This window comes from Caretta caretta, chromosome 24, assembly GCF_965140235.1.
Source record: "Caretta caretta isolate rCarCar2 chromosome 24, rCarCar1.hap1, whole genome shotgun sequence".
Taxonomy (NCBI): Eukaryota; Metazoa; Chordata; order Testudines; family Cheloniidae; genus Caretta; species Caretta caretta.
The window spans coordinates 6,410,269-6,463,595 of NC_134229.1; the positions used below are offsets into that span (position 1 = coordinate 6,410,269).

Consider the following 53,327-nt stretch of genomic DNA (forward strand, 5'->3'; position numbering starts at 1 on the left):
CGGTTTCTCCGCTTGCTTGCTGTGAGCTATCTACAACCTCCTCATCATCATCTTCTTCGTCCCCAAAACCTACTTCTGTATTGCCTCCATCTCCATTGAAGGAGTCAAACAACACGGCTGGGGTAGTGGTGGCTGAACCCCCTAAAATGGCATGCAGCTCATCATAGAAGCGGCATGTTTGGGGCTCTGACCCAGAGCGGCCGTTCGCCTCTCTGGTTTTCTGGTAGGCTTGCCTCAGCTCCTTCAGTTTCACGCGGCACTGCTTCGGGTCCCTGTTATGGCCTCTGTCCTTCATGCCCTGGGAGATTTTCAGAAAGGTTTTGGCATTTCGAAAACTGGAACGGAGTTCTGATAGCACGGATTCCTCTCCCCAAACAGCGATCAGATCCCGTACCTCCCGTTCAGTCCATGCTGGAGCTCTTTTGCGATTCTGGGACTCCATCATGGTCACCTCTGCTGATGAGCTCTGCATGGTCACCTGCAGCTTGCCACGCTGGCCAAACAGGAAATGAGATTCAAAAGTTCGCGGTTCTTTTCCTGTCTACCTGGCCAGTGCATCTGAGTTGCGAGCGCTGTCCAGAGCGGTCAGAATGGAGCACTCTGGGATAGCTCCCGGAGGCCAATACCATCGAATTGTGTCCACAGTACCCCAAATTCGAGCCGGCAACGTCGATTTAAGCGCTAATCCACTTGTCAGGGGTGGAGTAAGGAAATCGATTTTAAGAGCCCTTTAAGTCGAAATAAAGGGCTTCATTGTGTGGACGGGTGCAGGTTTAAATCGATTTAACGCTGCTAAATTCGATCTAAAGTCCTAGTGTAGACCAGGGCTAATACAGAACAGACTAGCTTACCGTAAACTCTGTAGTAGTGCAGCTCTGTGGTGGCCCATTTTCTCTTTTCAAGCCGGGCAATGCTCAGAAAAATGCCTTTGACTCCATGCTCAGCAGCTCTGATCCCTTTTCTAATGGCAGCTGTCCCAAGCCCATTAGCCTTGCAGGGCCAGTGCAACTGTTAGCGGAACGAGCTTAAGTCTATTCTCCGTTGCTCACCAACACACCCATCTGCTAAGATCCAGTGGCAGACCCTTTATTGCTGGAGATGGCTCTAGGAAGCTAAGGACACAGCTTGGGGTGCCGAATCCCAGTGGAGTTTGCATTCTCAGCTGTTAGAAAATGAAGGGAAAAGCCTTTTGATTCCTAGGCGGTCCTGGACCTGACTCCTGGCTTTTTCCCGAGCTCTAGCGAGGGTGGCATCCGCAAAGCGTGGCTGTGTCATAAGCTTTCTGAATACCCAGACATTTTACAGCAGTCCCCGTGCTTAGCATCGGTATTTGCATTGCGGTAGCATGTAGAGGCCCCAGCGGGGATCAGGGCCCCATTGTGCTAGGCGCTGTGCAGACACAGCCCCTCCATCTGAAATGCTTACACTCTAACTCAACACGACAGCTGAAGGATCGTTATTTGCATTCTGCAGATGGGGAAACTGAGGCACGGGGGTGGGGGAGAGTGATTTGTCAAATATGACAGAGGGAGGTGGGACAGAACCAAGAACTGAGCCCCACTGTGGCACCAACTCACAGAACTCTGTCCCCATTGCCCCGTCCCTTCAAACAACCTGACTAGCACTGCAAGACCCTTATCTGCACTTCCTGTTACCTGGAGTATCCTCCCCTCTACCTGCCCCCTCATTGGCTCTTCAGCTACAAACATCTCTCAGCTTCCTTGTTTGTGAGCCTTTTAGTTTCTTCTTTCCCCCTAAGCTATTTCTTATGTGACTGTTTTAGTTCACCCCCAGCAACATAGAGGGCAGGGTACAGCTTGCATTGCATCTCTGGGTTGCAGTTCTTTCCCCTCCTAACCCCGCCTAGCTGTGACTTGGGCTGCCCGGTATTTGCTCCATCTGTTGATTTCAGCTTCCCTGCCATGAGCTCCAAGCCATGCCAATGTCCAGATGTCCTGGGTGGGAATCGGTTACACAGAGGGTGGGAGGGGTGCAGGCGGAAATTCTCCTGGGAACAGCCCATGGTACTATATGGGCTGCTCAGAGTCGGAGCCTCAAGCAGAGTCTTTCGCAGGCCTTGATCAGTGGAAGGTGTTCGGTGCAGGAAGGAACCCGTAGGCCATCTCTTTAACCCTTTAACTGCTGCTCAAGGTACTAAATATGCTCGGGCAATAAATACATCTGCTGTGCTGCCCGATGCACCAGGCGCAGACAGGTCAGCCTACACTGGCTCCCCTACCCAACCTCCCAGAAACCCTATTGATTTCAATGTCAGAATGGCAGCAAAGCAGGTGGCCCTTCCAGGAGAAGAGCGGGGACCAGCAGGGAAAAGGTGAAACAAGAGAAGGGTGTTTTTAAAAAGTCTGCCCCAGAGCCTAGGTTCGAAAAGGTCCACGGCATTGCAACCTAGCTTGGGCAAGTAGAGGGAGGACAGAGATCATCAGGTAGCTAACATCCACACAAAGGTCCAGTTCTCTACAGCCATGTATACCTTTACACCAGCCCCAGGGTATATATAACTCACTGGTGAGTGTGTTGCAGGTCCTCCTCGGTGCCTGATGCACAGAGGAGGCGAGTCTGTGACAGCCCCATTTACAGAACCTTGACTCCAGTCGAGCAGATGCTTAAAGCTCCGGCCGTCCCTGCTGCCTTCTGATGCGACAGTGTTCCACCCCGACTTTGCAAGGGTGGGAATGGGAGGAGGAGGCTGCCTTCACTTTCTCATGCAACCCTGCCCCTCCCAGCATGGACGCAAAGCAAGCTCCCCGGCCAGGAGAAAGTAGGGCAGCACGGCTAGTTTTTCTACAGTGCTAGGTGTGGCTTGGGGTGCTGCTCTTCCACGAGCAGCTGTGCCCAGGCACAGAATATGCCCCGTCCCATGCAACAGGACTTGGCATGATGCTGGAACCAACGGGCAGCTCACGGCTTCCTTCCCGAGTCAGCCGGGGTGAGTTCCTGTGGCTAGTCGGTGTAGGTACAGTATCAAAGAGGTACCACCCCCTCTAGCGTGGATGTAGTTATATCATACAAAGGTGCTTATAGCTAGTCCCATATGGGAAGGGGAATAAGGTATTCCGGTAAAAGGCACCTTTACCCCCAGATAACTGCCTCCACCCTAGGGTTGGCAGGCGTGCTGGAACATGTTTATAGTGAGGGTGCTGAGAGCCAGTGAACCGAACTGTAAACTCTGTATAGGGTGGAAACCACTTCAAGCCAGGGGATGCGGCAGCCCCCTCAGTCCCAGTGCCCACGACTGGGAAATAATCACACGCCCAACTGACATATATTTCATAGAGTTGAGGCCAGAAGGGACCTTTGGATCATCTGGCCTGACCTCCTGTGTATCACCAGCTACTCAGTTTCATCCAGGTACCCCTACATCGAACAGATGACTTTTGTCAGAGAAAAGCATCTCAGTGCCTGTGACTCTAGATTGTTGTATGCCACTGGCAGACAACGCCCCAGGGCCCTGCAAGTGGCAAGGAATTGGCTAGGTGAGAGAATCCCTGCAGGTGAATCATGCCCCATGTTGCAAAGGAAAGTGGAACCTGCTCCTCCCACCCCGCCGCCTGGCCTCCTGGCCAATTTGCTGGGGAGGAAAATGCCTTCATGACTCCAAATCTGGCAACCAGGATCGCCTGAACAAGTGGAGTTGCAGCAGATTTGCCCAGCTGCAAGATGGATACGCGTGTTCAGCCTGGAAGGCCGGGAATTGCTCCTGGGCCAGCAGTAAGCACTTGGAAGAAGACAGTCATGTGTGCTCCTTCAGCGAACCTCCCCCCACACCCACCCCCAGCCAGGGCTTATTTTGTAATGAAAGAGGTGCCGGGGCTCAAGCCATTTTTTTATATTCATAACGGATGCAGCCAGAGACGGGATGAAAGTCTCCTGGGGCCCCAGTGCTGGAACCGTGGGCTCACCCTACTCTCTCTGTCTGTGGCCCCACTCCATTCCACCCTTTCCCCCACAGCCTGCCCCCGTTCTGCCCACAGCCCCGCTTCTTCCCCCTACGCCCTCGCCCCCACTCTCTCCTTTCCGCACCCCGGCTGTGGCCCCGAGACCGGAGAAGCTCCGTTTCCCTGCCACAGGGGGGGGAGATTTTCCAGGCCCCCCAGACTGGCTGGGGCCCCTGAACACGGGCCCCCTTGGCCCATGCGGTAAGGCACTGGATGCAGCAAGCCCAGAGGTGGGGGCTATGAACTGCCAAGCCTAGAGGTGCCGGGTCTCAGCCCTGGCAAGCCCCAGCACAAATCAGCACTGCCCTCAGCCACACAGGCACTCAAATTATTTGGAGGTTCAGACGCGTTCAGAGACTGATCTGAAGGATGCGGAGCTCACGCAGCTGGGCTGCAGGTCACAGTGAGAACCCAGGGTGAGTTCTGCTTCCATTCACTGGCTTGCAAGTATTAGGAGGAAGGTTGCTGCCTCGCATCTGGTGCTGGACAGGGGAAGGGCCGCAGCAGCCAGGAAAACGATGGGGGGGAGGGGAAGGGAAGGGAGAAATGGAGGAAAAGGGGATCCAGAGACCCCCCTGCAAGGTTCATTTTGGGTTCCAAGCAAAGATCAGGGCTACAGTGAAAGCGGGTACCATGGACTGAGGTGCATCAGCCAAGTTGGAGGAGGAAGCCAGGTGGTGAGTTGCAATGAAAGATCTTTGCAGGAGACCATGAGTATAACAGCAGGGCTGTGTCTGGGGGAGGACCCCCCAGAACTGGAACAGTAGCAAACCAGGGCCAGGATGCATTGACAGAGCTGCGGAGGCCACAGGAAAGTTTGCCTGGAGCTTGTTTGAGCTGTAGGCGTTAGCCCCTGATATTTACAAGCACCGAATTCACCCACAAAACGGAAAGATCCAATCTTACAAGGAATCACCGCTCTGACTTACCTTAGCAAACTTCACACCCACTAGCTACAGGGTCCTTCGGCCAATCCTCCGGCACGCTTCTTGTACCAACTTCCCGAATATTCCTGAGATTTCATCTGCCAGCCAGAAACGGGCGGCGGGGGGGAAGGAATCAAGCGTGTTAACACCCAGGACTGGATACGGTGGGAGAAGAAAACAGCTGAACTCTCCCACAACCAAATCCCGCCCTGAAAGCCAGGGGAGAAGGTTCTAAGCTGACACTTTAAAAATAGCCACTCGTATTTTTGATCCTGAAAGCAGGATTCTGACGGGAGGAGGAGGGCAGAGCGGGGAATCCACCAGCAGAGGATTTTCTAATTGGACTCACTTCCTTATCAGAGTCTATAGCCAAAGCAATCTCTGGTGATATCCAAGAGATCCAATCCGGACCAATACTCATAAGAGACGCTGCAAACTCCTGACCGTGTTGGAATCCCCCTCACTCAGTTCTCAGTGTGACATGCTCTGGGGCTGAGTTTATGCTGCTCTGAAGAATGGTTTTTAAATAGCTCCCTGCCCTCCCTCAGCTTTGGAACATCATCCAGGTCTGGAGCCGCTTGCTGATCCCAGGTTGCTGCGAAGAATTCAGGCAGAATCCCCTTGTAAATAGCTCCAGTTACTTGTTTCCGCACAGGAATGGGAAGAATCAAGATGCATTTCAAAAGGAGAGGTCTCAATCTGCTGTCTCTCTCCCTGCTTTACCCAAGGGTTGGCCTGAAACAAATCAATGAAGCTGAAGCCCACCCTCAGCTCATCTGCCAGGCTGAAACCTCAGGTCCTGGTGCTTCCCACAGGACACAACCTTTCCTACCCCTTATATGAGCTCAGATCCTTTTTTTCCCATGCTTCTCCAAAGCCTTAGGAAAGCTGGAGTCACTCCCATCCCATGTCTGGGGAGAGGAGTTCTTGAGAACATCCAAAGGACAAAGCTCTCTCTCCCTCTTTTTCCTTAGGTCGCTCCAGGCACGGGGAGAGGCTGAATAGAAAGGAGAAAGGTCCGGGGGCGTATGGATGGGAGGCCCAAACTCCCCCTGTACTTTTCCTGTGAGCCTCTCCAGAATGTGGGCAGCAGATCTGAGAAGAACTGGAGTCCTCTTCATTGCATCGCTGGGGAAAGCAAAGCAGGAAGCCCCAGTCAGATGTTAATTCATCTGTCCCGCTCCCCTCCCCACCTCTTAGCAGAGGGTGGGTGCAGATTTTCACAGAAAGGCTTCAGGCCACCGCACAGATAAATCAACAGACAGAAGCACCTGCTCCTAGACTAGCAACTGCGTATGGGAAGCGCTCAGCCCAGCCCTGGGCTGCACCATGTGTTTAAAACGTGAACTGGGGCTGGAGAGGGGGGAACCAGAGAAGGGAGGGTGCAGGGAAATGGAGGCGGGGGGGAAGGTTGTCTAAAAAAAGATAGAAACAGATGTAGCTGGAACCAAGCTGCCTCTGATCTGCCCCGTCTCCTGGGGAGCTGACAGTCGGTGATGCTCAGTGGGTGGAAAGCAGGGTAATGCCACGGAAACCAGCGGGGCTCTGTGGATACACCGGTTGAGGATCTGGCCCTCAGCTCTGCGGGGCTCTTCTCTGCCTGAGCTTGGAATGCTTTGCTGCTATCGCTCTTCTTCTCCATGAGCTCTCGAAATCAGACCTCCCCTCGTCTTCTCTTCCCCCTGAGCATCGGTCCTGGTAGCTCCAGAGCCCGAGACCCGGGGGCTAGATCATGAGGTGCAGAATTCTCGTTTGCTACCACAAGGGCATCGGGCCTGAACTCCCGGGGCCTGGGGCGCTGCAGCCGTCCATGGTGCACAGCCATGTGAAACGAGGGTCAAATGGCTGCTGCATCACTTGGGGCATGTTTTACACTCGCTTTGCACCCATGCGACTGGCTACATGGCAAGAGAGAATCGGGCCCCCGATCTGGAGTCTGAAACCCCATGTCCACTGCCTCATATCCTACACCTGTCTTTGCAGGGAGGCGTGGCCTAGAGGGCTGAACTCAGGGCTGGGACTCAGGAGACCTGGGTTCTGGCCTGTCTTTGCTGGATGACCTGGGGTGAAGCTCTGTGCCTCAGTTTCCCCATGTGCCAAATGGGGATAGCGATGCTGCCCTCCTTTGTAAAGTGCTTGGCAAACTACTGAAGAGAAGAGTTGGGTATTACTAGCTGTGTGGTCAAGCGGGTAGGCCATTGGGTCAGCACTCAGGAGATCTTGGGTCTATTCCTGGCTCTGATATGCCATATCACTTTTCTGTTCTCCTTTCTCCAGGTTATTCATATGGTAAGCCTCTTAGCATGCATACATGCAGCTCGGCACAGCAGGGCTTGGCCTGTAATAAGAAGTAATAACCTGATTGTCTAGCGGTGAAGGTTCAGAACAATGCCGCGATCGCCGAGGTAGGACAGTTTTCTAAACCTCTCCTGACCATCACCCCTCCCCAGGCACAGGAGACAAGAATGCGGAGATGGAAAAGACCTAGTGGGGTCTTGGTGTCCCCCCGGGTGGGGTCCGTCCCCCAGGGCTCTCCCTCAGTGGCACCTGGGACTTTTTATTCTACTTCAAGTGGAAAGGGAGGGGAGAAGAAAGCTTTATTCGAGGAGCAAACCGTAGGGCTGCTGTGCTTGTGGTATCTGGGCTTGATTTGCCCTTTGGTCTCCCCGCTGCCCTGCTCCCCAGTCTCACTCTCACATCCCCCCTCCCTTTTCATAATCAGCCAGGCAGATGGCAGTGAGATGCCATGCGCAGTCCTGGCGCTGGGTCCAGCTGCCATCCCTCAGCATGCCAGTGCTGACTGGTCAGAAAGCCCGACCCATGGGCCCTTGCGGGGGGACACTTTGGGGTTCGTTACCCTCGTTACCGTGCTGGGGCCTGAGTTCGAAAGATGGAACCAACTCCCCGAAGGGGCTGTTCGCCAGGGCCCTGGCCCTCGGGCTTCAAATAAGGAAGCCAAGTGAGCACACTGGATGCTTTTTTAAACCCTTCGGCTACTAATCCGCCCCTCCACATGCTGCTCTGCCATTGTCAATAGGCTGTAGGGAGGGTCCTGGGACATCCAGCAGCTACGCAGGTGCCTTCTACCTGGACGTGCCTGGGCCATTGATCAGCACAGGAAGTGGCAGAGAAGTGCATTGCACTCTCCCCTCCCAGGAATCAGAGCAGAGGATTCTGGGATGTCGATGAGACTAACCGCACTCTTTTGCTCTTTTCTTGTGCCTTTCATCAAAGGATCTCAGCCCCGTGTCACCTCCCCTGGCCACTGAATTGTCTCTTCCAGCCACCCAAAGAGCTACCATGGCTCTCCTGGATCTCAAGTATGTCTAACAGGGACTAGATAATAGTGCTGTGATTTAGCTGGTGCTCAGGAACTGATGAGACGCTGATCATTATTGTTAATGTATTAGAGGGTGCTTGGAGCTACTCGTGCTCAGAGAAAGAAACGGCCCCTTCTCCAAAAGGCTCACAAGCGAAATCTGTTCACAAGCGAACAGTCTGAGGTGCAACTAGACACAGAGCTGAACTAGAAACCTCAACCCTGATCCAAAGTCTGTGGCCCATCCTCATGGAAATTCAGACACGTGATGGGATACGCAGGCAGGGGGTCCAGCCGAACTTGAGTGGAGGGTCCTGTTCACAACCCAGCAGAGTCCGGTGTGATGACAGCGCTGCCCATCTTGCTGACCCTATCAACTCCTTGTGCTCCCCTGTCTGTCTGTCTCCACCTGTTGCCTCTCAAGTTCTGTTTGGATTGTTGGCTTTCTGGGGCAGGGTCAGGCTATATTTGTCCAGCACCTAGCACGATCCCTGCTCCGTGCCTGGGGCTCATAGACCTGACTGCATACGATTGATAACTCATTTTGACAAGAAAGCGGCTTCTTTACGGAGCTGGGATGTTGAACATGCAGCTTTGCATGATGGGGAAAAAAAACCTTGAATTCTTCTTTCCACAAATATTTGAATAGTGATTTTCTTCTGATTTCTTTTTTCTTTTCTACATGTTTGAACTGCGGGGAATAAGAACACATGTCTTTTCCTTTCTGTCTCACTCTCTGGGGCCAGATTTCGGAGAGAACTCAAGGCTCAATTTCCAAATGCCCAGTGCCCACAACTGGCACTAGATTTTCTATCTAATGGTAACAATTTGGTCCCCCTTACCACAGCATCTGAGCATGGCGTGCACACACGGTAATTATCTTCACAGTCTGCCAGTAAGGCAAGGCCATGCTGTCAGCCCCATTTTACAGATGGGAAACTGAGGCACAGAGAGACTAAATGACTTGCCCAAGGTCACACAGGGAGTCTGACAGAGCAGGGAATTGAACACAGGTTTCTGAAGGTGTAGGCTAGCCCCCTAACCACTAGCCCATAACTGCCACTCTCTTGCCAACTAGCTCAGCTCCCTTTAGGCACTTCACTAAGAGCCATCTTTTTCAAGCGCACTCAGCACCTCCCTGTGGGACAATGCTGAGCAGATTTTGCAAAGTTCTTTGCATCTCTGAAATGCTGACCCCATCTCAGTGTGAACTCCAGCCGGGCCACTTTGAGGAGCTGCCTTTTCCTGCTGCCTTCCGCATGGCTTTGCCCCCCTCTCCCCTGAATTCTGTGCAGAGCTTCTGAGTCAGATGAAGCCCAGCCCTCCATGCGATTTCCCCCCGAAAGCAGAAATAATCCCCCAGGCTCAGACCAAAGTTGATCTCCTGCCTTGCTTGAAATTCGGCTCAGGATGTTCCTGAAATCAATCCCAGGCCTGTTCGTAACTCTGCCGCCTTTAGCTGGGGGGGCTGTGTACCTGGCACAGCGGTTGGGTTTGCAAGGAAAAGTACGATCCGGGGAAAGCGGCGCTCCTGGTGAGGATGTGCAGCGCCGACAGAAGGGGGATAGCATGGACACGAAAACATAATATAGCTTGACTTAATTTTGTACTCTGTAGACATGCCTTGATTCTTGGGACCAAGAAGTAGGGTGAGCAAGCCAAGAGGCCTGTGCAGTGTGTGCAGAACTCCACTGGGGGGCAGCAACGTCTAAAAAGTGGGGCGGGTTGCTCCGTTTGGCTTCTAAAGACTTTGGAAAAACCCTAGTTTCACCATTTGTCCCCACATGCCAGAAACAGTCCTGGGGGATCTTTCCATGGGCTGCTGCACCTTAACTGCCTGGGGTGCCATTCTGCGAGGACTATTTCTTCCCTGATCACTCAACAGAGCTGTGCCTATAAGCTGGGGAGATGGAGGGTGCTGGGGAAGTGGGACAGGCCAGCCCCTTACTGCGGAGGCCTGGCCGTTCTGGGAGAAGGTGTGCCAGTCTCTACCTAACCACACTCACCGGCTTGGTGGAAAGAAGCCGGCCCCGATCTTCCAAGGTACTTAGGTGCTTTACTCCAAAGGGAGTTAGATGCCTAAAATACTATCCAGGATCTGGACCCAGGACTTCATGCGCACAAGACTTTGTCCCCGATTTTTCTGGAGCAGCTGGGTTTTGAAACTCTGGCTATTCTGTTTCTGTGTCTAAAAGCCAAACCCCTCTGAAAATTCAGCCCAGGGATCTGAGGTTTTCCATACAGGTGTTATATAATCAGAGGTGGGAGCGCACACCTGCTCTAGCTACTCTCCTTCAGTCTCTCCATGCATAGCAGTGGACGCTGCACTGATGCATCTGTGCCTTAATTTCCCTTCCCTGTTGTGTGTATTTAGCTTGCAAGCTCTTCGGGTCAGGCACTCTCTCTCGCTATGTGTGTATGCAGTGCCCAGCGCGATGGTGCCCTGAGCTTAGGCCTACTGGGTGTTACCATTTTAATAATAATAGTCAAACTAGCCAAGGATTTCACAATCTAAACCCATCTGTATGTCCCTGGCTAGCCCCATACTCAAAGTTTGCTGGAACCACCTGGTCCTCTGCAGACACTCCCCTTCCCAGCATCCGCTCTTCTATAAGGGAGGGGAAGCATCTAAGAGGTTTCTCCTCCTGATTGATTGGCAGGTCTCATTCCCAGACCTTTTTGCACAGAACCCTCGTTACAGATCAAACCCGCCTCATTTGGCCTCTGGGCCACGCAGTGAATTAAGACAAAGCCACCAGGCTGCAATTAGAGATAAGGAACTGTTGATAATTATCCAGAGAGAAGAGGAGAAGGATTCAAACTTGGGCACGGAATGGGAGAGAGTAGGCGGGAGTGGACAGTTTGCCCGAGACATGGAAATTTGCATGAAAATGCACCGAGCTGAATGAGGTTCCATTAATATCAGAATCTCAATGACTCGAATGTCATCTCCCATTATCAGAGGGGGTTTTATTTGAATTCTCTCTTTAATTTTTTTAATTTCAGTTTGATTGATTTTCTCTCGCATTCAGGCCGATCGGCGCATACACAGACTGACAGTGCCGATGTGGCCTCTCTTATAACCCCGTGCGGGGAGAGGAAGGAGGATGTGATTGAATAAGAACGAAACTCCCGGGACTGATTCTCTGCTATCCTGCCCCCTTCGCACTATTGTTCGCACTAGTGCAAAGTGGCATGCATTGGGCTAATGGTGGTGTTTCACAATCACTCTGCACTGGTGTGAGCAACGGCACTAGGGGCAGAGTGACAGAAAATGGACCCCAATGTGCATTTTGCTCATGATAGTTATTTTGGCTGATCTAGGAGATAGAGCATTAGACTGGGACTCAGGAGACATGGGTGCTAATCCTGGATGTACTTCTGGCTTGCTGGGTATCCTTGGGCAAGTTATTTCCTCTCTCGCTCTGTGCCTCGGTTTCCCCATCAGTAACATGGGGATAATGAAGCTGAACTCCTTTGTCACGAGTTTTAAATTCTACTGATCAAAAGTGCTATGTAAGAGCTAGGGACTGTCGTTAAGTAAGATCAGCAGTGTTGGAAACTCTCTCAATTTTTACCATGAGCCTTCTCATTGTTGTTTGTTTTTTCTTAAAGCCCCGGTGGCTCAGATCAAAAGACTGCATGAAAACCTCAACTTATTTTTTTTTTAAAGTTTGTAACCTTGAGGACTGCCAAGAAAAGCTTGAAAATGTGACCTGAGTGTGACCCCAAAGGCTCAGAAATTAGAAGGCAAATAAAAATAACCAAATATTATTTATTTAAAAAAAGACCTCGGGATTTTTAAGTCAGTCTCGTGATTTCTGGATGCTTGGGGTTGGTTATGCTGGACCAGAACTAGGCCCACGATGCATTGCTCCCCTGCAGAATACCTCACTGTCATTGTAACAGTCCTCTCTGCTCACAGGACCACATTAAAATGCACCTAAATGCTTCATCGACAGGCACGTGAGAAATCAGATCCAAAGAAAAGAGTCTCAAGACCCTTTTAAACCTTCTCACCAAGAGAGGGTGAGGCTCATGTTGTGGGCAGTTATGTTTCTTCTACTACATTGTCCTAAATAAACTGGAATCAACACAGACCAGCCCCTAAAATTAGGGGTTACCTGGAAATTCACAGTCCCACCTGTCCCGAAACAGAGGCCTTGTTTGGTGCTGGTTCAGAAGCCTTGGAGGAGGCAAGCAGGAGTTCTTCATCTAGCAGCTTATCCTTGGATCAGAATCCAAGCCCATGCAGGGTTCTCTCTCTCTCTCTTTCTATCCCCATTGAGAAAGACTAAAGAGGGATGGAAAATTCAGGTTTCTGGAGAATCTTGGTTGCTCCCGCTTTGACGAGAAAGAAAGATTTGAAACCAATAAATAAATGAAAGGTCCCCACCCAGCATGATCAGACATTAAGTCACCCACCCAACATCATCAGACAAACTTGCCAGATTTCCTGGGGCCAGATTTTCCAGGGTTCAACTCCCATTTGAGCACCTAAATAAGATCCAGATTCTCAAATCCGGCTCTTCAGATGTTTAAGTAGGAGCTCAACTACTTTTAGCACCTGTCCCCCTTGCCAGTTTTCTGAACCCCAGGCAGCAACCCAAGCCTGGACAGCTACACGGTTATTTTTAGCCCCATGAGTGAGCCCTGCAAGCCTTAGTCGGTTGACCTGGGCTCTGAGACTTGCTGCTGTTGGTCTTTTTTTGCTGTGTAGATGTAGCGATACTCCACTGATGGGGGCTCGAGAAAACCCATGCACAGCCCGACCTTTATATTTTACAAATAAAATGAAGGGACCTAATATATTAGTTCCGATTCAGATCTCTGTTTGCACCAGTGTAAGGCCAGAGCCAATCCACTGGAGATTAATTGAGCTGCTGCCGAGTTACACAGGCAGACGTAATAGCAAACAGAATCCGGCCCATTGTGTAGAGCTTTTATTGGGAAGCCGTTTGTAGGAAAGTTGCTGTACGCAAAAATAAGAGCCCTGGTTAGGGTGACCAGACAGCAAGTGTTAAAAAATCAGGACGGGGGTCGGGGGCAATAGGTGCCTATATAAGAAAAAGTCCCCAAAATCGGGACTGTCCCTATAAAATCGGGACATCTGGTCACCCTAGCACTGGTTATCAAAGTGGACCCGGCGCCTTGCAAACCTGAAATCAGCACTCTCTGTGGCATACGCAAGGAGTTTTGAAAGAAATCTTCGACTGCTTTCAGCAAAATGATCCATTTTCGCACAGGGAAGTCCAGGGTTGGGGGGAGAATGGCGATTTTTTCCCTACAGGCATTGAGCTGCCTCTGCGATCTGCCAAAGGGTGTGTGGGTGGGGGAGGATTCCTCCAAACCCTTGAGCTCTCCTGGGGTCCCGTTAGCTCTTGTAGGGGGGGAAACTTCCCCTTGTTCAAAATGTTAACAGAACAGGAGGTGGGGAAGTGAACCCCAACCCTTGAGTCTAGTGGCTTCGCCCCAGGCAAGGTTGACTGCAGAAATGCTTGGGCTATTTAAAAAAAATTCATGGGAGGGAGGGGAGATACCACACACAGACACACACAGAGACACACATACACCCCCCCCACACACACAGATACACACACACACCCTTCCACCCCCCCCCACAGACACCACACCCCACAGACACACCCTCACACCCACACCCCCGCCACACAGACACCCCCCCCACACACAGACACACACACCCCACACTCCTCCCCCCACACAGACACACCCACACACAGACACACTCACGCCCAGACACACCCCACACACCCCCCACACAGACACACATACACACACAGACACAAACACACACCCCACACACATACACACACACACCCCCCACACACAGACACAGACACACACACACACACACGACTAGGGAACGCTGTACACCCTGAGAAATTCTGAAATCAGCCTCTGTACATTTGTTTGAATTGTGGTTAAGTGACACTGGAATCTTCCATGTTTTCCTGGCCGAGTTGACAGAGATGGGCGAATATTTGGCCTTGGAGCTTACAGGAAATTAGTGTTCTCAGTGTCACCTGGTTAACAAAACAATGTGAGACTTTGGGAAACAGATTCCTGTTACATTTTTGAGAGAGAGAGAGAGTGCGTGTGTGTGTACAGATCTAAAAATGTAGGCCACAATCTTGCAAATCCACAAGCTGGTGGTTAAGTCCCATTAATTTTAGTGCGGTTACCCACATGTTGAAAGCTAAGCAGGTGCATAAGCATTTGCAGGATGAGGGCCACAGAGAGACATATCGGTCTGTAATATTCTTTACTGCATGCTTTTAAAATGGTAATGCCATCCACCAGATCATTTTGGGAGGTGGAGGTTTGATCCAAGCAGCTGTGAGAATGAACAATCTTTTTGAGTTCGCCGTAGGCAATAAGCTGTATTAAAGTATTGCACTAACAGAAGCAGAAATTTGACAAGCTAAGGGAGAAGCTGGAGCACTGTACAGGATTTGAGAATAAAGATCTGTCCTGTGAATCCATTTCACTGTAACTGGAATTGCAACGTGTACTAAAATCACCAAAGACATTTCAATCCTCTTCCCTCCCGGTGGCATTTCACTGGCTCTGAGTTCACAGGGAGCAGATAGGAGTAAATATGAATCAGGTCTATGCCACCAGGAATGCAGCAAAGGAGTGAATTCAATCAGATTAGAGGGTTGTTAGTTTTTTTTTTTTTCCACAATGCCATTCAAGGCCTGGAAAGGCAGTCCCTGTCCCCTTGAACCAGTCCATCTCTGAAGCACTGCTATGCAAATTGGTCATTCCTTTTGCAAGCTACATTAAGACTTCGGTAAGCAGCAACTGCAGGGGTAAGACACTTGCTTTGGGGTTGTCGGGCTATTTTAAGAGAGAGAAAAAATTGCTTAGTTTCTTTCTTTGACTACACAAGAATCAGGACAGAGCAGAATGATCTTGATTTTATCTTCTTGGGGTTTTTGTTTAATCAAAAAAGGGTTTGCGGGGAAAGTGTTTCTTTTCTGCCTCTGAATATTTCCAACTCGAATTTAGTCAATGTCTAGCTAATATTTAACTTGGGGCTACAAATGCATTTGTTCCAAACCCACATTGCATAGTGTTTAGAGCTATAGGGAAACCAAAGCTTTGTACACCCTCAAGACTCTGCTACTGTAGTTCCCAAATGAAGCTGGCTTCTGGGGATATGGATATGGCATACAGATGTATAACACTGTTTCTTATACTTTCCAAAATAAATCAAACGACAGCATCCTGAGAGATAGGGAGCAGCGATGCCGGCTAGCTAAGCAGCAAATTGAATTCACACACACTGAATTATAAATATGGCGGGGTGGGGAACGGTGCAAATTACATGATCGGCTTTTGAAAGACACATTTATCAGTTAACAAATCACTCTCTCACAATAGACCTCTTGCAACAATGGGAAGAGTCTGTATCATTCCTGTATTACCATGGTTTCTTTTTGTTGCTGCCACTTTCTGGCTGCCTAGCAAACTTTTTAATTGGTGTACTTGGAAGAAATTCTCATCTGCTGTTTTCTGGCTTGTTTTTGTTTCAGTAAAAGCATATGCGACAAACAGATTTTAAAAAAAAGCAGGCAATATTCTTTTTTGCACACAAAAAAACCTCATTCTTCAGTTCTCATGCTATCAGTTGCTTCTTTGGTCCAACCATGTGTTAGGACTGCAAAGAGTTAATATGCAAATGATCAGATAGATACACGTCCATCAAATATACATCCCTTCGTGGTGATGGATTTTTTTAAATTTAATGGGCCTGTCAATCACATCACGTTCCTGGGACCTTTAGGCTGCAAACTCTTGCAGAACTCTTTCTTTGTATGCCAAATTCTGTCTCTCAGGTTTTGCTGGAGTCTTTAAAGCCAGCTCTGAACATAAGAGCTATCCATAGGCAGGTTAAAAAGAAATATACTCCGCAAATGAAATTTACAAGCAAAGAGTATCATGTCTGGGGACAAATCAGGCTCACTGTTTGTTTTCATGTGTTTATAATTTCATTTTTATGGATACATTTGTGAAACTCTTGTACCCAGAGGAGAAAATTTTATTTTAGATGGGTCTAATCTGGAACTCTGGAGGGGGCTTCTCTTTGTTGACATCCCCTGTTTTAAACATGATGGCAAATAAGAAAAACAAACTAAAAAGAGCGAGTGAGAGAGAACACCCAACTGTGAGTGGGATGAAATCTGACCCAAGGATTCTAAAAAGCAGAAGGGCACCGATATAAATGGGAGATGTTCGGCTAAGAGGGAAATTTTGTAGGCCCTTTCATGAAAAAGATGTACATGTCAATAAGCAACAGGCAACACTGTGAAGGAAAGGATGCTGGAATGCTGCTTAGCATATTCCAGGAGGCCATGGATTTCGCCGCTTTTTAAAAGACTGGTGGCAGGGAGAGAGGTGGAAATACCACCTATCTTGAGTTAAACAAACACGGATGTCACTATTACAGCATCATGAAAAGGGACCTTGAAGTGACCTGTGCAAAGGTTTATTTGAGTGCAGTACGGCACTTTATGCCCTTGCAGTGAAAGTGCAATCAGGCAGTGTAAGCCCATGCAATGGGATATTTAAGTGCAATAGTATGAAGGATATAGGACATGTACAATGGATATGAAGTTTGCAAAATCCAGCATGCCCTTTCACCTGGGGAATGATTGTTTTTAATGGGTGAGTAAACAAGACATGTCCCGATGGTAAAAGGGCCGGTGAGCAGCTCTGCGCCTGGAATGATCATTTTTCATGGCAGTGTTGCAAAGCTGCTCTGTTCATTCAGTGCATGATATGCCCCGGTCCTGCAAAAGCTTATCCGTGTGATTAATTTTACACATAGGAGTGTTCTGTTGACTAAAACAGGGCCACTCCCATGTGTCGGTCTTTCAGGATCGTGGCCTCACATATATGGTGATGGCACTGCAGAAAACCCACAGACATCACCATGTGCGTGTGATGATCCTGAAAACACTAACATCCAGCTAAGGATCCACGCTGAGCTGTACTCATGTGAGAAAGCTACTCCCCGTTTGTAGTGTTGAGCCCTAAACTTATCTTTACACCTTCATTCGCTGGGATACTCTGGGATTTTCATTTTTTCCTGCACTGTTCAATTGTACACCTTACCCCGTCGCTGTTTTCAAGGGTCTGCTTTAGACACAATTGCATTTTGGTTTTCCAAAAGAAGCGTATTTTTCAGGCTAGAAGAGACAACGCAGCGCATCTGTATCACAGGGCAGATGCATTACAAAGTGATCAAACAGAGCTACAACATCCTAGGATGGAAATGTCCTACTTCCTTCAGAAACACTTACATAAAAATGTGAATATTTCCTTTTACAGTAATGTATCTTTAATGCAACTAAATATACTTGGGAAATATCACTCATGCAACTGATCCCAAAATTGCATCAAATGTACTTCTTTTGTTACAATTTTCTTCCAGAATGGAATGTCAGCTTTCTGTAATATGCGGCATACCCTAATCACTCTTTTGTACAGAACTCTGCAAAGGTACTTAGCATGAAAGATGCTAAGCAAAATAAATGATATTGAACCATGTAGCATCTTTATCAGGGGTGAATGCTTTTCTTTTCAGCTGCTAAAAGGCTTTAATATACAAAAGCTGCTCAAAGAAAAGTGATCTCTTAAAATAAGCAAAAACAAATAAGGTGGGTTAATTTCGGATTCTTTTTTTTTTTTCTGGGAGAGATTCTAATGCAATCAGTTTGTCAAGATGATGCTTGATAATGTAATTCTGCATATATTGTCCTGTGACTGAGGGAAACAAATCCCATTAGAAAAATGGAATGGATACAAAACAATTTAAGGCAGAATGGAAAATATTGCCCACGGTGTAGTAATAAAAAACAACACCTTTGTTTGCAAAGGGATGAACTGATTCTTGCTTAAAACTAGAGTGGGTCAGATCTAAATGTCCTTGATGCTTGAAAAGTTTGAATGTGAGACAGAACTTTGCAGCGGGGGCTCCTGGCTACTTAAAATAATTGTGAAATCCATTCAAAACGGAAATAATGGTTTGATTCCTGAATTCCCATGGTAAGAGGGTAGGGGCCTGTTAATTCTCCAAAGTGTCTTTCTAGTCCCCCAAGAATTTGTTAGAAAATGAATCATTTTGTTTCTCAAATCCATATATACTCTGGCTCCTTGCACCCTTTGATGAGGTGTGCCTTTAGCTATCATTTAATGGTTTTTAACTTATTCTCCTTACTGTATGCACCGGTACTGGACATGTACATCTCAGTGGTACCTGACTGCGCCTCATTTCAGTCCTAAAAGTATTTAGACTCCATGCCCGTTAATTACCTCCTCACTTTTATCACTGAAATCACCAGCCATGAAACTGAGGTAACAGAATCAAACCCCACACCTAACCCTCTTTGACACAAAACCTTTGGGCACAGAAAATTGTCCTGGTTACAGAGATGTGGTGCTGTGAGAAACGGACTCGAAAGGTGTTTTCTGCAAGGGTCACCTTTAGACGCTTTCGGATGTCTCCGATAACTTTACTGCTGGTGTTGCCCGGCAGCAACTGCCAGCTAGCGAGTGCAATTTGTAAGGCATGGTCATTTAATCTAGTGACTGAAGGCAAAATTGGTGCATTTTTAAGGGTAGCCGCTAGATAGTAAATGTGATCCCTTTAACATGTCAGTCTCTTGATCAAATATGAACCCATCTACTTCCCTTCAATCTGCTTTTTGGCCATTTAGGGCCTGATTCACTTTGAACCCCCTTTACAGCACTCGGGCAGCATAACAGGGACTTAAACGAAACCTGTTTCAAGGCCCTTTTGCACTGCCCCAGCACTCAAAGGAGCATCAGCAGAACTAAGAATCTGGCCCTGCGTTTGTGTTTTCTCTGGGCTGGTTAAACCCGGTTCATTTAAAGGTGCCTGATCACCAATTCCAGATCACATTGCCCGGCCTCCTGTGTGGTCATTTACGCCAGGTGTAAGCCGATTTGATAGCGTTTTACACTGCCTCTGCTTTGCACTGGCGTAAATGACTGCACACAAAGTATGGGGCAAATGGAGAACAAGACCCATAAAGTACAATTTAAATACAAATCCTTCAGCTTTGTTAAAAGACATGCTAAATACCCCAGGCGCATAAGGGCTTTCCATGGTGTGGAGAATAGAGCTGATTTATTATGTAGGGAATTATCCGGCCTCAATTGCTTTATTTTTTAAATCCTACTTAATAGTTATTTATGTGCAAGTGTCTTTTATGCGCTTTTCCAAGCGAGCTGCATGTACATCCAGCGCTGAAGAACTTGGTACTTTTGCCTTCGATAAATAGCTGAAGTTGCTACAACATGGGCAGAAAATACTTTGACAATTGCAAAGAGAGAGAGAGAGTTTTGGGGCTATCCAAGGTAATTGCAAATAAAGGGTGACCGCTGTATAAAAATACCCACTCTGCAGGAAAAATGCAAGCTGTAAAATGTGCTGTGGCAATTGTGATCACTGCACGAAATATATACTAGAGGGAAAATACAGCATTTAAAACCTTCTGTAACAATTAAACATGGTTCTTTGTGCTGTGTTTTAAAATCCACTTCTCAGTGTTCAGCCTTTGTTCCTTTTTAAAAAATAAATGCAGCAAACAGAGTATGTTTTAAAAAAATCAGTATGTCCATTTTTTATGATTGTTTTATTTTGGTTTGTTTCGTAACATTGTAGAAAAGATCCTTAGGATAAAAAGATTTCTCCTCTCTGGCATGAGAGGTGTGAAATGGCATGCAGATGAGAATCATTTAGCATTGTGCAAAGCATTTTAAAATACAAATTAATGTAGTCAAGACGGACGCAATATTGCTGGTTGATGTTTCCTTTCTAAATTGCTTACTCGTTTCTTCTTTTTCCTGCTCAGTGCTTGCTGGGTCTGAAGAGCGTGAAGAACTATACAGGCTAAAAAGGAGAAAGGTTAACAATTCAGCAAGGTAGTTTTTAACATAATTTTTTACAAACACATAATTTTGGTAAGGTTAGAGAGACTGCGGCATGCAAAGTCCCTATGATATCAAAGGGAGAAAACGGTTTTTAGGGGGGTGAAGGGAACATTAAGATTTGTATTCAGGATTAAATTAAGTTGTTTTAGTATGCAAATAAAATTGCTCATCGGGAAACCTAAGTTCCTGACGACACAAACTATCCTGGTCAAAGAGAATTCTCCTTGTTTTGTTTATTCTGTACCTGTGCAGCTGAATTCCCCAAAGACACGGTTAACTTGAAATCTCATCAATTTCCAAAAATGAGTTAAAAGCACTGTCATGTCCCGCACCTGCCCCCGAAGCCCTGTGTCAAAGTCTGAGGTTTTATGATCACATTTTCCTATTTTTAATTTTTTTCCTCTCTCCCACATTGCTGTGTAAAAAAACAACAACAACAACAAAAAAACGCAACCCAACTTCCTAACTGAGGATTCAGGGGAAAAGACAAAACGGACAGAGTGCTACCAAATGCACAAATTAAGCAAACAAAGAAAAATAACATTTGTTCTCCAATACCTTTTATCTTAAGGGTTACTTTAACAACATCAAGTTAATAATATTCAGACAGAAGTGTAGTTTTTTAAGTTGATTGTGTCCCTTAGTCATAATTCCCTCTTCTACTAAAAAGCAGCTTTTCATCTTAGGAATGCAAAGTCCTTTATAAACACTGATCAAATCTTTCTAACCCACCTTAGTGAAGCGGGGATTATTTATTGTCCTTATTGTACAGAGGTATGTAGTAGCCAGCCTGCAAGCCGGTCTCTGTGCTCAGATCCTCTGGTGACTTTTATTTAATGTTATATTTTTACAAATAATATGAATAAAAAACGGATTTAGCACTCTGATTTATAGCAAGGTGTAAGGATTTGCTGAATCAGTTTAAATTAGAACCAGAGAAGGAGGTTTCGTAATGGTATTTAGTTTAATGTTAGCTCAAGGCTGAAGGAATTCTAATTCTAAACAACAATTGTTTAAACATTTCCCACAGGACATTGTATCTAGATATAGATCTGGGATACAGAGATACAGAGAGATATAGATATATAAAATCCAGATGAGTATATCTACAATGGAGAGACAAACTTGCATAAGCAATTGAAACATCAAGTTTTGCGCCTGTGCATCCAGACCTAAGACTTAGACAGTTATACCAGCGAATAAATAAGGGGGATTAAGAGAATTTCCTTCTCTGTGTTGTTTAAAAAAACCCCTTTGCTGACTTCAAATCTTCCTGATTGTTGTTAGTGGTGCCTATATAATGAGGATTAACTGATCATACTCTGTAAAATCTCACTTTCTATAGAGTCCACCTTGCTTAGGCAGGTGTTTCATCTACTTGATGTATAGAGGTTGTATTAAATAACTTACTCTAAAGGGAAATTAAATCTATCTGGCTAGGTATTTCTAGTGCACCATTGCTGTGGTACCTAGGCAACCAATAATTAAATTATACATCTAATCTATCTATTTAATATGTAGATAGATGCATAGGTATACACACACTTGAGACTGTTCTTATCTATCTATCTATCTATCTATCTACAAAGATGCTAAGCAAAATAGTTTGCTTAGGATTCCTGCATCCCATGCCTCACTCTTTAGCAGGAATATCTGATGGTCAGCAGTCATTTTAAGACAGCAAAGTGTGAGAACATGGCAAATGGTGTTTCACTGATTATCTTGTCTAATTTTGTTTCTTTACTATTTTGTAAGGTCCTTTTCAAATATCCGTTTCTAGCACACACTCTGATACAACAGTTGGTAAAAAAACCCACCAATCCTTCTTGAGTTTAAGCCTGGCATTTAACCAGTTTGTGCCTATTTTCCAGAAGTTATTATTCATATTTATACCACGCACAAAAAGTTTACTAGGGGCTTGATCTAACTTCTGATGAAGTCAATGAAAAGACTGCCATTTGATTTAAATAGGCACTGGATTGGACCTACATAACATGTGAAGCTATTGCCATCTTCCCTGCTCAGATCATTTATAATTTAGTTAACTTGTTAAAAATAAATAAAATATACTAGGTAATTTTGCAGTGGTGGTAGAGCCAGTTTGATGTTTGTGGTTGGGGAGAATTTTGTAGAAAAATTAATCTTTTGCCCCAGTTGTCAACGATTGGATTTTTTAAAATGACCTGATTTTGCAGTTTGCTAAAACTAAAAATGGAATTGTTTGTTTGCAACATGAGCTGCAAACACTATTTAAAAATGGGTGTGCAGATGCCGAATGTTTTGCTCAATTAAATGTTGCAAATTGTGAATAACATCACATTTGAGTTGTCAAAAAATAGACATGAGGAAGAACTAGGTGTTGCCATATAAAAAGTTACAGCAACCATTTATTTGTAACATGTGTATCGTCCTTGTAACTAGTGCTTAATTTTTGCTGGGGCTTGCCAGAGCTGGGCCCTGGGGGCTCCTCTAGGCTGGGCAGTTCAGAGCCCCGGCACCTCTGGGTTGCCGCGCCAGTTATGAAAGTAGAAAAATGGCTTGTGCCCCGGCACCTCTTTGACTACAGATTAAGCAGTGATTGTAACCAATGCTGCCCTACCTGTCCTGTGTTTTCTCTCCTTGTGTGCTGTATATTAAAACCTCTCTTTTACCATGCACATATGAAAATAATTTACATCATCAACAGCTCTGTTGATCTTAAAAAACAAAATAGCCACTAAAGGCTGCATGTTGTGTTTTATGAACTGCAAGTGCAAAAACTTGCATTTTAGTATCTAAATTATTGATGCAATAATAAAGTAATTGCTAAGCGTGTCGGCTTTTTGCGTACTTCAGTGGAAGCTGCCACTGAATTTGGGTCTGTGTTCTAACATGGCCATCACGTCGGCTCCTGTTCCTAAATACGCTCCTTTCAATATTGTCCAAACCCAGAAGTCAACAATGCAGATTCTCCTTCACTGACTTAAAAAAAGAAAATTAATAGAGGAGAATCCTGCTCTTTCAACGCATTAGCCTGGGCAATCGTGTTTCTCAAAAGGCGCAGTTTGGTTAGGTAACAACGCTTGATCAAGCTTCCAAAAGTGCCATTTTACATGACAACCCATCATTTCAAAAGCACAGAATTGGTGTGCGATCCCGTGAGTATGTCAAAGTGAAAACTTTCACAGTGTCTTCCTAAGAAGTGTGGGCTCGTAGGTGGATTATCACAGGTGGGATTTCTTTCAGTTTTAGAACTACTCCTGAGAAACAAATTAATTGCTAGACCATCAAAACCAAACACATAATAATTGAAATCTACAGGCAGCTGTCTCTTCTTTGGATTCTTTTCCTCGACAATTTAAAAAAAAAACAACAGCCCCAATATGACAGCTTTAAAAAAACCCCACCGAGATCACCTGGAAATCTTTGCAAAACGTTCGACACAGAAATAAACCTCCTCTCTCCTCTCCCTGTCTATTCTCTGCTCTTCCCCCCCCCCCCAATAACTGGGGGCATTTGCATGACAGCAAATCTTTTGTTTCTTAAAGAGTCGCATTTGCTACCGATGCCTCTTTCCCTCCTGATGTCAGAAATCTCCGGTGGTGACATCTTGTGCTCATCTCCACAGCGAGTAGTTAGGCTCTGATTAAAAAAGGAAAAGCAAAAAGCAAGGAATAAAAAGCAAGGATGAGCTCTGCTTAGGGAATAGATAATAAAGATCCTGTCTTCTTGCAAACATGCCTATCCGATATACCCTCCACGATGGAAGCAGTCTGTTTTTCAATAGGATGGGCTTTACGTAAATGTCAGATTAAACTTCCTGACCTTTGCCCTGCCTTCCCAGCAGCGCTTCCGTCTGAGGATCTCAAAGCCCTTTGCAAATATTAATGAAGTTTTGCAATGCAAGAATGATTATTCTCTCCTTTGACAGGCAGGGAAACTGAGGCACAGAGCAGCGCCATGATTTCCCAGGGCTTACACGTAAAGAGCTGGGAACAGGATCCTGACTGGAATAGACGTCCTGGCTCTCATTCCTCCTGCGCTGCAGTTGCTCGGACGGGGCGCAACCACCCTGCACTGTGATCAGCCCCCTTTGGGTTCATCTGGCCGGTGTGATGGACTTGGAATGGGGAATAATCTGAGTATTTCCCCTTGCTCCATGGACCTGGCCTAGGGCCAGCTTCTAGAAGGAGCTAAGCACCTTCAGCTGTCCATGTGGATCAGTGAAGGCATGAAGAGCCCACCTGTGTGTCTTCCCAGTGCCCAGCTGGGCACCAAGATTGGGGACATAAGGGGCGAAGAGGGTGCAGGGACAGGGGTGGGGAAACAGCTGGTGCCACTTCACTGTGTTGTTATTAGTGCCTGGGTTTGTTTTGTGGTTACACGAGCTTTTCCATGGGGGCCTTATGCATAAATACTGCTAATAACCTCTGGCTCGCCTGTAGTGCTTTTCATCAGGAGACACCAACGCTTTTTGAAAAGGCAGGTCAGTATCACTAGCCTTAATTTACAGATGGGGAAACTGAGGCACGAGCGGGGGGTGGGGGGGCATGACCAGCAGGCCAGTGGCAGAGTCGGGAATGGAACCCAGGTCTGGCCCTCTATTCACTACGCCATGCTGCCTCAGGAAGTCATCGCAGGGGGGTGGATGGACGGTGAAATCTCAGCCGCTGGTGGCTTTTCCAGCCTTTCGATGGCAAAGAGCTTGGTTCTCCTGGTGTTTCTGGCCTATTCATGGCTCTCCTGCCAAAAGGGAACCAACTTTGAAATCACCCAGGGCCTGATTTCTCCCTGATTTACCCTAAGGCCCCTTTACGCCACTCTGCCAATGCATCGTCCATTTCACAGCACCCGAGACACTGAGAAAGGCCCTGAGCCTGGATTGAATCCTGAACCCCAGAGCCAGAATCCATCACCCTGATCTCATTTGCCAGCAGCTAACTCCTCTGGGAGCTCGTCTGCACCTCAAACACTCCAGGGGCACAGCTGCCCCACGGAAGTGCTTCTGTGTAGATACCACCTCAGCCGCCGGCGTAGATAAGCCACCTCCCTGGAGAATTCGTCCATCTACCTAGCACTGTCTAAGCCAGGGGTTAGGTCGGTATAGAGCCGTGGATTTTTCATGCCCCTGAGAGACCTAGCTGTGCCGAGCACCAGGCCTGGGAGGAGAGGAAGAGCTGGCTTGAAATTCCCTAAAAGCGTCAGAGCTACACAGCATCCTAGTAAGTCACTTTTCTCCCCCCACTCCTGAGTGCTGAGACCAGAAATGAACTGGGGACGTCAGTTGCAGTTAAAGCCCCTCCCCGGTCAAGGGGAGGAAGAAAAAAAGAAGCCCCCCCACGCACCAGGCTTTTCTGCTGCGCCATGTGAACGAACTAACTTTGTTTTCCACCAGGCCTTTCCCTTAATACCCTCGCCCCTCCCCCGCGCTTTTGCTGGCGTTTGAGAGTAAGTGAGGCGTGAGAGAGCTTTTGGAATAATGAGGTGTAATTAGCCCTGGCAGCTTTTATCTTCCAAACTCTCCCCCCCACCCTCTCTTCAATTAGATTGAAATAAAAAAAAAAAGGCGAGAAAGAACCGGCAGAAAGTTTGCATGCCGCCCGCATGGCCCTTGGTGCATTCCTGGTGGGGAAGCCAGAGCCGTCCTCCGAGGCCTGAAACCTGGCACTAACGTAGTAGCACTTTGCATCAGTAGCTCTCCACGCTCAGAGCAGGGGCGGATCAGCAACTAAGTCTTCAGGGACCGGGCTTCTATTCCCAGGGACCATAGGCAAGTCACTGCCCGGCTCTGTGCCTCAGTTTCCCTCCCCTTCCTGAGAGCTCAGGGATTGTCTCTTGCTCTGAGTCCATTCAGCAGCTGGCACGATGGGTCCCCAGTCTGGGCCTCCGCAGCCAGGCCTCCCAATTGACGGACGAGTGCTGCCGGACCACAAGCAATGACTGCGGCCTGTTGCACAAAGCAGAACCAGCTCGTACCTTGTGCTCTCCCCATCCACTTGTGGTAGCCATCTGTTGTCTCTTCCCGCAGCTGCGGATGGTAAACTCAAACTCGGGAGTGTCTTTGCCCTCTGTCTGTACAGCGCCTGGCACAATGGGGCCCTGAGCCTCGCTGGGGCCGATAGGTGCTACAGTCATTCAGATAGTGATACTAACAGAGCTTTGAGTTCTCTGGAAGAGCTTGGAGTTCTGCAGATGAGAGATGCTGCGGAGGTGGGAAGCTTTATTCATTATTATTATTTTATTAATAATCTGAATGGAAAGGCTGGCGGATTCAGGAGAGAGTTCACAGGTACAATATGGACGGGAAGCGGTGAAGAGGCAGCTCGTGCCTGTCAATCCGCAGGGCCACTTCCAAGGTAGGAAAAGGGGCACAGGAAACGCGGTTAACCCGACCCTCCACCTGCGTCCCTCCATGGACTCCAGTGGATGATCGTCAGCTGACGAACTGGCCGATCATCTTCAGGAGAGCCGTGCTGATTTACACCACCTGCGGATCTGGCCCTACGTTATCCAAACACATGGCTGGATGGCCAGGAGCCTGGGCATGAGTCTTGGCCAGCTGGCTGACAAGGAGGAGGGTAGAAAACACCCTCTGGTCCCAGAAATATTTTTTTCGGCCCCTCTGCCTGAAGTTGCCACCTCCCCAAAATCTCTTGAGGTCTTGAGGGAGCGTTGCCACCAGGGCAGCGGGTGGCTTCTCTCACTGGCCTAGTTCTCGAGGGAAGAATTTCAAGCCAAAGGACCGCCTAGCCCTGGGGAGGGCAGGTAAAATAAGTGCTCCCTGCCCTCCCCAGACTTGATCCCCGCTCTCCGCCTTCTGGCCTGCCAAGTGAAATAAAATAAGTTGTTGTAAGCACATGCGTGGCTGTCCTGACCCCTTTCTATTCCCGACTGCCCTCTGATCTTTCTTACCCGTGACCCTGCTCTTCAGCCTGACAGCCTGATGGATGGTCAGGGCCCGGTGATTTATGATGGCCTTTAATATTTGGAAAAACAGACAAGACCAACGGCGGGGGAGAAAGGAGGCTGCCGAGGGGACAGGGCTGGGTGGATTTTCAAGGGAAGGGAGGGTGGGGGATTTGTCAACCTTTTAGGCTGGTGGGGGGAGGGGAATAAAGTGCTCCGTCTGTCCTGAGTGATTTATGTGCAATTGCTGCGATTAAATTGGCCTTAGCTAATGATAACTAACTAGTCAGGGGCTGACCTTTCTGTGACAATGGAAAGGGGCCAGGAGGCCGGCTATGTCTGTGTGTGTCTCCCTCCCTCCCTCTAAACTGGGGGAATTTATTTAGCTAAGACACTGCTCATTCCCCCCCCGCCCGCCCCCCGGTTTGAAATTTCCATCGTCTTGGGGGAAGAAACGGTCCAGCTGCTTCCTGGGATTAGGCTCAACCTGGAGGCCGGTTTTCCATGGAGCAGGAGTCGGCAGCGGCTCGTTTGGGATTGCTGAGGCCGAACACGCTTTCCATGTCCACAGAGGCTTGCTGAAATCGCGAGGCGGGAGGGTCTTGCTGAAAAATAAAGGCTCATTTATTCCAGTGGGTGCTTTGAAAGCTGGATCTGAAGGGCTGGCCTACGCCGCTTCCCGCAGCCCCCATTGGCCTGGAGCGGCGAACCGCGGCCAGTGGGAGCCGCGATCGGCCGAACCTGCGGACGCGGCAGGTAAACAAACCAGCCCGGCCCACCAGGGGCTTTCCCTGAACAAGCGGTGGACCGGCTTTGAGAACCACTGCTTTACACTACTTGCTATGAGAAGGGTTAGCTCAGTGGTTAGGGTACTTGCCTAAGACTTCAGAGGCCTAGGTTCAATTTCCTGCTTTGGCACAGCCTCGACTTGAGTGAGTTGCTCTGTGCCTTAGTTTCCCCATCTCTGTAACGGGCATAATTGCCCTGTGGGAGTTGTGAGGATAGACACGTTGCAGATTGTGAGGTACCAGCTGTCACAGTGGTGGGGGCCAGATAAGTACCAGCAGTTGAAAAATCTGCTTCGGGGAGGGATTTAGGTTTTGACTTTTTAGAGTTTATTCATTTGATTTTTTGTTTGTTTGCATTTGGGATGATTTGTTTCAAGATCATTGTTATGTTTATTGGGAGGAGGTTGGATAGAAGGGGATGTCAGAGTATTGTGAGCGTCGTTCTTACAATGGAACAGCCTTTTCAAAGAGGATTCCCAAAGTTTGGATTTTGTTCAAAAGAAATTTTATGAGGACTACACAAGAGGCAAGGCAAACAGTGAATCAGGTGCAGGAAATGTACCCTGGCGTAGCTACATTAGGGGCTGGAATTCCAGTCTAGACCAGACTGTCTGTTACATCATGGTCCTTCTGATGCTGCGTTTGTCCCTTCCTCGGACACATGTCCATGCATTCCCTGATGCAATGAGATTTCCATAATCTTTCCTCCAGATCGTTCACAATGATGGCATTTCAAATGTGGTAATTAGTGGAGCTGGTCAGAAAATGTTTATCAAAAGAGGTTTCCCCTGGGAAAAGCTGTCTCTTAGTCAAACCAACCTTTTCGCAAAATTGCGTCAGTTTCGAGGAAATATCGTTTTGAAAAGAGTTGGGGGAAAAGCTCAAAAATGTCAAAATGGGATCTGTTGTTTCAAAATCGGCTTGCTTTTGTATAAAAAAATGTGTTTTTGAAAAGATTAAAATTGAGATGAAATGTTTCCAGTTTATCAAACCGAAAGGTTTTGATGGACCCAAATTTTTTTGCAAAAAAAATTCAAAATTTTAGTTTTTCGTCCCAATTCGGGATAAAAACAAATTAAAAATTGACATTTTTGTGGGGACAGAAAATCTGGTTTCCAACCAGCTCTAGTAATTAGAAAGAAAGAAAGAAATCAACCTGAACTCCCTGCCTTGCGTGCTACCTAAGAATTGAGCAGTGGAAGGGGATGGAGTGGAGGGAAAGGTGCAGAAAGACCACAAAGTGGTCAGAGTACAGAGTCAACAGGAACCTGGTGTCGGTGAGAAATCCCATGTCAGGATTTCTTTTGCCTTCCGTTTGGTCATTTGCGAAAGTAAATCGCTTGAGCAAAGTCTAAGGGAATGTGTGCACAACGGGCCTATGGCAGTGCAGTGACATGCAGTGCCAGATTGTCGATGCTTTCTCTGTCAGCATCGACGTAGCTAATCCACATCTCTGAGAGGCAGGAGTTCGAATCCTTCCATCCCCCTAGCCGCGTCTACCAGGGGCATTAGGTCGGCTGAACTGAGCTGCTCAGGGCACACTTTTCACAGCCCAGAATGACTTACCTGGATCAGCCTAAGATTTAGATCTAGACCAGGCCTAATTCTGTTTGCAAAGAGGCGACTCGCTTAGCCCCAGTGAAACCTTCAAAGCCGGGAGGATGGTTTGTTCCTGAATCTCTCAGCCTCTCCTTTGCTGCATTGAGAATATCAGCTACTGTCCTTTTTTCCCTAGGCAAGCTGTGGCGTGAAGCGAGCGCCGTTACAGCAGCAGGAATGGATACTTTCCCAGAGAAGACACTGGGCGCCTGAAGAAAGATGGCCTTGTTGTAAAGATACGGCACTGGGATTCCAGAGTTGCGGGCTCAGTTCCCTGCTCTGCTACTGCCACCGGTATGACCTTGGGCAAGTCCCTTAGGTTGTGGACGTGTCCCTTATTATGTGTCCATGCTCTGTGGTCCCGATCCTGGTTATAGAAGGAGGATTAATTGCAGAGTATGCAGCTTATTCTGATGGAGACCTCCCCGCCTCCCGGGTTTTATTCTAAGAACAGATAGGGAGGGGAGTTCTGATCTGCTAAGAACCACCCCGATCTTTCACCCAGAATTTACAGCAATCCCTGAAATAGCCTTGAAATGAGAAAAACACCTTTAGGGACCTCAGAGACTTTGGGTGAAAACTTGGCTCCGCTGAAGTAAATGGGAACTTTGCCAGTGACTTCAGCAAAGCCTGGACTTCACCCTTTTGTCTTCTTACTTGGCAGGTCACTGCCGTGCTTATCCATCGCTTTGGGAATTAGGGCACCGGACTGGGACTCCTGGGTTCTGTTCAGGGCTTTAACAACTCGTTGTGCGGCTGTGGGTGAATCACTCTGCCACCCCGTGCCTCAGTTTCCCCACTTATAGATTAGAGTTGACTCCTATCCATTAGCGTTGCTAAAGCCTGGAGGACGACTTGGATGCTGTTGCAGAAGCATCCCTGCTGGGAGTAACCACTAGCACTGACCATTTGGATTCTAACTGGGCACAAGAACCTGCTCCAGTTTCTCTAATCATTATTTTGCATTTCTTGGGCTTTCCCTGGGATGATTCCAAAAGCTGAGACATACAACCCCCTGGGAGATAGGGAAGGGTTAGCCCCCTCTTACGGAGAGGGACAATGGAAGTGCAGAGAGGGGAAGGGACTCACCCAAAGTCCCACAGCAATTTCATGGCAGAGTCAGGAACAGCATCCAGCAGTCCTGGCCTAGAACCCACTGCTCTAGCCATCAGCACAGACTCCCTGCTGCAGCCAGAGGTCGAACCCAGGAGTCCTGAGCCCCAGTCTGTTCTTCCAACCACTAAGAACACCCGCTTGCCTCGACTCAGAACTCCTGATGCCCTTGTTCTAACCACTAGCCCTCACTCCCTTACCAGAGCTGGAAAAAGAACCCAGGAATCCTGACTTCCACGTCTCCTGCTCTGCTCACCAGGCTGCAAGCCCCTTCTTCTTGAACTGCATTTGCAATCCAGCTTTTGATTACCTCCCTCCTTATTCCTTGCGTTATGGCAAAAGGTGCCAATGGCCTTGCACAATATCAGTCCCTGATGGACAAGCAACCTGGGTGAAACTCTCTGTAGATAGAGTTGACGGTGCCATTCAGTGACTGTCCCCAGAGAGGCTTGTATGGGTTAAAGCACTCTCCGTTGAATGAGATATACATTTGATTCCCTGCTCTACACCTGACTCTCTGTGTGGCCTTGGGCCTGTGGCCCGAGTCGCTGGATGTGACCCCTCCCTGTACATGCTTTAAATAAACTACCGGCACTAAGCAAACACCTGTCTCCGTGTTGCTGATTTCGGCTCTAAACAGGAGCTGGACCTGCCAGGCTGTGGATTCTGCGGTTGCTCAGCAATGGGGCAATACTCATTTAGGCTGCACTGATGGGGTGTGATTGCAGCACATGTGGACGTACCCGACCTAGCTTTGATCTTGCTAGCTCGGGCACTGGAGCGGTGAAGCCACAACGGCAGGGGCTGCAGCACGGGCTCGTTGCTCCGGCAGAAACCCATCCAGGACCCTGGGTACTGTGGTGTACTGCAAATTACAAGCTCTCCCTTTACGTTTGTAAGGGGCTTCCTGGTCCTGCTCACAGGCAGGGGGGCTCTGTAGGGAAGCAAGTGACCTGGGTCTAGCTGCAGTCAGTCTGCAGCCTGCAGTCAAGTGGGGTGAATTGTGCCTCTGTGTGTTTAAGCAGCAGCCTCCTTGGTCTCGCTCCGCTATGGGGATTTTGTGTGTGTTAAAGTTCTGGATTCTAGGAATTAAAGCAGTATTACGTTGCAGCCTTCCAGAGCTTTGCATTGGCTTCTGTGGGGCCAGGATTTCCATAAAAAGTATATTATGTGTGTATCTAACTTCTCGGTGTATGCCATGAACAGAATAGGTATGAAATTTCCACTCAAAACTTCCCCCCAGCTCTACCAGAGACCCAACAAGTGGGAGGAATGTGCCGAGGGGGCTCGCTAGCTAAGTTAGCATCTCTCTGCCCCTGACATCTTGACGCGAGCATAATAGCCAGGCTGAAGGGCTGATTTCATGGAGATTAACCTCTCGCGTTGCGCTCGGGCTGCCTTGGTGCCTGGCCGTGGTTCATGAGTGTATGAAAGGCGGATTACAGATATATTAGCCTATCTGTCTTTTTATTCATGGGGGTTTATCATACGGAGGAGAGTGTTTGATGGGAGCCAAAACAGAGGAAGAGGAGGGTCTTTCCAAGCCCATCTGACTCCAAACATAAGAGGAGACGCAGGGTTATTGTTTTTTTTTTTTAAAGGAGATGAATTTTGCCGTTGATGGGCAATGCGTGCCGAGACCGCCCCGAGGCATGGAATCCTGCGTCTAGCCGCAGAGCGGATACAGCGGGGCTAGCTTCCTCCACATCCACACTGCCCTACAAATGGGTCCCAACTTGGGCCCGGAATCAGTGGTGCAAATCGGGTGACCAAATGTCCCGATTTCATAGGGGCAGTCCTGATATTTGGGGCTTTGTCTAATATAGGTGCCTATGACCTCCCACCCCCGTCCCGATTTTTCACACTTGCTGTCTGGTCACCCTAGGTGCAATTCTGCACTTACTCAGAGTTGCATAGGCCGGAGAGCCAGGGGGCCACGGCCCAACCGCTTGTAAACAGCGGCCTTGGACTAAACCAGTGAATGTCGCTCCAGCTGCCAATTGCGATGCCACTGAAGTTCAGCCTGTCCACCCCCCTGTCCAGGCGGAGGGGCCACTGGGCCCCATGGTGTTGCGAGCTGGTGCACGGGGAAGTCTGTTCCGGTACGGCAGAGCGTAGGGAAGTCTGCTGAGAACTCAACTCCCGGCAGCACCGTCTGTCTCTGTGAGGGTAAGAGAGGGGAGACTCCCCGACTGAGGGAGACCTGGCGTCTCTGGAAGGCGAGGGTAAATGGGAGCGGAATAGGGTCCCAGCTGGTGGGGGAGGGGAGGGACTTGAATTTGCCCCTTTCTCCCCTCTATCCCCCCAAGAAATATATGAACTGATTCCACTGCCTGGAATGATCCCCCCTCTAGGGGTAAGAAGGGAGTTTAGTTCCCATCTGACGTGGGAATCCTTTAGGGTGCCGTTCTGCACCCCTTGCTAGTAGTAGTGAGGGCAGGCCTTCAGCGAGCCAGAGAGACATCCCTTTCCGAGCACAGCAAGGAGAGAGCTGCAAAGGGGGCCTGGCCAAAGCCACTCCTCCACTGGGATTTTAGCCGAGCGTGAAGCCGCACCAGTGCCCTAGTATAGACACAACTGACTTGCCCTGGGTTGCGAATCCTGCTGCACTGGGGCCAATCACGTCTGCGCTAATGCAGCAGTGCTGGGGGCTAAGATCCCATGGTCCGCAGGGCTTGGGAGAAAGGTGCGGCCCCCGGTCCACTCATTCCAACCACCCCTTTAAAAACGACCCGGAAAAAAATGACCATCTCTCTCCTAACACACCTACACACACACACACACACGAGCTTGCCTGGTGCTTTAGACATGTCCAGCGTTAGCAAAACCCAGGGGCCACAGCTGGTAAGTTGCAAGTGGAACCGGGTCCCTTTGCTGAGGCGGGCATCGCGAGATGGGACAGGGAAGGCCTAGATTTTCAGCCCCGCTCGGCTGGGGAGGTGTTTCCGCAGAGCTGGTGACTTTCTCCCGAAAGCCTGGCTGGAGCTTCCCAGAGGGGGGCGGGGGTGTTGAGTGGGGTGGTGCGGGCAGGCGTGGGGACGCCCCAGCTCCCTGCGCCGCTTGTCACGAATTGAGCCTTGAAAAGGTTAAAGCGGGGCCCGAGCGAGAGAGAACGTGCGAGCGAAAACGCTGAACAGGGCCGTTTTAATTACATTCCATTAAACCTCCCTTTCGGGGCTGCGTTTCTCGACCATGGGCTGCACATTCTCATGGTAATTATGGGACATCTGTATAGAGGCTCCTTTCTCATCAAAGATGGCTCTCATCAAAGACGCTCCTGGGAAACCCTTCACCTTTGACCCCCGGGGTCACCGCCGAAACAGTGGCTCTATAGTTCGTGCTACTGTAAAGCTGTAGTATCCTTTTTCCTTCTCCAACCTGACCCGGTCTTGGGACTTTAATGCAATCCATGTTTAGGCGGGGGGGGAAGCTTGTCGTTCGTGTCAGCTTGGGGAGGGCAGGGGGGGGGGTGGAGGACGGTGCAGAGAAAAGGGGGCCTTTCTTTTCCTCCCCAGCATCAACAGTTTCCTTTTAATGCCCCCCCGCCCAGTCCTCCTTCGTGCTCGCCCCCCCACTCGAAGCGTGGGTATGGGCGAGTTAATATGTCTCTTAACTCGCCAGCGACCCAGCGCAGGTTGACAGGGAAGGCAGATCAAAGCGCAAAGACAAGTGGTTTTAATTAGATTGACTGGAGCGGTGGGTTTCCTCATTCACGCTGGGGAAGGGGAGGGCGCGTGAATCCCCCCTCTCACCGCCCCCCTCTTTGCAGCGTTGAAATCAGCTCCATCCAGGGAACTCACGTCCACCCCATGACCCCCTCAGTGTTCTCAGAACGACCCTTCATGGGATGAATCCGCAACGGGGGGGATCTGGGATCAGTAACGCCTCTGATGGGGAACACCTGGGGCATGAGTGGTGCTCTAAATATCATGAGTCAGCCGCCCCTCCCCCACTCCCAAAAAATCACATAAAAATCTGGGTTGTTTCCGATTTCAGAGCTTCTAGGGGGCCACTTTCCCCAGCTTTTCTCTGCAGCCACAGGGGCGAGAAATAGCTCTTTTTGGGAGAAGGGGGGGTTAACCCAAAGCCAAGATTTTCCCATAATCACAAGACTCCAGGAGCTGGGGATTCAAACATCAAATATTGAGAGTCTTGCAATAACATCGTGAGAGTTGGTAGCACTGAGGAAGGCCTTGGGGGGAAGGTTCCTCACCTGCCACTCTCAGAGGTAGCGAACTATCCATCCTGTCTTTTCTCTATCTGCCCTTCCCTTTGATCTCTGTCCATCTATCCTCTCTTACCAATCTGTCTCTCTTGCATCTCTACAGTGTCCATTCCCTAGAATCTATGTGCTCGTACCCAACTGGGATTGGTCCAAAGAGCCAGCCAAAGTACGCACTAACTATGCCCAATTTGCTCCAACCGCTTCCAGCATGTCAGTAGCTATGAATGGCTCTCCCTGCGGCCCAGAGAAGGAGTGTCACCTAGTGGATAAAGCACTGACCTGGCATTTAGGAGACCTGGGTTCTTGGCCTGGCTCTGCTGCTGGAGGACTGTGAGCATGTCATGGCTCTCTTGTGCGCCTCAGTTTCCCCATATATAAAATGAGGATAATGGTACTGCTTTCCTTTGTAAAGCACGTTGAAAGCTAGGGCTGGAAAGCATTCTGTGAGAGCTGGTTGGGTTCACATCCTGACTGTCAGGTGCTTGTCTATAATAATATAAATAATGAGGCTTGGAAGGATCAGCTTTTTATCGGTAGACGTTGATTTCACTGCACACACACAAACCAACAACAAAAATATTTCCTTCAATAATAATCGAAATATACAGATAGATAAAGTAAGAAAACCTCTGCTTGAGAATTTATTAGCGTCAAAATCCAGTGATTCAGACTTTTGAATTAGGCTGGTTACAAATGGCCTCACGAATGAATAGTAAAAACAGGTACAATCTGTTGATTTCAGGATATTTACTTTGTATATTTTGACATGCGACATTGATCGTTTGTGTTAACGGGGTATAAAGCTTTTAACTTTTTTATTCTCAGTGTCTACTGTCATTAAATAATTGTCTGACACCCCCTCCCCCCCCGCTCCCGTAATTTTCCACAACTGTGAACATTTAAATGGGTAAAAATGGGAAAAATATGCTCCCAACCCGAATTTCACACAATGGTGAGGTTTAAATGGCTGCAAATCAAAAAAACAGAGATCAGAAAGAAACCAATATCAGCTGCTGAAATTATAAAAATATCAAAATTGAATTTTGCCATGCCTATATATGACCCAAGGTCCCCTCTTTCTGTTCATGTCTCCCTCAATGACCCAATGCACCTCCTCTCACATTCACTCCCATGCCACCTCCGGCCCCCTGGCACAATCACGCCTTAGTGGGATGGTGGGAATACTCCATTTCCAGAGCTGCGAATAACACCCAAAGGGTTGCAAGCCATAATGGAGAGGGGGATGCAGCAGCAGACTGGTGGCTCAACCTTATTGTGACACGTATCGAGGTAAGGGCAGTCAGGTCCCTAGAGGAGCTGAGGTGGGGAAGCTCCTGCCACCCAGCTGGGGGCTGAGTAGATATGAATAGGTTGTCCAGGAGAACAAGGCCCATGGAAGTCAATTTACCAACCAACTGAGGTGGGGGCAAGGGCAGGAAACAACCCATGGGAGCAGTTCTGCGTCTCTAGAAAGCCCCAGGAGCAGATCTCTTTTTGCACTGCAGCCTCACCCCTGACCATGCATAGGGCCAAGGGACCGGCCGTGGGGATAGACCTAGGCACGACCTACTCCTGCGTGGGGGTGCACCAGCACGGCAAGGTGGAGATCATCGCCAACGACCAAGGCAACCGGACCACGCCCAGCTACGTGGCTTTCACTGACACGGAGTGCCTGGTGGGGGACCCCGCCAAGAGCCAGGCGGCCTTCAACCCCCAGAACACCGTCTTTGATGCCAAGCGGCTGATTGGCCGGATGGTTGAGGACCACATGGTTCAGCTGGACATGGCGCACTGGCCCTTTCAGGTGGTGAGCGATACCGGGAAGCTCAAGGTGCAGGTGTCCTTCAAGGGGAAGGAGAAGGCCTTCTACCCTGAGGAGATCTCTGCCATAGTGCTCGCCAAGATGAAGCAGACGGCTGAGGCCTACCTAGGCTGCCCCATCACCCAGGCTGTCATCACAGTGCCAGCCTATTTCAACGACTCCCAGCGCCGAGCCACCATAGATGCTGGGACGATCGCTGGCCTCCACGTCCTGAAGATCCTCAACGAGCCCACGGCAGCGGCCATTGCCTACGGCCTGGAGGCCAGCCGCGACGGGGAAGGGAAGCGCAACATCCTCATCTTTGACCTGGGCGGTGGCACCTTTGACGTGTCCATCCTCAGGGTGGACGATGGCATCTTCGAGGTGAAGGCCACGGCGGGGGACACCCACCTGGGGGGGGAGGATTTCGACAACCGGCTGGTGGATCACTTGGTGCGGGAGTTCAGGAGGAAACACAAGGAGGACCTCAGCCAGGACAAGAAAGCCATGCAGAGGCTAAGGGCGGCTTGCGAGAAGGCCAAGCGGACGCTCTCCTCTGGCACTGCTGCTGCCATCTCCATCGACTCCCTGTACAAGGGGGTGGATTTCCACACCATCATTACCCGGGCCCGCTTGGAGGACCTGTGCTCCGACCTCTTCCAGGCCACCTTAAAGCCCTTAGGGAAGGCACTGCGGGACGCCAACATGAACAAGGATCAGATCCATGACATCGTGCTAGTGGGAGGCTCAACCCGCATCCCCAAGGTCCAGACACTGCTGCAGGAGTTCTTCAGTGGGCGGGAACTGAGCAAGAACATCAACCCAGATGAGGCCGTGGCCTATGGGGCAGCAGTGCAGGCGGCCATCTTGACAGGCAACAGGTCCCAGCGGCTGCAGAACGTGCTCCTCCTGGATGTGACCCCGCTGTCCCTGGGGATTGACACGGTAGGAGGGGTGATGGCCACCGTGGTCAAACGCAATTCTCCGGTCCCGACCCAGGAAAGCATGGAATTCACCACGGCGGAAGATGACCAAGAGACGGTTGTGTTTGAGGTCTACGAAGGGGAGAGACCCATGAGCAGAAACAACCACCTGCTGGGTACCTTCATCCTAAGTGGCCTTCCCCCAGCGCGGCGCGGAGAGCCCGTCATCCAGGTCAGCTTCTCCATCGACGCCAACAACATCCTGACCGTGTCGGCGAGGGACACGGATACCGGCAACACCAGCCAGCTCACCATCACCGACACCAGGGGCCGGCTAGACAGAGAGGAGGTGGAGCGGATGGTGCGGGAGGCCGAGGAGCACAGGGCACAAGACGAGGCGCAGCAGGAGAAGATCGCAGCCATGAACTCCTTGGAGTCGTGCACGCTCCACCTGAAGAGGGCTGCGGAGGGAGGCCAGGCCCTTGATGGTCGGGCCAAGAAGAGGGTGTTGGAGCTGTGTGAGGCGGCCACCTCCTGGCTGGAGGGCAACCAGCTGGCGGAGAAGGAGGCATACGAGGAGCGGCGGAGAGAGCTGGAGGAGGCATGGGACTCGGTCTTCTCCGACCTCAGCCAGGCTCGGGGGCTGGAAGGGGAGGCCAGAGACGAAGAAGATGGGGAGGAGGCTGCTGTTGCCCAGCACGGCGAGGAAGCGGGTTGAATATGGACGGCCCTGCACTGTCCCTAAAGGACACATTAAAAAAAACCAAGGGACCCGAATCGTTTTGCCTCCTTCGTGTGTCTATTTAGCAAAGCAAGAGATGGCTGCACAGAGCTTTCGGCCCCCAGGACGCCCCCCCTCCGCCCTGTGCCTAAATCAATGACTGGCACCCCGAATCATTTCGCCTTCCCCCTGTACAACCGATAGGTCAGTATCATCACCCCCATTTTACAGATAGGGAAAACTGACGCACAGGGAGATGTGACTTGCCCAAGGCCACCCAGCAGTGAGTGGCTGAGATAGGAATAGAACCAAGGCATCCTGACTTCCAGTCCCCTGCTCTAACCACTAAACACCACTCCCTCAAAGAGCTAGGAAGTTCGGACTCCCAGTCCCTAAACCATCAGACCATTTACCCCCTCCTCCCCTTTTGATCCAGCTTCTTTGACACAGACTCTCTACGGCAATGTGTACCATGCAGCACTTCTGGCTGTTAACAGGCCTGGCAGGTGTCAGAGCTGAGAAAAGGAGACAGGAAATCAAACCTCCCGCTGCAAGGCCTGGGCTGTTTGCCTGAGGTGGGGCTGTCAGTTGGGAAGGAAAGTCTCCTGGCTGGGATGTGGGTGGTCAGGCCTAGTGGTTAGAGCAGGATTCAGCGGTCAGGAACAACGTCCGGGTTCATAGCCGGAGTCAGGACTCAAGTGTCATAGCCAGGGTTAGAGCTGGAACCAGGTTCCAAGTAGGGCTGGAGCAAGGCTGGGAACAAGGCTGGGAACGAGGCAGGCACAGGAGTGATCATAAGCGTTGAGCAGCCAGTGACCTGATAACAACAACCCTATTGGGTCCCTTCAACCAGTCAGGAGGGTTGGCCACTCAGGAGGTTTTGCTGTAGCCCACCTGGGCTCATTCGTCTGCCTGAAGACTGAACTAGCTAGTCTCAGGTTCAGCTGCAGGCCCTTGTCCCTAAAGGGCTACTTCTAGGGTCCTCTCTCCGGACTGCTCAGCCCACACCCGTGATCCTCTGTTCCCAAAGAGCCACTCCCAGCTCCATTTATCGCTAAGTTGGGCTGAGGATTGTGTGTCTCTTCGAATAAGCAAAAGCCACTTAATCCCTTTCCCCAGGAGGGTCACCACCTGCTAAGAGGGTGGGGGTGGGGTGGAGAGGGGTTTGCAGGATGATGACTGATAACAGAGATGTGTTTTATCCAGGAAAAAAATCTGACCAAAATGGACATTTCTGCACCCAAATCCTCGGAAAAGAAGTTTGGATGAAATTTTCATCCTGCTCTTTCCTTTTCTTTCAGTCTGATGATTGTTTAATATCTGTGTCATGATAGCCCCTCCATGCCCCTGTCCCAGGACCATGAGCCCGTTGGGCCAGGAGCTGTATAAACACGGAAGAAAGCGCTGATCCCTGCCCCTGAGGAGCAAACAATCAAAGGCTGGGTCTACACTCCCGCCTCTCCGGGCCCAGTTCTGCCGGGCAGGCCTGCGATCCTTGACTTACTTTGTTATGCCAGCAGAAGCTGCTGGTGTAGACGCAGTTAGACCAGCAATGTCGCACTTCGGCCAGCATGGCTGAGTTCCTTCGGGTGTGGTGGATCAAACTCTGCCTTGCCGGGGATGGGCGGCATCCGCACATGGAGCGCGTTGCTGGTCTCACGTGCCGGTCAAGCACTCTTAGGGCAGATGCAGCCTGAGGTGAAGAGGACGGGGAATGGGTGACGGGGGATGGATCACTTGATGATCGCCTCTTCTGTTCATTCCCTCTGGGACACCTGGCACTGGCCGCTGTCAGAAGACAGGACACTGGTCTAGATGGACCTTTGGTCTGACCCAGTAGGGCCGTTCTTATGTTCTTATGACAGGTGGTAGGTGGAGACAGACAGCTGGGGCTGTGCCAGGAAATGAGGAGAAACATAAATGGCCTGGAGATTTTTCTAGGAGTGAGATGTTCCTTCTCTCTGTCCCCAGCTCTGTCCACTCTATCCCCACCACCTGGCTGCACCCCCGCTTCCCAGGGCCTCCTGGGGGGGGGCAAGTGGGGCAATTTGCCCGAGGCCCTGGGCCCCGCAGGGGCTTCCACGAGAGTTTTCGGCGGCACTTCGGAGGGGGGGGTCCTTCTGCTCCTTATCTTCAGCAAAGTACACCAAAGACCCGGAGCGGAAGGAGCCCCGCTGCCGAAGACCCCAGGCGCCCTGAATCGTCTGGGCAGCCCTGCCCCCTTCCCCCATACCCACAGCCGTTCAGAGTGACCCTGCTTTCTCTCTGCTTCTTTAGCCCAGAGATCAGGGGAACCCCCCGCTACATTGGGGCCCTTTTGCACACGACACACTCCCCGGCCCTCCGCTCCCTTTTCTTGCTGCTGTCAGCTGCCGCCCGCAGCGAGATAAAGCCCCCACAATAGGGACCTGCACTCAGTAGACGCCTGCTCCCGTGGGGACAAAAGAGGAGACAGCTGCCTTTCAGCAGGTATTGAGTGTTGGGGGGGGTGTCGGAGAGCAGCCTAGCAGGGATGTCAGGGAGTGCTGGGCAGGGCGAAGTGGTGAATCCCAAGGTCACCCCAGGGTCGCCCGGTCGTCCAGAAGGGTCGATGTACGGACCGCCTGGGCTCGTGCGTCTTGTTTGCTTTTGCTGAGATCTCTGGGACACGAAGGGGTGCGATGCTCCCAGTGCTGGGCGCCACAGGGCCATATTACAAACAACGAACCGGTCTCCCAGCCCTATCCCTGCACTCTCAGGCCTGTGGGCCATTTCTGAGGGAGCCCAGTCACGTTAAAACATGGGCAACCCTATGCTGCCCCTGTCAAAATCCCCCAGGGTGGGGTCTGAGGTTCTCCTCTCCTAAGCCGTCACGCAGTGCCATTTAAATGGCTGCCGTGTTCCACCCCAGGGGTGGCTGCCTTTCCACAGGGAGTTGTGATCCTTCCCCTTCTCCGGGCGAAATTCACTCTTGTGCACAAAGGCTGAGGCCCCTTCGGCCCGTTGGGGGGCGTTTCGCTCAAGCTGCTCATGGAAAAGAGGGAGGCAGCATCGGGCCCCTCCTCTCTGCCAAGGCAGCCGCCACTTTCCGCTAAGTGGCCAACGATTATTCATCCCATCCCTCCCCGCATGGCCGTAACCTTTAATCACAATGAAGTCATTTGATTTCCATGCACTGTAATCCTGCGCCGATCGGACGGGAATTAATGGCCACTTACGGGAATGGAAGGGGTTTGGAAGTTAGCGTTGCAGGGTTCTCTCCCCCCACCCCCCAGAAGATGGATGGCATTTGGATGGCTCATCAGGAGACAGCTGGACCCGTCATGGGGCTAAAAACTCCTCTGCTGGCTTCATATTCCTTCTGTCACCTTGAGGTTCCTGAGGCAGCGGCCTGGCTGATTTCAAAGCACTTTGTCTTGTATATAGACTTGGCAGAATTAGATTTTTATTTAATCCTTCCAACAGATAACACTGATGTTTATTTTAGGCCTTTTTCTCGATTTTGATCCATTTGCGTGGTCACAGTGGCATGGCATTTTTAAGCATCCCCCCAACTTTTTATCGATTACATTTTCACAGCTGCAGGAAATTCTGGGCTGTAATTATTTAACAACAGCCTCTCATACGTTTTCAAGCAGCCGTTTTCTTACTTTGCTGATCTGTAAATTTCTGGGCAATAGTTTTTCCTTGGGCGTGTGGGGTGTTTGCGGTGAAATTGACATTCACAGACATCTATCGATACATATCGAATCCTTCCAAGCCTTGGGAAGCAGCTCGGCCTGGCCTTTCAATTTATCCCTGAGGAAACTGAGGCTGCAAGCTCCTGAGGGGGCAGACCCCTTTGTTTTCTTCTATCTTTGTACAGCACCCCGGCCCCTTGAGGTCCTGGTCAGTCCATGCATGGGACTCCTAGATACTATACAATAAGTTATGAAGCGACTTGCCCTAGGGCACACAGGGAGCCAGCGGCAGAGCCAGGAATAGCCCCCAAGAAGTTTCAGTGTCTTCAGGCCCCCTAAGTTTCAGTGTCTTAAAATAGCCCCTAATGTTCAGTCCCAGGTTGAGGGCCCCCACCCCATAGTAACTGAGCACTGCCCACAGTCGCCTCACAGCACCCCTGCGAGGCAGGGCAGGGCTGGGCTGGTATCTGTTTAATGGGGCAGGAACACGGAACGGCTATGGGACCCACCCAACGAGTGTCTGGAAGAGCATAGAAGTGAATCCAGGTCTCCTGAGTCCCAACCATCGGGAGTGGCGCCCACGGGTGCTGGAGGCACCCACGGTAAATAACTCCACAGCCCCCTGAGAATCCGCCTCCTCCCTCCGCTCCTGGACTGGTGTTGAAGCTGACGGTTTCAGCAGAGCCTTTGATGCTCAGCACCGTGGTGCACCTGCTGGGTGACCCCAGGCTCTGGACAAGGGTGTTGAACTGGCAGGAGAAGAGGGGATTTAATCGGGGGGAATGTAAAGAAAAGGGACAGGGCTTTCCTGTCCCGCGGGGCCTTTGACAGAGGCCAGCCCCTCGGAGCGGGAAGGGAAGGCCTGGAGCACTGAAGCATGCTGTTGACTCAACAGGGAATTAAGCTTATTATGAATCCAAAAGGGAATCGGAGCTGCTGGATGGGAGGGGGCATCAGGGAACCGGGATTTTCCTTTTCTAACTCCGTAGTTCTTTCCCATCGGCTCCATTCGTTTGGCTTTCACTGAACACATTCGTATTTGCCTTCAGATCGTGAGGCTGGAAATAAAGGCCCCTGAAATCCCAGAGGGGTAGAAACCTCTAGGGGTGGGCTGGGGAGACATCCCAACCTCTCCGCACTGTCAGGCACAGGCTGGCGTAAATTGGCTGGATTCCCCAGCTTTACATTTGTATCCTCCATAGCAGTGCGGTTGGAACAAATGTTGCCATCAGAGAATTTCCCAGAAAAGGGAAACTCCGGTTCCCACCCAGCTCTGCTCTGGAGTCAGTGAAGGGCATTAGAAGCTCCAAAAACAATGAGGAGTCCTTGTGGCACCTTAGAGACTAACAAATTTATTTGGGCGTAAGCTTTCATGGGCTAAAATCCACTTCATCAGATGCATGGAGTGAAAAATACACTAAGCAGTATATATATTACAGCACATGAAAAGATGGGAGTTACCTTACTAAGTGGGGGGTCAGTGCTAACAAGGCCAATTCAATTAAGGTGGAAGTGGCCTATTCTCAACAGTTGACAAGAAGGGGTGAATATCAACAGAGGGAAAATTACTTTTGTAGTGCTAACGAGCCCAATGCAATCAAGGTGGATGTCACCCATTTCCAACAGTTGACAAGAAGGTGTGAATAAGAGCAGAGGGAAAATTACTTTTGTAGTGACCCAGCCACTCCCAGTCTTTATTCAGGCCTAATTTGATGGTGTCCAGTTTGCAAATTAATTCCAGGTCTGCAGTTTCTCATTGAAGTCTATTTTTGAAGTTTTTGTTGTTGCAGAATTGCCACTTTTAAGTCTGTTATTGAGTGTCCAAGGAGATTGAAGCATGTTACGCTTCCCTTTCAGTCCTTCCTTGCCTGTCTTATGCTTCCTCCCTCCTCTGATTTACCTTCCCCTTCCTCTCTCTGATTCTCTTCCACTTTATTTCCCCCATCACTATCTATCTATCCTTGCTTTCTCTCTCCCACCCTCTCTCTCTCTCTCTCGTCCTTTTCTGTATTCATCCGAAGTTCAGCCTTATTGTAGTTTATGTGGTAAAATGCTGGTGTGTGATTGTTCCCTTTGTACCTCAATCTCCCTCACTGAAGAATCCCGGAGTCTAATTCTCCCCTCTCCAACAGCTTGGCATTGAACTCTTATTATTCTCCCTGTCAATTAGATTTTACCAAGTCTTCATATTTTCAGGAGGCGTTCTCGCTACTTGAATGGAAATACCTACTATACAATTATGCCAGACAGAATAGCATTTTAAAGAACTCCGCCAATGGCACAGCCGATCACAAAAAAAAAATTTTTTTTTGCTGCTAATTTGTAGTCTTCGCGTTAGCTCTTCAAGTGTTTTTTTATGCTGGCGATAATTTATAGCTGCAAGACAACAGCTAGTCATATGTGAATAAATAATGCCAAGTTTCTGCTCCACGGATAATGAACAAGCTCACCTTTGCTGGGGAGTTCAGGAAAGAAGATCTTCCTATGTTCTATTTCCCCCTCCCCCGCCAATTCTGGCCTCCAGCCATTCTACGCACTAAGGTCCCTTCTGAAGTTTCTTCCAAGGACCCAAGTTGCAGAATCAGGAAATAGACTGATGCCCAGCCAGGGTTTGATTATCGCAGACAGCATGGCCTGGTAGGTAGCCTATGCTGCAGAGAGTCAGGAGACCTGCGTTCCCTTCCCAGCCCCATATGACAAAGCAGGAATTTGCTGTGTTATTTGTACGAAACCGACGCGTGCCTCGGTTTCCCACTGCATTGTAAAAAAAACCCACAACCACAGCCAGTTTAAGTCTCCTGCCAAAGCAGCCCAGGGGCCATGCGGCATGGGAGGGCCTGGGTGGAATGAACAGGGGCATTAAACAAGTGGCTGAAACCAACCCCGAATCAACAGAGCATCCAGCAAGGCAGAGAGACACCCAACGACTGAAGCATCCACACCTGACAGTAGAAAACCCCAGGAAGACAGACGAGGAAGGGAGGGAGAGAGCCAGAGCGGGGGTCCCTCACAGCTTGGTTGGCTCATCACGGCACTGGCTTGGCCAGGGTGGATGGTGGTTTAACTTCTGCCTCTGGGTGCTAAGCTAAGAATGGTCAGACTGGAAACTAACAAACCGCTCCCTGGTTTTGCAAAGGCTCCCTGTGTCACGGTAAATATCGCTGAGCGCCTGGGGCCCAGGGCGGGAGGCAGGGTGATCTTGAGGCCCAGCTCTTGGCCTGGGTTGCCGGAGATGAGGGTTTGATTCCCGGCTTTGCGCCAGACTCTGTATATGACCATTCCCACTGGGGGAGTGGCTGGATGGATGTGCAAGCTAGCAGCTCAGATGCACCTAAACAAGCCCGGCCGTGTACTGTGTCACGTAGACCCAGACGTTTATGTAGCCACAGTCACACACAAATGCACGGCTCTGTCTTCAGAGCCGGGTGAGCTAATGGGAAGAGCACTGGACTTAAAGCTGACGAGAGCTGGGTTCTACTCTCCACTCTGCTGCTGGGTGGCTGTGAGCAACTCACTGTGCCTCGCTGCCTCAGTTTCCCCAAGTGTAAAATGGGGCCAAGGCGCCTGACCTCCTTTGTAAAGTGCGATGAGATCTGCTGATGAAAAGAGCTAGTGATTGGCCTCGTAACACACCCGTGTAGTCATACGCAAATGCAAGCACACATGTGAAGACACAAGAGTGCGCACACAATCACAGTGAAGCCGTCGCACATGCTAATACACAGCTGTGCACCTCAGGACAGCCCGGCTCTGACGAAGAAGCCCAGGGGTTCTGGATGTCCTGCATACAGGGTTTAACCAGGCTCGCTCAGTCAGTGATGGCTGCCATCAGTCAATCTGTGGGGGAAGAAGCAGGAGTGTCTCCTCTTGGTCTCTCTCTCGGATCCAGCACAAAGTGAAGGTCAAGGCGAGGTCATTGATCCATCGATCACCAGGACTGGCTGCCAGGGACTCTTAAGGGAACATGACAGCCCAGAGCTGGCCGTTAACACCTTTCCTGCCGAGGCCTGGCTGAGATGCAGCTGTTGCTCCTCATGGCACCAGCCAGCCCGATAGATGGGTTGGCACCCCAGCTCGGCGCTTGCGTTCCTTCCCCTTGCTGTGTGGGTAAACGCTCCTGGGTGGGCGTCTGGGCCCCACGGTTATGGAGTGAGGGAGGGACTGGGTGGGACCTGAACGGACGAGTGGGGTGGGAACCACAGCCACTGGTGGAATTGTACCCCACGGCTTCTCTGGGTGAGCTGCGTCACTGAGGAGGAGGATGAAGGAGTCGGGCACTGAAGGAAGACAAGAGTCCATCAGGGGAGTGGCCCGGCCCACCTGACCCTAAGGACCAACCCATCTGGATGCTCCAGATGAGGGGAATGTGCCCCACGCATCCTTCTTGAGAGAGGCCAGATGCTCTGGTGGCTCCGATACTCGCTTGGCCCTCGAGAGACCCAGGTCTGGACTCAACCACAGGCTTCCTGGGTGACCTTGGGCAAATCAGTCCCTCTCTCTGTGCCTCAGTTTCTCCAGGTGTAAAATGGAGCTGGTCACCCTTTGTGTATGCAGCCTGTAAACGCTTCAGGGAGGGGACTGTTTGTTCCTCTGTGTCTGCGCGGCACAATGGGCCCCTGCCCGTAACAATAATGTACTTAAATTGCAATGTCTTTGAGGCAGAGGGCTGCCTTTGAACAGCACCTAGTGCAGGCTGATGCATGCCAGGGCTCCAAGGCACTACCATAATACAAATAATAAATGATCATGATCATTTCTTCCTGACTCTCCTCTCCCAAAGCCCCCAGCTCCTGCCCTGAAGCCTGAGGATGGGTCAACCTCACCTCGGTATTTGTTTGCCTGACCTCACAGGTTATGAAGGGCTCTAATAATTTCCAGCCCTGATGTAAAATCCCACAGCAGTGCAGCATGTGTGTGTATGTTAGATATTCCTTCTACCTCCCCCTGTGCATTAAAGCCGGCCTTGTCCTGCCTCACTCCCTTGGGAGAGGACCCGTCTGTTTGTCTAGACGCTGACTCCCATTTGAGGATCTGGACCGATGCCCCTTAGCGGAGTGGTATCTGATGGGGGCACAGATGTAGCCCCTGGGAGCGGGAGCTGTTTGCTGGTGGCAGGGCAGATGAGGGTTACAACAATCCCCCGCAGGCCAGCTGGAAGGAGCTGTGTCAGAAGGGGATGGTTTATAGGGCGTGATGAAAGCTTCCGAGGGAGAAAACCAGGGACCCGCTCTCCTCCCTGAGGCTTGACAAGGTCAAAGCGAGGTCGGAGCAAAAAGTTCATCCCCCTCCCTGGGCTGGGGGGGAATGTGCCGTGAGAGGGCATGGTTTCACAGGGGGCCTGTTGCTTTAAGGGCAGTTTGCAAAGGAAGCAGGTTTGAGTCCCTGCCTTGTTTCATTGCATCCAAAGTGACTCTTAGGGGATGGCAGATTTTCCAGCCCAAGAAGCTGCAGCTGGGGCTGAATTACTCAGGGCAGGACAGGGAAGAGAGGAAAGGCAAGAGGAGGGGAGTGAGGGGTCTCCATCCTCTCTGTTATAGCTGGATCCTGGCCATCTGGACCCTCCCCAGCGGATGGGCTGTCCAAGCCATGGTGGACCCTCAGTTAGCCAGACAGCATTTCTGAGGCTGCACGGAGCCACCCACAGCATGCGGCGGGACTGGGTGCTCAGCACCTCCAGGAGTCAGCTCTCCCAAGCGGATCAGATCCTCCAGATCCTGCTGGGTTCCCCGCAGCAGCTGTCAAATAGGGCTGGCCCCCGGGGCTGTTCACAGAGCTGCTTTTAGTGATGCACCTGGACAGATCCTAAAGGGGGCAACTTTGCTCCAACCCTCAGGCCTGCTGGGGCCTTTTCAGACTCAGCCTAGCAAGGGAGGCTGCCCGTTTCTGGGCTGAACATAACCCAGCCAGATCAGGGCAGCCCTGCCGATAGCGCCGGGTGGGTGTCGGGGATGAAGCGTCACAAGCGGGTAAGTGTGTTTGGGTGGCGGAGTGGGCATGGTGGTCAAATTGTGAGTGTGTGTGTGTGTGTGGGGGTGATTTTCAAGGAGGGGTCTGTGATGGGGCTCCCCTGTGTCTTCTAAAGTCCGGGGGGGGGTGAGTGGGAACGGTTGCACATTTGCGAGTGTGCATGGATAGGAATAGTGACCATGTGTGTGAGTGTTCGGAATCAGAGTAATGTCGGGCTGGACGGGACCTCGAGAGGTCCGGTCCAGCCCCCCCCCGTGCTCAGACAGGACCAGGTAAACCTAGCGCCTCCCGGACAGGTGTTTCTCCAGCCTGTTCTTAAAACCCTCCGGTGACGGGGATTCCACAACCTCCCTTGGAAGCCAGTTCCAGAGCTGAACTCACCTGAGAGTTGGAAAGTTTTTCCTAACATCAAACCAAAATCGCCCTTGCTGCAGATTGAGCCCATTGCTTCTTGTCTTGCCTTCAGTGGCCAAGGAGAACAACTGATCGTGGTCCTCCCTTAACACGTTGGAAGACTGTCATTAGGTCCTTCCTCAGTCTTCTTTTCTCAAGACTAAACATACCCGGTTTTTTAAACTTCTCCTCATTGGTCAGGGTTCTCTAAACCTTTGGTCACTTTTGTTGTTCTCCTCTGATTTGTCCTCATCATTCCTAATGATCTCCTGTCTCTTACATACGACGCTCCTGTCAATACGCCCCAGAATGCTTTTCATCGGTTTTGCAACGGCATCACCTCGTTGACTCTAGTGATCCACTAGAATCCCCAGATCCTTTTTGCCCAGCCAGTTATCCCCCCTTTTTGAAGCTGTGCACTTGATTTTTTCCTTATAGAATCATAGAATATCAGGGTTGGAAAGGGAACTCAGGAGGTCATCTAGTCCAACCCCCTGCTCAAAGCGGGACCAACCCCCAACTAAGTCATCCCAGCCAGGGCTTTGTCAAGCCTGACCTTAAAAATATCTAAGGAAGGAGATTCCACCACCTCCCTAGGTAATGCATTCCAGTGCTTCACCACCCTCTGAGTGAAAAAGTTTTTCCTAATATCCAACCTAAACTTCCCCCACTGCAACTTGAGACCATTACTCCTTGTTCTGTCATCAGCTACCACTGAGAACAGTCTAGATCCATCCTCTTTGGAACCCCCTTTCAGGTAGTTGAAAGCAGCTATCAAATCCCCCCTCACTCTTCTCTTCCGCAGACTAAACAATCCCAGTTCCCTCAGCCTCTCCTCATAAGTCATGTGTCCCAGTCCTCTAATCATTTTTGTTGCCCTCCGATGGAAGTTTTCCAATTTTTCCACATCCTTCTTGTAGTGTGGGGCCCAAAACTGGACACCGTACTCCAGATGAGGCCTCCCCAATGTCGAATAGAGGGGAACGATCTCGTCCCTCGATCTGCTGGCAATGCCCCTACGTATACATCCCAAAATGCCATTGGCCTTCTTGGCAACAAGGGCACACTGCTGACTCATATTCTCATATCAAAGTAGTACTTTGCACTGAGGAAGGAAAGTCTTGGTTGTGAACACGTAGGTGTGAGCATGGGAGCGAGCACGAATCGGCATGAGCGCACGAATAAGTGTGAACATGCGGGCATGAGCGTGTGTCTGCGATTGTGTTAGCCTGTGGGGGCGGGAGCTCCCAAGTGTGTAGGTGTGTTTGTGGGGGGGTGTATGTGTCTGTGCACTGTGGGGGGGGGAGGAATGGGATTCCAACCGGATTCCATTGGGCACTAGGAGTCCTGGAATATCATCGAGGCTGATGCAACGTCCTGCTACTGTGAGCTCGCACGGGGGTCATGGCCTTATGATACCGTGGCACCGCAGCACGACGGGTCTGCATCCTGATGGGATCGTGCTGGCTCTGCGGCGTGGCACGACACCGATGCAAAACCTCATAGTGCAAAGGCTGCTGACTTCGTGACACCTGCCACGTATAGGCCACTCCCGGGGAAACCTCTTGTGACATGATCAGTGGTGGCAGCAGGGGGTGTGTGGGAGGGGGGGTGTATGCACAGGGTTAGACCATGAGGTGCTGCTGACCCTCCAGCCAGTCTGCAGCATATTAACAGTGTGGCCCACAGCTTCCCCACAGAGAGGTGGCAGGGGTGGGTCAGCAGGGCCCCCCTGGAAACCCAAACAGCTCAGCCATCCAGCCCCATAGCGATTCCACTTAGGGAACCTTTTAGGGATGAAATAGGATTTCCTTGCGGGAAGGCGTGGGGTGAGCTTGGAGCCCGCCATGGCAGGGGCCCCGTGCTGCCCTATCCTGTTTCTGTTCAGTTTGGGTCTTTAAGATTCTTTGAAACCATTTAAAGAGGCCCCTTAGGGATGGTGAAAGGGGCCTTCATATATCTCACAATGCACAGTATGGGGCTGTACTGCCTTCAGAATAGGGGCAGGGAACGTGCAGTGCTTCCTAGAGTACCCTGTGATTTTCACCTGATCCCAGGTACCAGCAACCCATATCAGGCCTGCTACTTAATGAACTACAGGAGCTAAAAATTCCTGCTCAACACCAGCAGCAAGGCCAGCATCCCAGCTTTCCAACGCTGCCAGGTGGCACCTTCTACCGCAGATGGTTCATGAGAAGTCAGACACTTCATTATACAGACTATGCTCCCACGCTGCATTTGTATAATGATACCACCACCTAGCTCTTACCTAGTGCTTTGCATGAGTCGATCTCAAAGCACTTTACCAAAGAGGTCAGTAATTATTATTTCCATTGTACAGATGGGGAAACTGAGGCACAGGGTCAGGCAGTGACTTGCCCAAGGTCACCCGCCAGCAGAGAAGGGTGTCAGACCCAGGTCTCGTGAGTCCACGTCCAGTGCTCTGCCCACTAGATCACACTGCTCTGAAGACGAACCAACCATCCTACAAACCAGAGAAATATAGCTTTGCAGGAACTGTTTACAAGCAGGTGGCTGCATCTCAGTGCTGGGGGAATGATCTTTGTATAAAAACCAGCTGCCACCTCCCACCCCAGAGGTGACTGCATTGTAGCTTCAGAGGCTTTGGTGCTGGAACTAGGTTGTGCAGCCACACCCCTCGTTGAAATGGTTTCCGTCATAGACAGGGGTTTACAGTTTGGTTCATTGGCTCTCAGCACCTCCACTATAAAAATTGCTCCAGCCCCTCTTGCTCAGGGACGCAATCCCTATGTAAACACCTGCCACATCCCACCCCAGAGGTGACTACATTTCAGCAAAGCGTTGACTGATCCTGTATCCCAAGGGTCTCTTTGGGATACAAAGCCCTACAGAAATGTGAGAGGGTTTCCAGAATCCCAATATTTCTGACCCCTCTTCTGAGCAGTACAAACATCTACTCCCTTGCTTAAAAACAACAACAAGCAACCCCACACAAACGATTCATCTGCACTCAAGTGCATCTACTTCTGGCCTGGAGCATGACCTGCTCGTTAAAATCCATCCAACCTAGCTGAAGACTAATTGTCAAGCAGTCCAGGTGTCAAGTGGGAGTGCAAATGGAAAGCTTGTTTGCAGAGCTCTCTGGAGAAGGGGGTGAGAGGGGGGAGAAGAATCAAATTCCTAATTAAGAAGGAAGTAAAGTCAACAAATCAAAGGAAGTGTTTCAAGGGGAACTGAGGTTCCTCTAGCGTGACCGGCACAGGCGAATGCAGCTAGGTTGATAGGAAGCACCTGTGGGGTGGCAAAGCCAGGCATGCCCCTCTGACTTCCAGCACTTGTCTTTGCTTTGCTACTGTAATAGGACCGAGGAGGCATTTCACGAGGGACGAGGCCCAACGCGGACAATGGTTTTGGTGGAAGGGAATGATGGTCTTTCTGGCTGATGCACTGGAATGGGAGTTGGGATGTCCAAGCCTAGGGAGGTGGTAGAATCTCCTTCCTTAGAGGTTTTTAAGGTCAGGCTTGACAAAGCCCTGGCTGGGATGATTTAACTGGGAATTGGTCCTGCTTCGAGCAGGGGGTTGGACTAGATGACCTTCTGGGGTCCCTTCCAACCCTTATATTCTATGATTCTATGATTCTATGTCTGGGGTCTGGGCCCAGCTTCGGGTGTGGGAATGGGGGTTAGACTAGTAGCCTGGAAGTCAGGAATCTTGGGTGCTAGAGGGAATGTGGGGCTAGTGGTTAGAGCGGGGAGGGCTGGGAGTCGAGACACCTGGATGCTGGTCTGGACTTGGGGAGGGAGCGTGGTTTAGTGACTGGAGTCAGACTCAGGGGGTATGTTTACACTGCATGCTAAGCCCAGGCTCTGACTCAGGTTTGAGCCCAAACCCTGTTTCGGTCCACACACAAATCAGTCTGACTTGGGTCAACAACCACTCAGGACTTGGGTCTTAGCATCTTAGTAGGGGGTGAGTTAGAGCCCTTGTCCCACTGTGACTCGGGTCCAAGCCCTGTCAGTTTGCAGTGTGGACGCAGCTCAAGCCAAAGACCCAAGTCAGTAGGTCTACGTAGTGCCATTTGGATGCGTTAGCACGGCTGGGAAACAAAGGTCCAGCAATTGTAGCCCAGGTTTACGATGCAGTGTAGACCTCCCCATAGTGTCTAGGGAAAGCAGTCTACTGATCAAAGAAGGGACTAGGGAATCAGGACTTCTGGGTTCTACCACAGATTTGCATGCCTTGGTTTTCCCATCCATAAAATGGGAACAGGAACATGGCCCTATCCCACTGGGGTGTGTGTGTGTGTGTGATGAATTCATACAATTAGACAAGCTGGAATTGGACAGGACACCCAAGCTAACAACCCTGACTCAGGCAAAAAAATGCCCTGGGATCTTTAATGACCTACAAGCAGTTAGCAGCTTGTGTTTATGTCTCCGTCAGTGGTGCAGCCCCATAACTTCATTCTCAGAGGGAAGAGCGCCCCCCCCGCACGTAACCACCATCACCACTCCCCACAGCCACCAAGAGGTTGCAAAACGCTGGTGGATTGCAGCATATGGCTCCAACCTCTCCCGCTTTCTGTTTTCACTCCCCCTCCCCACCACCACACAACCAGCCAACCGTGCGTCACCGTGAGCACGTCTTCATTCTGCATCAGCCGTTCTCATGGAAATGATCGCAGGGCCACAACCTCGGGGTGAGGAATTGTGTGCTTGAAAGAGAAACGTAGCAGATGGACTTTGAAGGGGGAATGGTTCCATTTAGCCCTGCATATGTTCAGCAATTAGTCCCAATTGCAGGGGGAATTCAAAAACCCCACAAATTATGTTACAAAGAGGCAGCCACCTCGCTTTGCTTTTCTTTCTCTCTTTCCACAAAGTTATTTTCTGTCTTACGAGCTTTGGATTGGTGCAAAAGTTTCCTCAGCTACAGGGCTTTCTCTTTCGCCATCACCAGGTGCTTTTACAATAGGGAAGGATTTAAGCCTTCTGGCTTCTGTGGCAAGGTGGTGGTTGGTGAGTCAATATTGTTATCCCCATTTTACAGCTGGGTAAACTGAGGCACCGAGACTTGGCCAAGA

At 50.1% G+C, this 53,327-nt stretch overlaps 1 protein-coding gene and 1 long non-coding RNA gene across 3 annotated transcripts; both read left to right on the forward strand.

The window, feature by feature from the left end:
• Nucleotides 1-14,900: 14,900 nt before the first annotated feature.
• On the forward strand, nt 14,901-31,174 carry LOC125626029 (uncharacterized). 2 transcript variants are annotated; one of them, XR_012665898.1, is made up of 4 exons: nt 14,901-15,034; nt 20,108-20,177; nt 29,595-29,752; nt 30,775-31,174. It is a non-coding gene; the product is annotated as an uncharacterized LOC125626029 (long non-coding RNA). The 2 variants fall into 2 exon arrangements; XR_007353686.2 differs by lacking the exon at nt 20,108-20,177.
• Nucleotides 31,175-36,315: 5,141 nt separating this feature from the next.
• LOC125626019 (heat shock 70 kDa protein 1A-like) lies at nt 36,316-38,238 on the forward strand. The gene has a single exon (XM_048828685.2). It carries the CDS (start codon nt 36,316-36,318, stop codon nt 38,236-38,238), a length of 1,923 nt encoding a protein of 640 aa, XP_048684642.1.
• Nucleotides 38,239-53,327: the final 15,089 nt, after the last annotated feature.

Bases quoted from the DNA above. Each gene is read 5' to 3' on its own strand.
- LOC125626019 (XM_048828685.2), top strand. From the start codon at position 36,316: ATGCATAGGGCCAAGGGACCGGCCGTGGGGATAGACCTAGGCACGACC.